We start from the raw sequence: 70,380 nt of genomic DNA, 5'->3' as shown, positions 1-70,380 counted from the left end.
GAAGGAAAACATGGAAGATCCATCTTTGTACTGTCCTCCTAAATTTGTGCATCATTTGTTGCGGCATATGAACTAAAACAAGACAAAGCCTTTCTACAGCATTACTATAGCACATGCTATATGTGCCACGATGCATGGCTTATTTTTTGCATAAGAAACATGTGCCAAAGGTTGAAAATAGAAAGAGAAGTTGAGAGAAAATAAGGATCTCATCATTTTCTTTGTTAAGGCTTGAAGTTTTGAAGGATTGGGAGTGTTTTGGGTCTTGCAAAAACTAAAGGTAAGTTTCTTAAGCTTCCTCCCTCCTTCCTCTTCTTCATTTAAGATTTTTTAAGCTAGGATTGCTTTAGGTAAGTGATTTTTGGACTTATGAAACTATGGGTTTGAGCTCATTAACTTAAATAGAGTTAATGGGAATTGTTTGAGTTATCTAACTCTAGTATTTATGGTTTTATGCATCCCTGAGCTTGGGCTCATCATTATGAATAAATTTTGGTAGTTGGGTGCCATAATTATGATTGTTGAGAAGTGATGATAACAATTAATGGTCTTAAAGGAGTTTAATAAGCTTGGTTAGAGATGTTGGGAGTGAAGACACTTAATAGGTGTGAGTAATTATGAGTAGTTGTAAAGTGGGGGTGGTTAAAGTGTTGAAATAGGAAGTTGGAAACCTTTATAATGATATTAATGGTATACAGTATGATCAATTGTAGAGTAATCATCTCGTGCATCATTTTGAGTTGTGTCAAGCTTCGAAAGCAATTTGGTTTGAAGGTTAAACCTTTGACTTCTTAAAGATTTGAGGTAACTAGGGGGAAATATGTAATCTCCTCATCATACAATCATCATTAACTGTAAAATTGAGGTAATTAAGGGTCTAAACCCAATAAGGATTATTGAGTTTTCATAATTTATAAATGGAAGAAACAATTTCAAAGCCATTTGCAAATGGTGCATGATTATGTGAAGGGAGTTCACCTTAAAGAGAGGAGTAGGTAAATTCACGTGATATGATTGCCTTTCAATAACCAAAGTCTAGCCCTTGTCCCACTATTTGTCAAGAGATTATCTCCTTGTTTGTCAAGACTCAAGCCTAACTTGTCTCCACTCGTTCTTTCAGAATACTAGCATAGGGTTCATGGTACCCTAAGGATTTAAGAATGGGAAAACCATGGTTTAAGAGTGAATGTAGTAACCTTTAACCAGGTTTCTCTTCCCAGTTGATGAGTTTAGGTGGTCCATTGATATGGACAAAGCCTTATTTAATTTCTTAACCTATAATTATAGTCGAAGGTATAAAGAGGATATAAGAAAAGTGTTGATCATGCATAAGATTATTTATGTCATATGGTTGATAAGTTTGTGGTATGACTAGATTGTGCATAATATAGAAAATGTCATATGGTTGTTATTTGTGACAATGAAGGTTATAGGAATATTTGATTACCTATGACAGCTTGTGTTATTTGTGGAATAAATTGTATGTGATTTAATTGTTTGTATGTTTAGTTGCTCACCTTTCATATGTTTTTAATATCAACATATATGCATTTGCATAAAATAGATATACCTTAGTTACTAAGTGGTTACACTCATTCATCTCCTTAACATTTTATAGGCCCTATCTTAGGACAAGATAAGGAAGGGAAAAGAACTAGAGGCATAGGACAACAGTTGTTGACTGTCAGCTGTAGGCCTCTAGTCTTTCATTTTAAATATGTGTAATTAAACTTGATTATTGCCAACTAGGAAATTGCATTTTGGTTATACATATACTTGCATTATTAATTGTTAGGCTGAACAATTGTATTTTGAACTCTAGGTTGTTTGTGGTATGATTGATTTATTTAGTCAGGGCCAAAATGTTGGAATAAGTGTGAAAGTGATGTGAATAATTGTATGAAGCATATGATTGATTATTTTTGAGAATTGAAATGCAAAAGACCTCCCCTATTATTTTTTATGCCAAAGAGTTAAGGGTTGAAAATGAGTTACATGAGTTATTTGATTGATGTGGTATGTGCATAGTTAGTCTTGAGTTCATTATATGTGGTCTAGCTCTTGGGTTGTATTTATGGCACATGGTTTGGAGTTTGGACACAAGGATTAAATTGTCAGCATGAAAATATACTAGTTTGCAAATAGACATCCAACTTTTAATTGAGTGATAATTTTGAAATGAAACTAGTGACATTGTACTTTAAAATAGATTTCTGATGACATTTAGATCTCCTCAATTGAACATTGGATGAGAAATAGGGCATACCAAAAGTTCAGCCTCGTGCCATCAAATGATAGTGGAGTTGCTGTCAAATCTATTCAATATGCCACGATGCATTACATAGAGAGGATAGGCCACAGCATATGGATTACAAGTCACAACACATCCTCTATTTTGCTGTCTTGGTAATTTCCAAATGTTTTTCAAAGGTTTTATGTCACACCCTAAAATTTTTCCTAAAACAATTTAACTCAACCTTTGTAAAAAAGTATCTACCATGGTCAACAGAAGTCAATTGATCTTACATTTTTATTTGAAATCATTTTTGTAATTTAAAATACTACCATAGTAAAAAAGATTAAGGTAGATAAATAAATACCATCATAGAAAATAGAATTTAAACTTTTTAAATTGTTATTTTTAAAATTTGAGATCCCAAGTAATTAAAAATAAAATAAATGTAAAAGGCCCAAAAGATCTCTTTTAGAATTGAGAAAATGATGAACATGATAAAATAAAAAAAATAAACATAGTTATGCATTTTAAAATCTTACAACCACTTATCAATCTTTTCAAACAACACAAAATAATTTTATACAACTAATATACATCTACAATCATAGTTGGATTACAGCCACCCAACACATTTTATATCAATAAATTCAACATAAAAAATATTTAATAATTAATTTAAGCTTGTACAATATAATATCTTAGATAAAATTTTATTTCCCACATGCCATTATGCTAAAATCACATCTTTTCAACCTTATACTTTCAACAAGTGCAAACCATAAACTCACAACCAAAATAGATAACTTAATTAGTTTTCAAAACAAGTCCATTATATAGGCCAATAATCATGCCATTTCAAACCATTCAAAATAAACTAGATATCAAGTTACACTCATCTAAAGTGTACTAAAGGCCGAAATAGTTTGAAGGGCATGATTACAACATTACATTCATATAATTATTAATGTATAAAAAGCCCTAATATTAGTAATATAACATATTAAAAATCATAAATCAAAATACCCAAAAGAAATAGTGGAATATATGCCATTAAGTCTCAGGGATTCCTCCACACGCCACACATGATTCCTCTCTTAAAAATTGTTAACCACATAATGAGACTCAAAAGTCTCAGTAACCAATACCAATTTATGATAGCATATATGAACAGTTAATGTGTGCTTGCTAAATGGGAAACAAAAATCATATAATTCTATCAAAAATACAAGAAATATTGTAATGTATGAACAACAATCATCCTTATCTTTCCTCAATTAACCTCAAGCCATAGCCCTCACTTGTTGTTAAATTATTTAGCCAAAGATAGATTACCCCGAGCCCTTACAAGCTACCTATTGGGTCTCTAATAGAGGTGTACTACATGACACATAAATATAACAAAAACAACAAGTCTTCCAACACCTTCCACAATAATCAAATAAATTTATAACCGTACAATTATACAATATTACAATCTTCATAATTTTTCTCATTTTCAATAATATTACAACATGACATCCCACTTGGCAAAAATATTTTAAACTACATATTCACAATTTCACCATTTTTCCATAAACATAACAAAATGATTTTTTAATAATAATTTATAATTTTCTCAATAATCACACAATTAACATGAAATAATACTAATAACAAATTAAAAGCATAATTACCTCGTGGCTTTTTCAATAAATTATTTCTTACAATTTCTCTTCCACCATAATTTTCACCAACAACACAATATATAAATAATATATTATATATAAATATTAGTTTCAATTATTGAAACTAATAAAATAACTCTAATAATAAAATTAGAGAATATAGAGTTAGTACCATCAAGTAAAATTTTTAACTCTTCTTTTAGTTATCAATAAACACTAATAAGCTAAAATCAACCTCAAAACCCATTTTTATAATCAAAATTTTCCTTTTTATGTCATAAATTCGTACCTAAAAATATCTAAAAATTATAAATTGAGTCTCAAGCCTAATATCATCATTCTATAGCCATAATAATTTATTTTTCATCCCAAATAATTATCTAAACATTAATAAATTAACATATATTTTTAGACTTAACAAAAATCCACCCATAAAAGTATAGAGTTTAACTCATAAATCTCAAATTCAAATCTCATCAACAAATTTATACTCTAAAACATTTATTATACTACTATTAACTTCAACCATCACATTTATTTATTATAAAGTTGTCCCTCTTTTAAACTTTAAATTTTTTACCACCACAAAATTAAAAACAAAAGAAATAGATGTATAAAAAAATTTTAAAATACTTATATAATCTTAAAAAATTTAAAATTACACCCTTAATATTCTATTAAAAATATTTACCTTTAAAGCTCAAATCCCTTCTCGCCGACGGCTCACATTCTCTCCTTCTCTACTCGCGCACCCGAAAAAGGGAACGGCCAGGTGAAGGAAATGAGAAAAGATAAGAGGGGCGGGAGATATTAAGAAAAAAAATGTGGATCCCATAGCCTTTTTTCACTTTCATTATTATAAATGCCTACATATAATAATACCTATCCCTCCATGGCTCCTTTTTTCTTTTTTTTTTCATATATATATCAATACACTTACACGTAGAGAAAATATATTTTCATTTCTTCCACCACCCTCTTTCTTTTTTATTTATTTATTTATCAATCTCTCCCTTTTATATTTTTTTCTAATAATAATAATAATAATTTCTAAAAATCTTAATTTAGAACTATTCCCAAATTAAATATAATAATCTTCTCCAACTAATTTACTTACCTTTAAATATTTTTTAAAATTTTCATTAACTCAAATTAACTGTTAAAATTTAAATTGAGATATTACATTTTAACTTTGAAAAGGTATCACATACTTTCATACATTGTTTAAACTCTAATCTATGTAGAATTACCTAGTGCTACGTCATTTTATTTAAAGAAGACTTGAAATTCCACTTTTTTTTTTGTTTGAGGCTTAAATGATTTGATAATAGTTGGACACTTGGCATTATTTGAGTAGTCCTTCTTTATTTTATAGTTAAATGAATTTAAACAATAGTTAATGAGTTTTAAAATGAGTTTTGGTAATCTATTTGGATTAGCCCCATGATTACTATAAAGGTTTTGGCCAAGTATTAAGGTAATAAGGGCATTATTATAGTAGGGCATAGACAGATGATGTCCACTAGTCGCTTAACACCCAAATCAAACTAAGAAACACCCTTAAGGCTTAGCCTAGGTTGATGCTCTTACAGAGTTAATTAAAAATTAAATTATAAGTAGTTTAAATCTATCAAGAATAATAACAATTTAATTGGGCTTGATTGATTAGAAATTTAATAAGAATTAGATGTAAACTAATTTTTTTGGTAATTTTTGAGAATTGGGCAGAATTGGAAAATGGATTAGTTTATGATTAAAATGCAATGTTATGCTCTTTTTAGGCACATGAATTTCCTCTCTTATCCTTGCTCTATCTAATTAATTTCTCTTAACTCCAATTAGTTTTAAATACATCCTAGTAACCATTAGAAATTAACACTCTAAGGTTTTTTAGAGTAACTAGGACTCTAAATTAACATTTATAATTAACTATGCTTTCAAGATAACTAATTAATTATATTGTTAATTGTTTATTCCTAGCCTTACCTTAACCAAATGAGACCCCAAATGGATTAAGAAAAATGATTAGCTAATCTATAGTATGATTAATGCATAACTGTGGCTCACAACCTCACAAGTGGCGAAAAGAAATTAAATGCAACAATGGTTGAATAAAATTAAATTTAAACAGCCCAAATTTAAAATTGCAGCACCTCAATTGCAAATTAATAACAATAACAACTTCATATAATACTTAACCAAGAATTACAAAACTTAATTTCAACAACTATTATCATTATAATTTTATAAACATCAAAATTTAAAAAATTAAATAAGAAGTAAGAAATAAAAAAAAACTTTTAAAATTTAAAGAATTCAAATAGAGTTATCCATGCATTCTGCGAAGACAAATTAATTGAAGTTAATCTGTATACAAGAGAGAGGCCGACAGAGAGATGGGAAAAATCTATCTTCTTATCCGCATCCTGCTGGACCAATAGAGGGGCTGGGAGTCCAAGCCGTAGCTGACAGCTGTGACTGTTTGTAATCAAACCCTAAACGCTTCTTGTACAACAGCCATTGCATCCTCAATCTTTCTCGACATGGCGTCCACTCTGGGCACTTCTTCAATTGCGACCTTCCCTTCTCGATCCCTCTCCTCTCCTTCTTCCAGAATTTCCCTCCATTCTCTCTCTTTAGCTACAGGTTCATCCCTTCACCAATTTTTCCTCTTTATCAACATTCTTACTTTTAGGAGTCTGTCATTGGAGGTGAAAGTGCATTATTGTTGACAGTGTTGATTGTTTGTTGTACTTCAGCTCAAAGCTATGGGCGCAAGTTCTGCGGAGGAATTGGAATTCGGGGTATAGAGGGGAAGTCTCGCTTCTCAGTGGCCAGCGTAGCCACTGAAGTAAACTCTATAGAGCAGGTAGTCAAAGGATTTCAGATTTTCATTTTTGAATTGAGTTTACTTACCGCACTTATGTATTTGTCGTTATTTGGTAGAGCATTGTTCATTGGTGTAAGGAAATCAGTCCAAAATAATGGGTTTGGATTATAATTGGGTGGGACATCACTGCCTGCAGTTTAGATGTTTACTGTAAATACTTCAATTCTTCTGGTCTATTCATAACGAATTTTATCAAAAGAAAACATTGAAAACTTGATTCGAAGTGTATAGAGATGTTTTTTTGCCTTCACGTATCCATCAGCTATTTGGTTTGCAGATATCTTGTTTGAGGTCATGTGTAGTGTAGAATGATAATAAGGATAAGATTCTGACCTCTGCTTTTCCCCCTTTTTAATGTTCATGTATAAAATGTTAAGTCCGTAAACTTATCATTTACAGGGCCAGAAAACTGATTCTGAAAATAGCCAGAGGCCAGTGTACCCATTTTCAGCTATAGTAGGACAAGATGAGATGAAGTTGTGCCTTCTACTTAACGTGATTGATCCCAAGATTGGAGGGGTAATGATCATGGGGGACAGAGGGACAGGGAAATCAACAACTGTTAGGTCATTAGTTGACTTGCTTCCTCAAATTAAGGTTGTTTACGGGGACCCATATAACTCAGACCCAGAAGATCCAGAATCCATGGGCGTGGAAGTGAGAGAACGCATTACAAAGGGAGAGAAACTTGAGGTTGTGTTGACTAAAATCAACATGGTTGATTTGCCACTGGGAGCTACAGAAGATAGAGTCTGTGGGACAATTGACATTGAAAAAGCCCTCACGGAGGGTGTCAAGGCATTTGAGCCTGGTCTACTAGCCAAAGCCAACAGGGGAATCCTCTATGTGGATGAAGTTAATCTGTTGGATGATCATTTGGTAGATGTTTTACTGGATTCTGCTGCCTCTGGCTGGAACACAGTGGAGAGGGAGGGTATTTCGATCTCCCATCCAGCTCGGTTCATCTTAATCGGCTCAGGCAACCCAGAAGAAGGGGAGCTCAGGCCACAGCTTCTTGATAGATTCGGCATGCATGCTCAAGTAGGGACCGTAAGGGATGCTGAGCTAAGGGTGAAAATTGTGGAGGAGAGAGCAAGGTTTGACAAGAATCCAAAAGAGTTTCGAGATTCTTACAAAGCAGAGCAGGAAAAGCTTCAGGAACAGATTGCTTCAGCCAGAAGTGACCTTTCTTCAGTTCAGATTGATCAGGATCTCAAGGTGAAGATCTCCAGGGTTTGTGCAGAGTTGAATGTGGATGGATTGAGAGGAGACATAGTGACAAATAGAGCTGCAAAGGCTCTGGCTGCTCTTAAGGGAAGGGACAAGGTGAGTGCAGAGGATATTGCCACAGTGATCCCTAACTGCTTGAGACACCGCCTGAGGAAGGACCCCTTGGAGTCTATAGACTCAGGTTCACTTGTAATTGAGAAGTTTTATGAGGTATTTAGCTGATGCTGCTGTGATATTAACATGGTCCATTAGCCGTGAGATTAATGAGCATATTACTATTTCTTTAGCCTCTCCTTCACCCTTTATGTTGGGATTTTCACCGCACTATAGGCATAGCAAGATGAAATCATGTACACTTGGTCTAATGAAACTGATTATTCCATCGTAAATTTGAAAAATAGTATAAAAAGATAACTGAATCCTTTTTTTGAATAAAAAAGAAACTGAATCCTTTTATTTTTTGGTTTCTTATCATGCATTCATGTTTATATTTAAACATACGCATTACTGCAGCACTTGGCTTACAGAGGAAAATAAAGAGGAGAGGAAATAGAGAAAAGTGGAGGAATGCAAGTTTCTTTTCCTATGCTTAGCTGAGCAAGAGAAAATGGTATGAAGGAAAAATTGTTAATTTCAAATAGATAATGGTAATCTTATTATTTGTAAAAAAATATTTATATATAATACAACTTAATATTTTAACATATTTATATAATTTTTATAATAGATTACTAATTGAATAAAAATGTAATTTCAAATTATTTTATGGGAAAATATAACGTTAGGTTCCTGTTTTTTGTTTGATATTTGCTGTAAGTTTATATATATATTTTTTCATATTCTAAAAAAAATTGCAGAAATTTATAGCAAAGTGCAAAAACTTAAAATTATATTTTTCTTTATTTTATTCTAAAGTTAGCAGAAAATTAGAATGAAAATGAAGATAAAAAACAAAAAATGCAAAGCTTCTTTGGTAAATTTCAAAATTAAGTTTTTTTTTTTTAACTTTCCCATATTTGAATAAAAAAATTAAAGGTAAAAATATTTAAATTTTATGTATTATTTTCTTTTCATTTTTCTCATCTTCTCATTTTTCTCTTTTTAGCTAAACGTAAGGAAATGTCTTTTAAGGAAATGTTTTTATTTTTTTTTCACTTTTTCTTCTGTTCACTTTTCATTTTCACTTTTTCTTCCCCTTACTTTTCTCTCATGTCAAGCACATCCATTCACTTTTTTTTTTTTTTGACATTTCATGTAAAGTAATCGGTGTCAAAAACCATTGCTAGCATTGTATGGTGGCTCTGATTATTCCACAGTTCAAGATGCTTGGTGCTTAGAACTATTTAAAAGACTAGTGATTCCATGTTCTAGCCATTACGTTATTGAATCAATATAAAGAAAAAAAAATGAAATGTGAACTATTTCCGTGGTAAGTTTCTATAAACCATGTATACATGAGACGTTATAAAACATACAGAATGAGCATGTTCTTTAAGCAGCTCTAGAATCTAGAGGTCTGAAACTGAACTTTTATTTCTCACTAACAGACTCGTGGCCGGCCTGCAAAGAAAAGCATCATAAAATTACGAACTTAGGAGCGAAAAATTGAATATATCACTGTTTAGAACTACGCTGTAATATTAACATGTCATTTTCAGTAAGTCCTCCCCATATGCCAGGCCTCAACTCCAAAAATGCTGGTGGCCGCTGGTATATAAGTGAAGCTGCCCTGATTAACATCGCCGCAGTTACAGCCCAGATCACATATTTCTTATTATCACCTTCATAATCAAAGAAATGTACTAGATGCTTCTTTCCCATCCATTCTTTTTCCACAGCTCTCCTATTCTCATCCTGCATACCCACACCATGATGTCATAGGGTTTATCGGAGTTCAATCATCATGTCAAGGCGCACAAAATTGTAGGAGAAAATTGGAAGTAGAGTAAAACCTTGAGGAACATCTCCAATGGAACATCAAATAATTCTTCAACTTCATTTGGATTTAGCACGGGAGTAAATGCATCCTTGTTTGACAGTATGCCAATCACAGGAGTTATTGTCATGCCATACTGCACTTGGAAAAACCAATATGTCAGGAAAGATACTAATGCATGGCTTTAAATTAGTTTGTTGCAGAAGATTCGCAGGCCGAATTAGAATTACAGTATGAATGTATTTAGAATACCTTGAGAGTCATAAACCTCCTAGGCTTATGCCCCCATAAGTGAAAGAGCTGAAACAGCCAGATACGCCTGGGAGTTAGGAGGATAAGAGAAGGAAAGGAATCCCACTGAGAAAAAGATGTTCAAATATGAATTCCTTCACCTCCATTTATTTACTTATTTATTTTGGCAAACTAAATTGCTTCTGACTGTTTGGAGAAACTTTATTCTTCAAAATCTCCTATCAAGGTCAGAACTTTAGAAGCAGGTCAGTGGGCAGTGAATTGGCTAAAACAATGAGCACAACAGAACTGAAAGCTTGGCAGCACACCTATCCTCCCTTTTGTCAATTGTGGATTTCTGACACAGTATATGCTATAGTAAAGCATTGATATTGGAGCTAAAGTCGCATGCTGTCTCTTTTTTGGTTCTGTTGATTTTTGTTTTCTGATGTATAAGTTAAAACTAGACAAGTTTCTAATTAGATCTCAGAGTTGTTTAGACAGAGTGCAGGTAGAACTCAGACAAAGCTGCTAATACTGAGAAATTGCTCGAAGAACTAAATTAACATTACGACCCAAACTATACTAGTTGAATTTTATTGGACATTCCTGACAAAGTATGTCTTATTCCATCAAATTTTCATATATTCACTTCATTAACAACGAATCCAGCATTCTGATCAGAAATGATTTTTATGCATGCACTCGTAACAGTAACAACAGAATGCACATATTCCCATGAGATTCATTTTTCTATTAAAATCATCGTCAACATTTCTCTAAAAATAAAAACTGTAGAAAGGTTTATGAATAATCAATAAAACGACTCTAACACAACGAAATACGATTAGAGAAAAGGGGGGGGGGGGAATCATGTTTTGTACCTTCGTGCTAAATGGCTCAAGAGAAGTGATAACAGTAACAAGAGAAGGGTCCAAACCAATCTCCTCCTTAGCCTCCCTCAACGCCGTTTCTACATCGTTAGCATCGCCTTCTTCTCTCTTCCCACCGGGCAGCGCAACCTCACCTGCGAGTTGCAACCACACACACAAAGCCCTTCTCTTGGGTAACACGTAGGAGAGAAAACCCCCCAAAATTTCTGGATTGTCAGAATTGCAGAAGACGGCGGGGAAGACAATACCTGAGTGGGTTGACAAAGAAGAAGCCCTCAAAGTGAGAAATACTCGCAGATTCCCATCGTCCCCTTCAAAAAGGCAGATCAAGACGGAAGCTGTCTTGGTAGGTCTGAATTGATTTGACGAAGAATTGTTGAGGCCGGTAGGTTCGGAGGTTCGAAAATGCTGAAGTAAAGCTTGTATTCTGTGAGAGATTCTCGGATCTGTCTTGTTCGAACCCATTCCACTCTCACCACGCTCAGACCTCAGTCTTCAGAGCTTCTCTCACGTTCTCATTCGCGGATACAAACGTGGGGAAAATGGAGAATTGCGTACGCCATCAGAAAACTCAACCCCCTTGGATGAATTGCCAGTGAAGACAATCTTGCATTGAAAAGTGTTGACAAAAATTATCCAAAGGCCAATTACTTCAACTTGATCTCCAATTTCATCCAGCGACCGACTGTAAGGAAGCTCCAAAGATCAAATATAATTCCTACTCATAAAATTTAAGTATGATGTAGGGTCGTCTTTTAGTTTCTTTTTTTTTTTTTTAATAATTACTTTCACCAAATTTTTATGTGTTTATTTAAAATTTTAAAAATAATCAGAATTAAAATAAAAAGCAAGTATTTGATTATTTGAAAAAGCTAATTAGAGTAATTTCTTAAATAAAATGTGCAATAGAAGTGAGAGGAGAAAGTGCAAACAGGGTTATTTTTACATAAGGTAACAAAATTTTTCGATATCCTCCCTCTTCCTCCTCTATGTTTCTCTTTTCTCTTGCACCATCTCATCAATCACCCTATTTCTCATTTATTATATACTTGTGTGTATTTAAGAAGTTTCCCAAATTTTCTAGAAGCCTTGGAGTTATATGTTTAGAAGTTTTTTTCTTTCTTTTTCTTTCTTTTTTTGGTCTTTGACATGTGACTATTTTTTCTATAGTTTTTTAAATATCAAAATGAGGGAATGACACCGAAAAAGGATGAGAAGTTTTGAGAGAGGTGAAAGAATTAAAGCAAAATAAAATAATAAAAAAAATAAAATGCATTTAAAAATATTTGTTTAAGAGATACTTACAAAGAATAAATAAAATACATATTTTCATAAGTATGGGTGGATGAATCTCATAAAAACTGTTTTTTTTTTTTATGATTTTAACCAAACTTTTTGATTTTTTTAAAAATCTCTATAAAATAAATTTATTTTTTAAAAAAATCTCTAAACTATATAAAAATCACTTACTTCTTAATTTTAAACAAACGGGCTCATGATGTATTAATTTCTACTTATAAATTGCACCCTTCCCTTCTTTTAAAATTATAAAACATTTTTAAAATATTTAAAAATATAAATCATTTTGATTTTTTTTAGAAATAATTAATATTTTTTAAATATATCCATAACAAGTACTTGAAATTTAATAATATGTTCAAGGTTAAAAAAAATAAATTAATAGAATTTTTCTGGTAAAAAAATAAATAAAATTTTCACATTTATTTGTAATTAAATCATTTTATGAAATAAAAGTAGACATGAAAGAATAATTAATTTTTAATAACGTTAATTATTTTCAGAATAGTATTTTTCATTGATTCACATAAACAATGTAATTAATTACAATTAGTTGATGTTCTTAATAAAATTAGTGTCTCTAGTAAAAACAAATATCTTTAATCAAATGCTACAAATTCTAACCTAATCTTACTCTTCTCGTCAGGCTTCCTCTTCACCGCAATTATTATTCAATAATATTTATATCAAGAGCATTATTAAAGGAAAAAAAATAAATTGTTACGTAAGGTTTACAAAATTACTTGTAAATTAAAATAAAAAATAGAGAATAACAATCAACTAATCATCAATATTAATATAATATATATATATATATATATATATATATATAACAAAATGGCATTAGTCTCGGCTTAAAAAAAGTGCTCCCATAGCTTGTCTCAAGTTTTACTATTTATGGAGCCAAAGTTGGCTCTATGAACAATAATAACAACTAATCACTGGGCTGTGTGAAAGTCTTCGGCTCTAGAATTAAATTCCCTCTTCTTTTCTCTTTTAAATTTCAAAACTCCCCCATATTTTTGTCAATTTCTTTTTAAAAACCTATGATAATCTCGAGATTTCAAGTTCTATATATGTCTGCTCATTTCACCCCTCCTTGCTCACTTTATCCATTCTATAACGAGAGGTTTCGTCTGGCAAGTTGTAATCACGTAGACCTTGAGTATTTCAAAAATTGCTCATTCAAAATCATTTTTTAATGCACTTATGCCCCACAATTTGATTCTCAGGACAACTTCAACATCTCTCTTTCTCCCTTGCAATCAAACCTTCTTCGTCCTCCGTCATTGGTGCCTGTGATCCAACCCTCAAAGGCTTGAACCGCATGAGCGAGTTTGCTTTCTATTCTTCAAGCAAACCTCCACCATTCCTAATCTCTCAGGGCTTTCCTTGTACTGTTAATGGCTTTTGGCCCATTTTCTTATTTTGAAAGAAACCCAAATAGGTATGTGTGCTGTGAAAATGAGCCGACCCAACCCTAAAGGGCTAGCCTTTAACGGGCTTAAGTTTAAAAAAGTTAGCCTATTTAAGTTCGAGTTCTCTTTGAGGGGCTCATACCTAAAGCCCAACTCTAAGCATAATAAGATTAGGGTTAGCTCTATAGACTTTAAGCCCTTTTACTCTCTCTCTTTATTTTTTTTAAATTGAAAATAGTTCATTCATTTCATTACAATATAAAATTTTACTCCAATGTCAAATCACATAGACTAAACAACAATAAACAAACAAACTAAACACAATAAACAAGTAGCAATAAGCTCAAATTATAATTAGAAATAAGCAAACAAATTAAACAACATCTAAATGAGCTAAATGTTAGAAACACAATTCAAATCAAAATGCTAACAAGTAATGAAGCCAAGATCAGCTAGATCTATCTATTGTCCACCATCAAGAACTACAATCTCAAGAAAATCTTTAAATCAATACACATAAATACTCAATAACTCAATCATTAGTAGCATCACCATTATTTTCTTCACTATCATCAAGTTCAACAAAATTCAATTATGATCTATTTATAGCTGACTCTTCAAGGGCAAAAATATCAATATTTTCTTCTTTTTCTTCTTCTTCACCTTCATTATTTGCAACAAAAAATAAACAAAATATAGTTATTATTTATTATGTTGTTTGCATGGTTAAAAATAAAATAAATATAAATTACCATTGTACATAAAACCATGTAACTAGTTATAAACGCAAATGATAGCCTAAACATTAGCTAGAAGAATGAAACTTCGGTACTTTATTAGGCTGCGTGAACTAATGCTAAAAGCTAATTCATTAGCTACTGTATTTATCAAAATGCTAAGAATACAGCTGTCATCCTTGAAAGAATTTGATATCGATATTGATTACTCTTCCAATTTAAGACATCTAATTCTTTCCAACTATCAGGCTTAAGTGTTGGTTCCTCCAAATAATTTTGAAGTTCAGACTTGCCCAAGGAAGAATGATCCATAATTGCATAAATATCTAGACACTTAGTTGAAGGAAATTAATATATAATATGTACGAGCACCTCGCAAACTCAATCGGATTCAGTCGAAGAAGAGGGCTTCGTGAACTCGAAGACTTGCAGACTCAGTGAATGAAGACTTCAATGAATGAAACTCAATGATTTAAAGATTCAAATGGCACTGGTGTCACAAACTCGTAGCTAGCAAAGTGAAGGTGAGGAGTGAGTTGTGAGCCTCAGTCGTCAAATTGAGTGTCGATGAGGAGTGATTAACATAGAGTTTGTTATCGTTGAGGATGGATCTGGATTCTGGAGATTGGAGTGGCGAAATAGGGTGAGGCAATTAGTGACTATTAGCTTCAAATCTAATTATCTAAAGGGTGAAGGCGTGAGCATGAAGCTGTGAAGGAGAAGACTGAAAAAATTGACAATTGCATTCACGTGAGGCATGACTAAAAATTGAAGTGAATTATTAGGGTTAGCTTTTTTTTTTTTTCCCTTCCCTTCTTTAGTAGATATGGGCTCCAACTTACAAAATACATATGGGGTTTGAAGTTTTGCTTTTGTCTAGCCAAGCAAGGTCCCACATGGTTTTATGACAATCAAATTTTTGGAAAGATTCATTCATCAAAATTCACAAGAGATGGAAGCTTTGAAATTTCAAACAGGATGATAAATGAACTGGCATGAAGTCCTCTCTTTAAACACGACAAATCTAGCAAATAGCCAAGCTGAAAGTCAAGTTTCAGTAATCTCCTACTCTGTTGATCAGTGAAGTACATTGCAGTACTAATTATATCCATGCAGCAACCTTACAAGAATTTCAAATTTTAAAAAAGGGCAAGCAAGTGAGGGAAGGCAAGCAAGTAGTCCTCATGTGTTCCTAGAACTATTTCTGAGGCAATTCAACAACCCGCCAACTTTTGGGCCTACATTCTGTAAGCAGCAATGGAACCCCACTCCTTTTCCTTTCTTTCAATACATACAATGGAAGTAAGATTATCTAGAGTGCTTAGTGCACTTTAAGAATAAGTTGAAGGATCAAACAGTATAATTATCTCCAACTCAACGCATTACAGAAACCTTGCTTACTTTCTGGGGAATCTTGAACCTGGGATTTTGCTCCACGAAAGCGGGGGGCCTCTGGCACACCACTGATGCAGCCCTAATCAAGACCCCGGCAGTTAGACCCGTTATGATATACTTTTTATGATTGGTTTCGTAGTCAAAGAAGTGTATCAGATACTTCTCTCCCATCCACTCCCTCTCCTCCTGACAACGATTTTCATCCTGATTCAAGCAATGACATCAGACAACCCGTAGGTGAATATGAAGAATGGAGAAGACAGAAATAGAAATTAGAGCGGACCTTGAGAAACATCTCTAAAGGTGCATCAAATACCGATTCCACTTCAGCAGGATTCAGAATAGGTTTGAATGCTCTCTTGTCATGAAGTATGCCAATGACAGGAACCACTCTCAATAGGTGCTGCAAAATGGAATTGGGGAATAAAACCAATGACCTTTTTAAAATTATGAGCGAGAGGGCATCATTGTTGGGTATTGGAAACAACTTCCTAGAGAGCAGAGAAATTAAGAAAACCACATATATCAAACTAAACCCTGCAATCTAGTCCAGAGATAGTGACAGTTAGATCAGTTTAGTAAAAGAGATCATTAAATCTCACAATTCCTGTGAATTGCAATGGCATCTCAGATGGCTATATGTGTACTTCATTCACACGGCTGCATAATAAATAAATTCCTTTGGGCCATAATATATCTAATACAATACTGCAAATAGTATATACCCAACCACCAAGTATCTACATGCCATGCACTTATTAATATTAATAAAATCTCTGAAAATTATATAGATTGAAAGCCTCCAGCTTAAGCCACTAGGTAACGGTAATGCATTTGAATAGATTGCAGAAGGTCTTAGATTTAATCCACAGTGTTCTGTTGTACCCAACAAAAAAAGAAGGAAACTCCTATATTCAGTCATGAGTTGCCCTCTACATTTTCATTATTTACAAACCTTTTGAGTTTTCAAGAGCTTTCCGAATTTAAACTAAAATCCAAACTGAAGCAAAAGATAATTAATTAAACAAAAAAGATGTTGTCCAGATTATGTAACATAGTAACGTGTGTTTTAAACAAATATCATAGAAGGGACTTTGCCGCAAAATTCCTCGCAATTATAGGAGAATCCTCAATCTTACAATTAGCCTGTCCGAACGTAAAAATTGTCAAACCCACACCAATTATTTTAACGCGTAAATTATTAGAGAGAACCATACCTTGGATAAGAATGGTTCAAGAAAAGTAACGACACTGACAAGTTCAGGGTCCAAACCAATTTCCTCCTTCGCTTCTCTTTTTGCAGTATCTTCATCATCCTCATCCCCTTCATCCGCTTTCCCACCAGGCAAGCCCACTTCACCTGTTACGCACAACAAGAATGCTTAATTCATTTCCTTTAATCAAACACAAGCGGGGATAAACTTTCCCATGTTTTAAACCCTCAAATAATATATATATATATATATATATATATATATATATTCCCATTAAATCAACAGCACTTATCCCTAACTCGACATACCCGGGTGAGTAGATAGCTTGGATGATCGCTTAGTTAGAATCACCCTTAGATCCCCAGCATCCCCTTCGAAAATGCAGATCAAAACGGCAGCTCGTTTAGGTCTAAATTTTTCCTGGTTTTGAGCAGTTGGAGTGGTGGACTCTGGAAACCCGACCTGCAAAACGACCTTTGCCTCATTTTCTTCCATTGTTTGCTCATCCATGTCGCCGTGAAATGATGGGGGTTTGTAAAGGCGAAGCTGCTGAGCTAAGGGGAGGAGTCTCTGCGATCCTACATAATTATTACTATTGAGTTTGGAAGACGAGTCCATGAACTTGGAGAGCTCCGGGAAGCAACATTGTCGTCGATAGCCTTATCGTTTTTGTTTTTTTTTGAAATAACAAGAGGCAAGTTAAGCTTGGAAGAAGTCTGACAAAATAAAGCGGGGGTCAAGTACACATCAAGGCACTCGTTAGGAACCCAGGGTAGCAAAGTCGCCTCAAGTCGACCTGCTTGACCCATTTTGGCCATGTAATCTGCGCATCGAATAATCTGTGTGTGAGAATGTTGCAGTGTCACCCCCTCATTCAGGAAGAGGAAGTTTCTAATAAACGCTATGTCATCTCGCAATGGGTGATCGAAGGCCTGATCACAATTGAAAGTATGGACGGCTTGTATGGAGTCTGAATATATTCTGATCCTGTTATAGTTCAGTTGGGGGCAAACTCCAGCACTACTTTGATGGCTAAAATTTCAGCATTTGCACTCTTATAAGGTATTTGATAGCCTTCTCGTTGATAAGTACCGTCAGAATCAATTATGTCCCGTAACTTCACCGGAAAACAGAAATTAATTCGAAAATGGATTGGTAGATTCTTTGACTGGTTGGCTTCGGGGTTCAATTGGCTTTTGTAACATATAATAATAACTTGAAGTTGAAAAGTTCCACGAATGGCATGGAGGCCACGGTGAGAGAAACCTCAATATTAGCCGCTCAAGTTTCTTTCTTTGTCTCTCTCTCTCTCTCTCTCTCTCTCTCTCTCTCTCTCTCTCTCTCTCTCTCTTTTGTTTTTTGTTTTGTGTTTTGTGTTTTGTTTTTTATTTTTTGTTTTTTTGTTTTTTTTTTGTGGTCACAACCACTCAAGTTTCATGGCTTTTGGCTCTTGTTGATTTTCTGCAACGAGAGCTAAACTATACAGGGAAGGTGACATTGGTGATTGGGTCAGTTATCCAAAAGATGCTCAATTATTAAACAATGGAAAAAAATCTAAAATCATTTAAAAGGGAGGGTTTTATCAAAAATTAAATGTCAATGGTTGTAAATTGTAAACATCATAAGTAAAACGGTTCCAAAAAATTATTAATATAGAAATAAAACTAAGAAAGATGGTATTCACGTTCTTGTGATGAAGCTTGATAATTTTTTTACAAGTGCGTGTCGTTCTTTTTTTTTTTTGGGGGGGGGGGGGAATAGTGCGTGTCGGTTGTGAGTTGTAGCACGACTCGCACCCATAAAGAATTTTTTCAAAAATAATTTAGTTAAATTTTTTTCTAGATTTTATCAAAAGACAAAAACTCATCAAGTTCACTGCAAAGTAGGGGTGGTCATCGTGGTCCGATTGTAGAGGTTACAACACAAATACTGTTTCGACTTTCGAGTTAAGAGGGACAAAGCATGCACACGTGGAAATAAACTACTCCCTCCTCTGCTCATTATACTCTCTCGAGTCTCTACTAGTCTACAATATTGGATATTTTTCATAAGTCGATGTTAGTTCAAAATGTAGAATCTTTTGTAGCTTTAATTATTATTTTTTTTTCATTTTTACCTATGTATTAGTTAATGTGTCTCTAGTAATTATATTATACTCATTTTTTTCTACTAGATACATTTTCTATTTTTTACAGAATACTTTTCGTGTACCAAATATATACTATAACTCTTAAGCTTGTTGGCTTGAGAAGAGAAAAACCTACTAGCGAAGGATGGTGGTGTATCATCCTTCTGGGTCCTTCTGCATAATATTTTAGGCATATCCTAAAATCACATGTTGATTTATCTAACATTCAACTCGAGAGGCGCCAAAACCAGAAAATTGGCACTCAGAAAAACAGTCACTCTGGAGTTTTTGAGACAGCCAAAATATACTCCCAACGTTACTTGTCCTTTCTTCCCATTGCATGACATCATCTCTACGGAAAGTCCTCTGCATTTTCCACGCAATGGAAAAGAAAATTCTCCTCCAGATTGCAGGTGCACGGAATGTGGACCTCAAAAAGGAAATGTAGGTCAGGCAGAAAACCAAAAAGGCTATAGGCACAGAGAGAGGGAAAGTGATGAATAACTTGACGAGCCAGGATAAAATTCCTTATCACATGGTTTCATGACAATCAAATTTCCAGAAAGATTTATTCATCAAAACTCACAAGAGATGGAAGCTTAGAAATTTCAGACAGGATGACAAATGAACTGGCATGAGGTCCTCTCTTTAAACACGACAAATCTAACAAATAGCCAAGCTGAAGGTAAAGCTTCAGTAATCCCCTACTCTGTCAATCAGTGAAGTACATTGCAGTACTAATTATATCCATGCAGCAACCTTACAAGAATTTCAAATTTTAAAAAAGGACAAGGTGGCCTAAATAAACAAGTGAGGGAAGGCAAGGTAGTAGTCCTCAAGTGTTTCTAGAACTATTTCTGATGCTGTAAGCAGCAATGGAACCCCACTCCTTTTCCTTTCTTTCAATACATACAATGGAAGTAAGATTATCTAGAGTGCTCAGTGCACTTAAAGAATAAAATTGACCTATTTTGAAGAATCAAACAGTATAATTATCTCCAACTCAACGCATTCCAGAATCCTTGCCTAGATTCCGGGGAATCTTGAACATAGGATTTTGCTCCACAAAAGCCGGGGGCCGTTGGAACACCACTGATGCAGCCCTAATCAAGATCCCAGCAGTTAAACCCCATATGATATACTTTTTATGATCGGTTTCGTAGTCAAAGAAATGTATCAGATACTTCTCTCCCATCCACTCCCTCTCCTCCTGACAACGATTTTCATCCTGATTCAAGCAATGACATCAGACAACCCGTAGGTGAATATGAAGAATGGAGAAGACAGAAATAGAAATTAGAGCGGACCTTGAGAAACATCTCTAAAGGTGCATCAAATACCGATTCCACTTCAGCAGGATTCAGAATAGGTTTGAATGCTCTCTTGTCATGAAGTATGCCAATGACAGGAACCACTCTCAATAGGTGCTGCAAAATGGAATTGGGGAATAAAACCAATGACCTTTTTAAAATTATGAGCGAGAGGGCATCATTGTTGGGTATTGGAAACAACTTCCTAGAGAGCAGAGAAATTAAGAAAACCGTGTGTGTGTGTGTGTGTATCAAATTAAACCCTGCAATCTAGTCCAGGTACAGTGACAATTAGATCAGTTTAGTAAAGGAGATCATTAAATCTCACAATTTCTATGAATTGCAATGGCATCTCAGATGGCTATATGTGTATTTAATTAACAGGGCTGGATCCTAAACAAATTCCTTTGGACCATAATATATCTAATACAACACTGCAAATAGAATATACCCAACCACCAAGTATCTACATGCCATGCGTGTATTAATATCAATAAAATCACTGAAAATTATACAGATTGAAAGCCTCCAGCTTAAGCCACTAGGTAACGGTAATGGATTTGAATAGATTGCAGAAGGTCTTAGCTTTAATCCACAGTGTTCTGTTGTACCCAACAAAAAAAGATAGAAACTCCTAGATTCAGTCATGAGTTGGCCTCAACATTTTCATTATTTACAAACCTTTTGAGTTTCCAAGAGCTTTCCGTATTTAAACTAAAATTCAAACTGAAGCAAAAGCTAATTAATTAAACAAACAAGATGGTGTCCAGATTATGTAACATAGTAACATCTGTATTTTAAACAATTATCATAGGAGTGAGTAACATCTGTGTTTTAAACAATTATCATAGGAGTGACTTCGCTGCAAAATTCCTCGCATTTATAGGAGAATCATCAATCTTACAATTAGCCTGTCCGAACGTAAAAATTATCAAACCTATACCGATTATTTCAACAGGTAAATTATTACAGAGAACCATACCTTGGATAAGAATGGTTCAAGAAAAGTAACGACATTGACAAGTTCAGGGTCCAACCCAATTTCCTCCTTCGCTTCTCTTTTCGCAGTATCCTCATCATCCTTATCCCTTTCATCTGTTTTCCCACCAGGCAAGGCCACTTCACCTGTTACGCACAGCACAAATGCTTAATTCATTCCCTCTGATCAAACACAATCGGGGATGAACTTTCCTACGTTTTAAACCCACAAATAAAAAAAATATATTCCCATTAAATCAACAGCATTCATCCCAAACTTGACATACCCGAGTGAGTAGATAGCTTGGATGATCGCTTAGTTAGAATCACCCTTAGATCCCCAGCATCCCCTTCGAAAAGGCAGATCAAAACGGCAGCTCGTTTAGGTCTAAATTTTTCCGGGTTTTGAGCAATTTGAGTGGTGGACTCTGGAAACCCGACTTGTGAGACGACCTTTCCCCCATTTTCTTCCATTGTTTGCTCATCGATGTCGTCCTGAAACGATGGGGGTTTGTAAAGGCGAAGCTGCTGAGCTAAGGCAAGGAGTCTCTGCGTTCCTACATAATTGTTACTGTTGAGTTTGGAAGACGAGTCCATGAATTTGGAAAGAGGTGCTCTGGGTAGCAATACAACTGTCGATAGCCTTTTCAGAATCGAAAACCATGACTGGTTGATAAGTACCATCAGAATCAATTATGTCTCGTAACTTTACCGGAAAAAAAGAAATTAATTCGAAAATGGGTTGGTAGATTCTTTGACTGGTTGGGCTTCGGGGTCCAATTGGCTTTTGTAACACATAATAATAACTTGAAGTTAAAAAAGTTCCATAGATGGCATGGAGGCTACAGTGAGAGTAACCTCGATATTAGCCACTCAAGTTTCATTGCTTTAGGCCCTTGCTGATTTTCGGCGACGAGAGCTAAACTATACAGCGAAGGTAACATTGGTGACTGGTCAGTTATCCAATCCATATAACGTCGCAAAAGATTCTCAATTATTAAGCAATGAAAAATATCCAAATCATTTACAAGGAAGATATTTTATCAAAAATTAAACGCCAATGGATGTAAATTGTAAACATGCATCATCAACACAACGGTTCCAAAAAAAGAAAAAATTAATATAAAAATGAAACTAAGAAAGATGGTAATCACGTTCCTGTGATGAAGCTTTAGAGATATTTTTCACGAGTCCGTGTCGGTTGTGAGTTGTCACACCCATGAAGAAATTTTTTTAAAAATAATACTTAATCTTTTTTTTTTAGATTTTTTGAAAAGACAAACTCATCAAGTTCATTGCAAAGTTGGGGTGGTCATCGCGGTCCCATTTTAGAGGTTACAGCACAAATACTGTTTGGACTTTCGAGTTAAGAGGGACAAAGCATGCACACGTGGAAATAAACTACTTCCTCCTCTACTCATTATACTCTCCCTACTTTTCATTATTGGACATTTTCTGTAAGTTGATGTTAGTTCAAAATGTATAATCTTTTGTAGCTTTAATTTTTTCCCCCATTTTTACCTTTGCACTAGCAAGTGCGTCGCTAGTAATTATATTATACATGAAAAATTGTTGATATTAATTGTAGACAATAACAAAACTGAATAGATAAGTCAATTTTTCATAAAATTTTAAAAAATTGAATTTTCTTAATATGCACTACTCCATTTTCAAATATATGTGTGTGTGTGTGTATAAAGATATCTTGCATTTCTTTGTTTTTTTATAAGTAAAATAATAAATTTCAAGAAGCGTCAATTGCATTTTTTTTTTACAAATTGTCCCTGACAAATGAATAATAACATTAAATTAATGAAAAAAAGTAAACATTAACTTGAGGTATCTTAATTTAAATATTTCAATTTCATATATAATTATTATTATTAACTAATTTTATTAAAGTATTGATTGAATTTTTTCTATATTTAAAAAAGTCCTACACAGATTAGAAACGTTTTACATTAAAAATATGTCTAAGGTGTTGGCTGATTGGACCTCTAATAATTGGCGTAATCTAGTAAAAATCACACCTTAGCTCCGGCTATCCTAGAGGAGAAAAAGGGAGGGGGAGCTGACACTAATATAATATTTAATAGATAAAAAAAGTGTTTCTTTTTTAGAAAGAAAATGGTAAATGTACCAATCCTTCCCCCCCCCCCCTACTAGATACATTTTTTTTTCCATAATATATTTTCGTCTACAAAACATGCACCGAAATTCTTAACTTGTTGGCTTGAGAAGAGAGAAAAACCTACAGGCGAAGGATGGTGGATAAACCAGAATATAGTTATACACAATGTTGTTGAGAAACTCGTACATGGAAACGAAATTGTAACAATCTGCAAAAGCAATCCCACCAAGCTTACAAAAGCTCTCTTACACCAAGAAAAGGAATAGGTAGAGAGAAAAGACTGTTATATCTACATTTTGAATTTTCTTTGAACATACATGATCAGAAGAAGAAGAAAAAGAAGAAGGATCAACCAATCAATCACACTCATGCCAGTCTGGCGACCTATTCTCCACTGCCAAAATGTCTTCAGATTCATCGAAGTCCAGTATTCTCTTAATTGGAAATAACCACTATAAATAAGATTGCTCTTCTACCTTGGCTTTTTACATTGGGACAAACAGAAAATCAATTTGACTCAGCTCAAGTCATAAACAGTAACAAACAGGTTTGATTCTCCTCAGGATTTATTGCTTTCCTCATGAACCACATTATTCTCTGGGGCAGGATAAGATAATCTCCTAGCTTTTGAAGTCACTTTTGAAGTCCTTTTTGCATTAGCCACAGGAGGTTTAACTGAAACTGGTGTTTTTGGTGTTGACGGGTTCTTGTCCTTTTGAACCATTTTGAGCTGCCTAGTTTGAGCTTTCTTGGGGTTAATTGGCTTCTCAAGGACACGGCTTTCCCATGGACGAGCAGCAATCCAGCGTTCCTTCCAGCTCCAACCCCAATTAGCTTTGTTAGGTTCATAACTACCAAGCCCTTGGTTAGAGTTAGCCCTCCACTACAATTACAAAGATATGAATGTGAATGTGCTTTTCCGAAGGATCTGGTGACATAAAAGTGAAAGAGACTCAGTTCTAACCTCAAGATTAACCTACCTGATGAGAAAAGGCATAAGCCATGGCTCTTTCACGCTTAACAGCTGCTTCTTCTCTCTGATGTATCTTAGCCAAAGTCTCCTCCATGGTTTCAGAACCACCACTCCATTCCACCTGTCATTTGTTTCAACAATTACCTTTGGAGAAAGGGAAACAAAATTGGGCACAAACAAGCTAAAGTACCCAGTGGAATATTTCATAACCACAAATGATTAATCAACTAGATTTTGCAAAGGTAGCCATGTTTTACTTATGCATATTTTGCTGGTAATCTAACTTCTTGTCATAGTAAAGAGAAATTTGATCCCAGAATTTTGACTTTTGAGGATGTGATAAAAAGGAGCCAGCACTTTACCAGGTTTTGGGTCATGAAGAAAATTTAAATTGGACTTAGAGGATCCAAATTAAACAACATGAAGAAATGATTTGTATTGAATCTTCTATGAGACCTTTAAAATAGAAACCATAATCTTCACAAGCCATCAACCCACAAGGAAGGAGCAAGAAAGGCTACCTCTAAATCATGGAGCTTTGCCTCAAGTTTAAGTTGAGATTCAAGTTTCTTCCGCCTGATCCTATCTTCAGTGACCATAAAGATTCGGCGAGTTCTAATCTCAGCTTGAATCTTGCTCCATTTATGAATGCAGCTTACAGCTCTACTGGCTTGGTCTTTAACAGAATGACCTTGTATCTTGACCTTAAGTTTTGCACAACCTTTCAAGCGCCGTAGAGATTTTCTAGCCTGACAAATTAAAAATCAGCATTAGAAAAAATAACAATAGTTACAAACTTGGTTATATATTTGATGCAGCATCTCTCAGCTATATGCATAAATGGTATGAATATCAGGGACTACACTAAACACCTACTGAACGAAGTTGTATTTCAAAGCAGCCACTTTTTCCAATCCCATCAGTAGAGATCAAACCATCAGGGGAAAAGCTGAGTCTTGATTAAAAGGTTGAATTGATGTTATTAAAAAAATTTACCAAAGCAAGGTAACCATTAAGAAATCATACTGAACATCCACCAACTGTTTATAAATGGAACGAAGATGTCAAGAAAGAGTCCAGAAATGAGCTTTGAATATAAGAATATTAAGAACAAGTTCTTATTCCTGCAAGCATATGATGGAAATGATTAGTTTTGGGTGTCACAATTTGCAACAAGCTGACGCATTTGAATGTCATGCCTTCAACCTTCAGCCTTCAGCTAGAGCCTTGAGGAATAAACTATTAATGGTCATATCAATGTTCTTTTACTATGCACCATACATTTACACTTAAATAATGTGCACAAAAAGAAGAAACAGGCAGATGAGATGAGTCAGCAAGTCACAAGAAATTCATCTCCTTCCCATTCTCTACCTCCCTGCTTAACAGATGCCAATAGCCAAAAGCAGATGTTGATAAACTCAAACTAGGCCTACCTAGAATAAACTTCTGGAGTCAGGATTCTCATCAGAGTTTAAAAGACCCTTTGCACTCTTATTCAATAATGAAGGATCAATAGTCATGTTTGTCTGCATTTTGATGAAAGGCTGCATTGGTTTTATATTGTTAGTGGTATTTTTAATTACTGCATAGCATCTCTAGTTCTTCACTGCAATAATAATGAAAACAAATCCACATTATTGAAGATCATGATAGCTGATAAAGATTTCTACACTCTGCTATCATTGTTTGTATAAGCTTGCTTTATGATATGCAAACGTAGAAAATAGACTTAATATATAATTCCATAGAAAACATCCTCCAAAATGCAAATTAAAGGCTGGTAAAACGCAATAGTATAACGATATTGACAGCAGAATAGTAAAAAACCAGATAGGGAAGCACATTTGCAAAGAAGTTAGAATTGTTCTTCAATCAATAAAACTAGATTGGAGAATTAAAAAACTTTATTTTGCTAAAATATCAAATTTGCGCACCAAATAAGCCCGGAATGCGGTCTGGATCATTGTTGCTGCAATAGTTTCAACTGGCACCCCAGGTGACACAAGATTTGAACCCTCAGTGCCATTTGTTAAATTACTTGAATCATTTCCCGTATAATTCTTCAACTTCAATGCAGATTGTTTCTTGGAGGCTGAAGATCCCTGTCTCAGATTGAGATGGAAACTTCCACGTTACTGCAGCCCTCAAAAAAGAGTGAACTCCGAGTACATTGAAATGAAAGGCATTGCTGCTACTTAAATAGTTATCCAGGTACATTTAAGCCTTTGTTAACATAAACTATCAACCATGCGTGTCATGCTAAACTCAGACAAAAGTTATCATCCATGATGTCCTGCTTGAAATATAACACAATTTAAAGGTGTAAAATAGTATAATGCTAATTATAAAAAACTATCAGACCAGTATAACTCTTCAATCTTTATCAACAAAGAACCATATTTTGATAAAAATGTTAGAGATCAAATAGAGAAGGAAAAAAGCTGCGGAGCCAACTTGCTGACATGGCGAGTCATATAGATAGAAAATTTAAAGTCCATATCATGAAGCATTAGCACTAATAATAGGGCAAACTGAATGATTAATCATCAATCCTTTTTTTTCGAAAGATTAATAATCAAACTTTGTATATACATTAAAAGACAAAATTGGTTTTTTTAAAAAATAAACTACCAATCTGAACTGACATAAATAAATTCCCCCAAGGATTAATTGGAAATAAATTAAATGACAGAAAATGCAGTATACCTTTACTTTCTTTGAATTGCCTTCTTTTGATTTTCTTAAGCTAATTATTGTCTTAAACCAATCACCTGAACCCATTCCTGATGCAAAGTAACTTCTTTCAAATGAGCATAATCCTGGAAGAAGTTGTGATGAATCTAATGTAGATTAGCATATCATTCAACAAATAAGGATTTAGTGCATAAGCCATAATCAAAAGAAAATAAGTGTTCTGCACAACACTAACAAACGGAGAAAATGTAATAGTAAAAAAGCAACATTGAAAATCCTATCTTTGGTGTTTGTGTTTTCTATATCAGAAAATGAAATTGAAGTGATATTGTTAAACAATAATCTCTCCAAGATTACATTCCACAAAAGATTGTAAACTGAATATCTTTTTGTATCTTGAGCAGTTTGTAACCAAGTCCACCATATTTTATATGCATAATGCCTGCAGCTAGCGTAGAAACATTTCTTGCGCATTTGAAACATGTCTACCTGCATAAGCAACATCATCACAACCATACACGCAATAATGATAATAATAACAGGGTGTCTCGGACCTCGAAACAAGATGAAAGCTACGGAATTGTTGTCCCTTAAAATTGCCAATTGATTCTGTTAACAACCACCTTAATTTCAGAGAAACAAACATCTATCCCAGTGGATCACGGTTTGTAAAAGTCCAAGAGAAAAAAGATACAGTAAATTTCACTATTTGAACTCAATTATAGCTATTACTCTATGTTACGCTGTCAGAGCTAATGCCAACACGGTGACAACCAACTGATTTCCTCGCTGAATAAGTAATCCTAATAATAGTTATCCTACTAACTGAAAATTGAAAAAGTAAATTAAAATCACTAGAGGAAATTGTACCCCCCATCTAACTTGTACAGTGATCAACTTAACAGAATGGTGGAAACAGGGATCAACTGGTCGACTGCATGAAAGCAATACATAATTGCTTATCAAACAGACACCTTAAAACCCACCTCACATGATAACCAAAGAAGCAAAAGGGGTTTCCCAAATCACAATAGTCAACCCAGCAATGAAACGAAAACTGTGCAAACAAAGAGGGGGGAAAATGCATCTGAGACTGAGAGAGAATGGTATACCAGAGAAGAATCTGTGAAGCGTCTAAGGTCTAACCACACCTTTTCGCACTTCGGCTACCAGAAACTCGGGTGGAAAAAGAGGCACAATAATATCAGCAGAAGTAAAGAAGAAGGAAAGCAAAAGACTGAGAGAAATAGTCAGAAAAGGAATAAAAGGTGGGTATGAAATATGGATTGCCATGGCCCAATACCGCCTTTAATTTTCTTAAACGATGTGGAAGATGAGAAATAAAATATAACATAATATTCTAGCTCATCAATCCCCCGTTGTCAAAGCCTTAACCGACGCATACGTCCCAACTCAGAAGATATCGTGTGCAGCGTAGTACAGCGTGATGCATGATCAGCATCATTGGCTGGTTGGATAACAGGGTTCGTTACAGCGACAGCAGAACAAATCCGAGGTGGTACAAGGTCGCTTGCCTGACATGTTTATTTAAGTTCAAGTCATATTCAAATTTTTAATTAAATTTATTTATTTATAAGTTAAATTTATTTTTTTAAAATTTAATTTATAAACTCATCAAGTTAGTCTATTTACACACGCATATAATATAATAAATTATAAATACATCAATTTTATTATCTAATTTTTAATCAATTATTTTTTTATTGTTAGTCATATTTTCAATTATATTTAAATTATATATTAATTTTAATGTTATTATTTTATTATTATAATTTATTGTAATTAATAAATCCATTCAATTATTATATATTATATAATATAATAATATTAAAGTATGTTAAGATGTTTAAAATTAAAATGTAAACTTACTTTTAGATAGGCTTAATATACTTTAAAGTCAAGCTAGATTTTAGATAAGTTTAAACTTAAATTATAAAAAAAATTTTATACAGTTTTTAAATCATGTTCAAATTTTTGATTTACCGCATAAACTTAAATTTATTTAGTTAAAATTTAACTCAATCTAACTTATTTTTACTTTTTATGGTAATGGGTTGCTCTGGTTTCCAAGTATTTGTAAAAAAAAAAAAAAAAGAATTCGGCCTCAATTATTGGTCATGTAATTGGATGAAGTGTAAGGGGGGAAATACATCCTCGAGGGAAATGACGGGTCAGCCAGGTTATCGTAGGTGGTGAGATCAAGTACAGGTAGAATCTTTTGGTTATAATAAGGTTGAAACGTGGCAGGTTGTGGACCGTGGCTTGAAACTTGTAGATGAGATTGAAAGGCAAAATTTAATGACAGAAATTGTGCGACCTTCGGCTCATAAGACCAACGCTGCAACCAACTGAGCTACGGGACCAGACTTATTTAATTATCGTATTATTAAGAATGGTCCCTAATTAAACATTTCCTTTTAGGAAGAGACAGTGACTTTTTGCGGGGGTGAACTAAGCTACCCCGACAAAAAACAATGGGTTCTGTTGGTTATAATAAGGGGAAATTTCATTTGTCCCCTTCATAAAATTACCATTCACCCCCTTAAAAATATTTCTCTTGCAGCATTCAAGTTTTTTAAAAATTTCAGTTTTCAATCCAAGAAGCTAATGCTATTTGTATTGCTAATTTTATAGTAGCTAGAGATATTTGAGCAACTAATAAAAACGTTGGTTCATATCATATAAATATCAGAATATATTAAATGTTATACAATATTTTTTCTACTTATCAAATAAAATATTAATGTTTATTTTTTAAAAGATATCAAGGTCACATTCTTTAATTTTAAATTTCTACTCATTTGCACTCAAAGTAACAATTTTTTTTTCCATATATAGTATAAGAAGTGGATCCCTAATAACAAAAATTATCTTCCCCAAAATATTTTCTAATAAAATATAAAAAATATCTCTAATTATTTATATTGAAAATATTTATTCTAAAAGAGTATGATTTTTTATCAAAAAAGAGAAGCAAAGTGTGATATTAATTGCTATTAGGCTACTCCATCATCCTCTGTTTGGCAAAAAAACAAAAGGGCTATCATTAGGCATGCTAGAGATATAGGGTCTCAAAAAGATAAAAAAAATTGACTTCTAATCAAATGCAGGGAACCCTAGCTCCCTTATCATAGTTCACCCAGATGCAAGAATGTAAAGAAAAGCAGAAATACATTAATTAAAAAAGAGGTAGCGAGCTATATCGGCCGTATAACAAAAAAGTAAAGACTAAAACTACATGATAAAAGAAAAAATAAAGCAATAGACGCAGAATTTAGGAATTTGATTGGGAGTTTCTTAATGATGATTTATTTGATTAGAAAGGGCTCTTCTATTTGTAGATGATTTTGGCTTGGTGCTCAAGCCCCATGATTATCACTTTCCTTAAATTTAGGAAGCACTTCCTCCATTATGGTCACTTTCCCTACTTTCATAATTCAAGCATCATGGGTGGAGTGCAGAGATAATTTCCTAGACTCAGTCTTAACTTAGTGGTTAAGGCTTCATGAATATTTATTTTTAATTATTTTAAGGGTGATTAAGTTGAGTTGAGTATGGGCATTCAAATTCACAATTTGGGTGCAAATAATGCCTTTCACATACAAATTGGCTGGAGACTTCATAGGCCAATTTTGTATGGATATTTCCATTGGCCCTACTTTCAAGCATTGCGTGAGTAGTATGTCTTGGAGGACCAGCTCATTCCCATTATAATTGATGGTTGATCTAGTACTTCCTTAGAGGACACTCTTTTAGTTAAGAATTAAGGGCCATATGGTCTAGCTTAGGTCAAGTTTCTTAAGGTTTAGGACCTTAAAGGCTGGTTCTGTAGAATCTAGTTGCTGTGGGCTTGATCTTGTGACTTTTGCCCTTATAGAGAGGGCCTTTGCAAAGCTTACCTTTTTGACTTTCGCCCTTGTTTCCTTGTGGTGCTATCCCATATGGCTTCGGCCCTGTGGTACAGCCCAGTGCAAATTTAGCCCCTATGGAGAGAGCCTTTAGGAAGAGAGCTCTTGTGAAGAGGGCCCTTGTAAAGCTTGCCTTTCTAACTTTGGCCTTTATGGTGCTAGCCCATGTAAAGTTAGCTCTTATGGGGTTAGTCCTTATGGGATTGGTGGCTTAGGATTCAGTCTTTATGGACATGGCCCTCATGGGATTTGCGGGTCTCTTAAAATATGACTCCTTTATATCAAAGCTATTTGAGTTTGATAGACTAGAGGCCATAAGAAATGACAGTTCAAGTACTAGGGCCATAGCAAACGACATCCTAGGACTTAATGAATATGAAAAGCTAGGCCCCATGGTTTTAAAACTTAACAGTCTAGGTACCAAGGCTATGAAATTGTTAGCCCAGGACCTTACACATCTCTTTTTTAGGGCCTTTGGATGTTGCACCTTGAATTTTTTGCAAACTTTTTAAGTTTCTTCTCACATCCTAAGTAAACTTGTCTACTTCTTCTCAGCCTAAAAATTGGCCTAAAGAGACACCTTGGAGATGGAATCCTCTTAATGAGCCTGTATAAACTCACCCTTAAGCTTCTCAATAGTGACTTGACTCAGAAGCTCGACTCTGGTCTTGAGATCTCTTCGCATTTCTTTGAGAGAGCCTTGTTGAGAGCATTAGTTGTGGTGCCACTTCTGAAGAGCTTTATAAAAGGTGTTTTGGTTTTGCTGTCATTCTTCCTCACAATGTCTTGTCCTTTGTCCTCCCTAGTAACTGAACAAGCCTACCATTAAGTTAGACATGCCATTTCTCATTTGAGCGATGTTATAATAGTCTTCGTTGTTGATCTTCTAGTCAAAGGACACATTGGGAGATTACCCCTCGAGTCTATCTATTTTTTAAACATACGAGCTAATTGGAGCTTGCTCCTTCAACAATCTAGATAGTATAGCAAAGATTAGGGGTGAGCAAAGCCTGGAAAATCTTACTCCACTAACACAATTAACCAATAAAATTTATGGTAATCAAAGGATTAACTCAAAAAGTAATTACCAAGTTTTAGTTCAAATTCAAGGGATCCCAAGTTTTCATAATCACAAGGATTTTAAATTACTCAAAATCTTTTATATCAGAGTAAAGATAAATTATAGAAGCATGGGATACCTTAGAGGAGTGAAAGAAATCGAAACAATAGAAAAACAACTCATGTCCTGTGAAACAGGGCAATGTGCCACGACTCGTGCACGCTACGCCGTGGTGTGTTACTCTCTGTGTCATGCATCGCAGCTCAGGCACCATGCGTCACAGCGTGTTACACATAAATATTAGCAATTTTGCTATCATTTGACAGCAGAATTGAGGAATTTTCGACCATCCCAATTCTCTGTCTGACGTCTCAATGACGTGATCTAAGTGTCTGAGAAAAACTATTTACATGAACTAGCTAATAGCATGAGTTTCACTTTCAAAATAAGTCATATCAAAATGTTAGATACCCAAATATATTTTAACCACTTTTTGAAATTTTCACACAAAAAAGGTGTCCAAAACCTACAACAAGTGCTAAAAGCATTTCCAAACATGAATCCATAAGCATTATTGGTTGAGTATGGTATGTTGCATGAATCTATAAGAGTTCATTGAGTATGGTCGGATGGTTTGTGTAAGCTATTAGCACGTATGGTTGAGTTGGGACACCCCATTTGGAAGATTTTGTGAAAATGTGGTAGAAATGAGTTTTGGTATCTAACTTCTTATAAAAAATGAGTTTGAATATGAAACATGTGCCATTAGCTAGATCTAGGAGAAAGCTCCATCTAGACACTGAAACCACCTCAATTGGATGTCAGATGGAGAATTGGGACCCGTCAGAAGTTCGCCCCTCATGCTGTTAAATGACAACATTGATCTATCAAATTTCGTGCAATGTGCCACGACGCATGGCACAAAGAAGACACGCCGTGGCACACGAGCCGTAAGCCATGGTGCATGTGTCATTTTTGCACTGAACTTATTTTTAAGTTTTAAGACTCATTATTTAGGTCTTAATTGATTTTCAAGTTTCCGTTTTGTTTTTAAAACTCTGACTTAGAGTCTTTAAATTATGTTTGGGATTTGAATTGACAAATTAGAATTCCTATGAAATAATTTTGAGAAATTATGCTTTTAAAACGTCAGATTACTATGATTTGGAGTTAATTGTGATTAACCTCAAGGAGGTTACAAGAGGCATTTACCATTGCATTGCACCCAAACCAAATAAAACATGTTCAAAACATCATTCCTACACTTGCGCTAGTATTTTTGCCATATCCATAAATATATATCATCATACACAAATACTCATGCCCCAAAACACAACCCATATATTGCAATAACAAAATAGTGCAAGTGAGATGGTATGCAACCTAGAATTGGCATTGAAATTCTATTATACAAAATAAACCTAAGCTAGAGGCATATAACAGGAATGTGCTAACTCGTAGCCTCTTAAGCCTTCTCCCTTTCTGCACTAAAGCTAGAGCTTAAAAAATGTTAAATGAAAGGGGTAAGTCTAATGGTAAAACCTACCTTATGCAGTCATGTAAATCAAACACATGCATATGAAACCAAGTACTTAAAACATGCTTAAACACATATCCTAACTTATTAATCTAGTTAGCACCTTTTTATCTCACACATGTTGGGTATATAATTACAAGACACTTAGACATGTGACCATGACCCAATTTATCACACAACTTGCCATAATTTAAACATGTGACACGTCACATGTTTACATAGGCTTTGTCTGTGTGACTGGACTATCCAAGCTCACCAATCATAAAGTGTGACTTGGCTGAAAATCGCATAACTCACTCTCGGACCACGATTTTCCCTAATCTTAAATATCTAGGGTGTCTTATACCTTAGGCTATTTTCCACATTAAATTAGTGGAGATAGTTAGGTTATAGTCCCTTAACAAACTATGGGATAACCCATTGACAAACTATAGGACAAGGCTATATCCTTGTGCATCGGAGGGCAGCCTAAATACCATATGAATTTTTTTCTACTCCCAATCCCTAGGCGAATTCTTGCCCATTAATCATGCCATAAACAATACTAACTCAATTTCACATTATCATTTACTCAATATTAGGGTCAACACATTGGGCTCAAGATCGAGCGCTACCCAAGTGAGCATCAATTTCTTATTTCTACTTATATCATATAAACACACCCTTCTAATCACAATTACTCATCTTTATCCAATCCACTACTCATTTAAAACACATTATAGCATGTAATTCATCTCAAATATCACTCTCACAACTTAAAACTCTAACTCATCTCAAATATCACTCTCATAACTTAAAACTCATTTTGAAATTTCTTTAGTATGTTTAACACATATTAAAGTGGTTTAATAAATATAAGATTTCATTGCATGATGCACATATTCACAAGTCAAAATTTGTATATTAAACACATAAATAACATCACATTACAATTAACAAATAACTACTTAAAGCAGGGTTCCTTAGTTATCTCAAACTTTTGAAAGGTCAAAGGTTTATCCCTCAATATTATAGCTTCCAAACTTGAATTCCTAAGCCAAATAGGTGATCAAGAGCTTAATCTACAATCAATCAAGTTGATCTCCATTAATATTGCCAAACCTAAACATTTAACTCTCATATCCACTTTTAAATTGCCCAATACCCACTCTACATGAGTTTGAGCCTATCCATTAGGTTTAATAATTATCTTTAGCTCTCAATGATATTAATGAGCTATTAAACTCTCATTAATAGCATCACACTCTTCCAACCACCCATATTAAATGCAAAATTCATATATTTAAGGTGCCCAACAATCCAAGACACTAAAATTTATTATACCTAAGTTTAACTACTCCAATCTACTCCCATTAACTCTATTTGAGCCAAAAGATTTGGACCCATAACCTATGAGGACTGAAAATCCACTTCCACTATCAAACCCTAATCATAAACTCATAAATATGAAAGAGATAGGGGGATTAATGAGTGTGGTACTTACCTTATGTATTTGTAGCCTCCAAAATACTCCTAATGTCATCTAAGAACAAACCCTAGCAAAGCTTGGTGTGTCTCTTCCATTTTCTCCTTTCTTTCTCTTTATTTCTGTCTCAATTTCGTGATTGATATCTGTAGAAAATGACTATGTGCCGCAATGCATGGCACAGAGAGGTCCTCAATTTGCATCAAAAGTGTCTGTGCACCACAGCAGAGGCATTCCACGCTGCGGTGTGTGACACAGCAACATCAACTCTTCATTTTCTTCTCCTTTAGATACCCAAGTGGCCTGACTTGATATCGAACCCACCATTAGGATTGAAATATAATCGAATATAATTATTAGACCTCCCTAGCCACAAATTACTATAATTTACTCAATTATCCTAATTAAGTTTCTTTAATTAGGGGATTAGAAACCAAGATGTTACAAAACTAAATCAAAATGAACCAAATTAAGTTTGATATATTCGGTTTGATTTTTTTAGTTAAAATGTTCAATTCATTTTTTTCTTTAAAAAATTTTGATTTGAAGAGGAAGAAACCATACAAAACGAACAAACTGAAAAAAATAATATTTATTTTTAAAGAGTAATAATTATTTTTTGTATCTTATAAAGGTTATTTTCAGCTTTTTTATTATTGCTGTTATTTTTTGTTTTAAATTTATATTCAAACGAGTTGAGGAACTTAAGCCCATAAGCCTAAAATGTTTAATGCTACTTAACTAAATAGCCAAATTAACTAGAAGTCCAAATGAAGCCCTTGGCCCAAAATATCTAGTTAAACCTAAGCCTTAAGGTCTCTCATCTTTTATCTCACGCCTTAGCCTCCGTAAAAGCAACTTCCAGACTCAAGTAGTCAAGCCTCTCCCTCACGTCGCCATTCTCTCCTTCAGCCATCAAGTAGTCAGGCACTCCCTCATACTTTCTCATTTTTTTCCCAATTGTCATTACTCTCTTCCTCTCCTATGATGTATATGTTCTTCTCTTTCTTTTAAAGCTTTTTGTCGCTGTATTAATTCTCTTACTTGATATAATAGCAATAATTTTGCAAGTTTGATGCTTATCGCTGCTTCTTTTCCTCTCCTCTCCTCTCATCTTCCATTTTCTTATTTTGCTTACATTTTTCAATTCCATTTTCACTTCATTTTACTAGCATCCCGTTTACTCTATTTGTGTTTTGCAACAATCAATTCAGGAAACTGAACCAAACCATCTTATTTTGGTTCGGTCATGATTTGGTTTATAAATATAGTTTGGTTCGATTCAATCTCTAAAATATGTATTGTTCATTTGATCAGTTTTGGCAAATTTGACACCGAATGACCGCATAAACCGATGCTCACCCTTAGCAGAAATGTTCCTTAGTTCGTCCTTCAGAGTTTGCAATAGAGCTCTATGCCTCTCGTTAGCTTGGCATTCCAACTTATCCTATGGTTTGATTCACTCTTGTTGCTTTTTCAGATGTTATTTCTCAAGTTCTACTGCTTGCAAGGTCGTTGCTTGCTTATCAGTATGGTCCTGTGTCATGGTCAAAGATAAAGATACAACATCATTAGACACCATAACAAAATGTTTACTTAAGCGAGAGGATTTGAGACTCTTGTCCCAAGCTAGAGGGTAAGGCATTCCGATGTTGCCTACCGCCCCATGGTCACTAGAGTGCGAAAGGCTCATAATTCACATTCTGCATGCGAAGCCACATTCTTTGAGTCGTAAGACTCAAGTCCATTCTTTCCAACAACATATTAATCCTTACATGTCCTAGGCATTTTGTTCACACATGTCCCATTGGGCGTGCCAAAAGATTGTTTGGCAAAAAATAGTGTCATAAAGCATGGAACTACATGATAAAAGGAAAATAAAGCAGCAGATATGGAATCTAGAAATTTTATTGATAGTTTGTTATTGATGATGATGATTTCTTTAATGAAAGAGAACGTTTTTCTATTTATAGATAATTCTAACTTGGTGTCCAAATCCTATGATTGCCATTTTCTTTGAATTTAGGAGGTACTTCCTCCATCATGGGTATTTTCCCTACTTCCATAATTCAAGCATCATGGGTGGAGTGTCAAATAATAGCTTAAACCTGATCTTAATTTAGCGGTTAAGGCTTCATGAATATTCATTTTTAATTATTTTAAAGTCGATTAAGTTGAGTTGAATCCGGGCCTCCAAATTCACAATTTGAATGCAAACATCCTCATTTATAAGGTACTTTCAGATAAAATCACATATATCAATGACAATAAAGCTTATTAAATACATTTTACAAATATTTTTTTCAAAAATAATATAAACTTTTAAAAATGCTCTTCATTTAATACTCTATTTGTGAAAGAATATTAAAGAGAGAATATAACAAAAAAGATAATATTAAAAAAGAATCATTACAGAAACCTTATGTTTATCAAATTGTTTTATATTTTAGGACATCAAATCTTTTCTAAAAGTATTTTATAATTTTGGACGGAAGTATTACTACTTATTTTATCATTTAAAATATAAATTTTTCTTATATTAAGATGATTTTATTTTTTATTAACTTAATAAATAATTAAAACATATTTTTAAGATATTACTCCCTCCATTCTAAATTATAAGACACTTTTAGACAAAATTTCACATACCAATAAAGCTCATTAAGTACCCTTTATCACCTTACTTTTTCAAAATAAAATTATAAACTTTCAAAAATATCTTTTATTTAATACCTTATTGGTGAAAGAATAATGAAGAGAGATAATATATGAAAAAAGTAATATTAAAAAAATATCACTAATAAAACTTTATTTTTTTCCAAATGTCTTATATTTTAGAAGGCTAAATCTTCACTAAAAGTATTTTATAATTTAAAATGTATGGAGTAATGTTTATCTTATACAAATTTTGTCCCAAATGAAAAAATTTTCTAGGTTTGTTACTGACTTTGTGCCGGTCCCTAATTGCCGAGTGTTAGCCATTAGTGGACACTGAATCACCATTGTTAGAATTTAGAATGGGTTTTCTTTAGAATGTTTTAATTCTTTTAAAAAAAAAGAGTTATGCAATTGATATTAAAAAAAAAAAGGAGAGTAAGAATTTCAAGAGAGTTTGAGTAGATGTTGACTTTAGTGAGCTTGCCATTTAAAATGGTCATGAGTTCAACAATAGTGTAAAGGTGATAACAAAAAATATTTTAAAAAATATTATTCAATTTTCTTGGTTATACCAAATAAAGTTGTCACAAGCAACAATATTATATTAGTGTTAACTAAACTGTCAATGTCAATACTAATTGCTTCAAGAGGTCACCATCTAGTTTTTTATCCTTCATTCTACATGGATACACAGTGGAGTCTTGATTGCAAATTCAAGTCATTAATGATATGTTGGATGCATGTGAAAGCAATGCTGCTATCTTCTTTATAGTAAATGTTTTCATAATTTTCTTTTCAAATATTTTTTGATTTTTCACGATATCCTTATAGCTGGTAATCAGAAAACTAATCTTTTAAAAAATTTAAATACCATTTAAGAAACTGTATTCTTTTAAACGATGTTCTTTATATACACATCTTTAAGAATTAAATTTTAGAATGATGCTTAAGGGGTTTAAATTACTGCCATCTTTGTCAGGCTGACTTGGTTTCTTTTCAAATATTTCAAGCGTGTCAAAAAGTCTTTGCTAAGGGAGGATAAAAGAATATGCCTAGTTGAAAACTTTACTATTTTACTTCGAACTTTCCGAGATTGAATGTAAATATTTAAATTCAAAATTTTCAAATGAAAATCTAGAGGACCTGTTGGAAAAATCAGCTTATGGGGTTTTTCGGGGCACTACATCTGCTCATCTTGACTTTTTTCCCAGACGGTAAGTACAAATGATAGAAGTGAAAATTGAATGCAAATGAGAAAACGATTAGCGGATATTTGCGTGTTTCGAAGTTTTAAAAATCTTTTTGAAGATTATTTGATTATTTATCTTGTCCATGAACTTAATATTCTTATATACATTTTAGGTTGAAACTTGGAAAAATATAAAAGCCAAAAATATATTTCATTTTCTCTTTTTCACCGTAAAAATAATAATAATTCTCGACCTAATGACATGACCCAAACGTCGGCTTCCTTTCCCATATGTCGTGAGATATGTCGGGCCTTAATTATATACAAATTACATATATATGAACGTGTAGTGTGTTGAGATCTTTGAAACCCAAATAATAAAAATATAATCCTAATTAATTTTATGAACTAGAACAAATGTATATCGAGATAAGTTATAGGGAAAATAATGATAAAAGATTATTGAAAAAAATTTATATCAATCAATAATATGTTATTGTCAACAGTGGCAGACAGAGGACCTAATTAAGCTTAGTGGGGGCAATATTTATTTTTTTAATTATTATTATTATTTAAAAAGTATATTTAAATGTTATATCAAGCAGCTTAAATTTTTATTAAAAATTATATTTTCCATTTAAAAGTTATAATATAAAATCTTTCTACACTATAAATCATTTTTATCAACTTTTAACTAACTATAAACAACCAAGTAAATGATCATGAACTCATACTTACAATTTAAACAAATACATTTAATTAAATAATTCATAAAAAGGAAAAGGAAAAAAAAAAAAGATGCCACTCAAGTCTTAGCTATTCCATTTTCTTCATTTACTTTAGTTTTAAGTTTGGATGATCTCTATTCTCATTTACTGTCTTGTCTTTCTATGTGTTTTATTTTGTTTTTTTAAAAAAATCCACTCTTTCTTTCTCACGTAATCCCTCTCTCCTACACTCTTCTTCTTCAAACACTGTAATATGAAAATAATGGTCTCACATTACTTGCATGGAAACTTAATGTGGAACCCATTATTGAAGTATAAAGCTTTTGAAAGAGTCTAAAATTGTAAGGACTCAAAAATTTTAATTAGATTAAAATCAATAATAATATAATTTAAGTATATTTTTAAATAGTTTTAGGATGAATTTAACATAATGTGTAAGTGGTTCAGTGGAAATTCTTCTAAGTGTGTACATCTAGTTTGAATCCTGGTGGTGAAAGGACAAGAATTTTGTTTTTGCCATAGCCTTCTTAAATTACTCTTTTACCCTTAAGAAAAGAGAGGAGGGGTCACAAATAAAAAGGCAGAGTCGGTTAGCAGAGGAGGAGAGAGTGAGATTGATCGAGAGGCTTCTTTCCCCCATAGTTCCTTTCCGTCTCATATGCCGTTGCTAGTAGCTATGAGTGCACCCGAATCTCGTTCCTCTGTTTGTGTTTGGTGGGTGCGTCTTTTCCTTCCCCTCCACCTTCTCTACCATGGTTGCCAACCCTTGGTAGTGTGAGTGTGAACCAAAGAGACATCGAGTCTCTAGTATTTTGTTCTTCTCAATCCATTTCTTTTGTGCATCGTCGCAGTGCACGAGTGGAGCTAGGCCAACCGTTGAGTCAGTCGCCGATGTCCATGATCACCGTGAATCTACCACTGTCGAGGCTGAACTCGCAAATTCATCTGCTCCTCTATTTATCCATTGGTCTTCTCTTCATGTAACGGTGATGCCTGAATCTTTCTTCCTCCTCCTCTGTTAATACGCTGCCATAGGACCATCTCTCATCTATGCTGTTTGTGTGGATTTTCCAAGATCTTCTCCTTCCTCCTTCGTTTTGCGTCCTGCTTTCTCCATTTTCAAGTGACTAGAACCTCCTTTTATTTTTCTCTGTCGTGATCACACGTGAGTTAGGGAGGTTCAACTTCTCTTCATTTCTTCACTGCATTGGTCGTAAGTCAAGATGCATCTTTCTTCTTCTATTTTGTGCGTGCATTTGTGTGATGTGGCTGAAAATGAATTTTTATTTTCTCCCCTTAAATTGTAGCTGTTATGCATGTTAGAAGGAGTAAATAAGGATAATCAAATTAAAGCTTGAGTTTAAGAACATGATTTTTGGTAGATAAATTTATTCATGCTAGAGGAATTAGCTTAATTTTTTCCTTAAAGTTTAATTGAATATTTTTTGTTAAAGATTTGAATTTGGGATGCTAATTGATTTAAATATTAATGTTTTAATTTGTGGGAGATGAGATTGAAAGGGAAGAAGCTTGGTGTTAGTTTGAGAATTAATGGACAAAGGGTGTTTGACAAAATGTCTATTAGAAGAAGTTTTATTTAATTTTTTTTATATTTTTGAAATTTTATTGAACCTTGGGAGTATCATGTTTATTTTGGTTGTTATTCCTCTATGAACTTAAATTGAAGATTGAAATTAAATTTAATTATAAAATCAGCATGAAATTATTTGAATTATTGAGTGTGTATGGTTATTGACAAATTATTTGATAAGAGATTTTCAATGTTACAAAGCTTTGTTGTAGAGTTTGGAAATGAGGTATATTGGGTGCTTTGTCAAAGATAAAGAGGAGATGATATTTTAATGGAGTAATTAGCTATGGCTATTCAAGAATTTTTATGTGTTAAGTATCGATTCTAAAGTTTCAAACTTGTTATAGTTTATTACTAATGATAATAATGTTGTAGGGAAACTACTAAATTGGTTGAAAGCCTATTAAAGCCTTACTATATTTTATAGGATATTTGGAAGAGAAAAAAGTTGCTTGAGGTGTAAGAGGTGAATTTTGAATTCTGAGAGTACTTCAGATAAGTAGATAGTGTTCTAACTGATTTATCCATTAAATTCTTTTTTCAAGATATTTTTGTTACACAAATCATTCAATAACAATTATATAACATATTTAACACTTTATTAATTAAATTATTTTTGCCTTGTAAAATGGTAAAGAGATGCTGAAGGATATTTGAATTATAATGTGTCTGTGTTTTTCCTTATAAAGAATACTTTCAAGATTGGTGAAATTATTTTTATTAGCTTTGGCAATATTGGTTTCTCAATAAATGCAAGCATGGATATCAATTATAAAATTTTACTCTAGCAAGTTTTAATGTTCAAAATTCTTTATGCAAGTTTGATTTTAAGAATGACAATTGTATTTTAATAGTGATAACTTTCTCGCAAATTTAAAAATGGATTTGAAGGGGATTTTATATATAACACTGGTTGCTAACGGCAATTCCGTTAGTCCTTAGAGCACCATAGTTGATGACTAGCTAATTTGATTTTCATGAGCTCCATTCTCATGTTCATTATTTATGGGTCTCGTACTTACGTTTGCTTTCATGGCTTCAAGCCACGTTTGGTTAATATTACCCTCGTACACTATGTGTCTACGTTTGTTTCGTGGCTTCAGTTACGTTTGGTTGCTTATCCTCCTGGATTGTGTCTCTACGTTTGTCTTTGTGGCATAAGTCGTGTTTAGTTATTTACCCTCGTAAACTATATGTTCGCGTTTGTGAATTGTTCTGATAAATTTCCAAAAATTTGAATTTTTATTTAACTAATGATTTCACACTCAAATGGTTTTTCAATTAGCAAATGTTATTATTTTCATTTATACATTTAATTAATTATTTTGATTTGTCAATATTAAATGTTAAAGCTACTTTATTATTATAGATTTAAATGTTATTGTTATGAATTTCTTTAAAATTTCCATTCCACGTTTACAAATTTGTTACATTAAATTGTTTTCTCATTTAATTTATGTAATGGTTATATTTTTTTCATTTTGATTCTACAAAATATTATAGTTGGGACGTTATTCACTGAAAAATATTTTTGATTTTAGATAGTTTGTACTTCTATCAGAGCATACAAGGGATTTGTCACTAGATTGAAGTTAAGACATCATGTTGGTTAATCTTTATTTTTATGTAAAATTCTAATTTATATATTGTACTTATACAAATAATGCTATAACTGCTACATATAGATTACAATAAGGGTCTTCATTTTGTTAAATATCTTGTCTGCTAGATGGAAGGAATTGAGTTCCTAATTGTTATGATATCTGTTTGAATATTTGTATTATAAAATTTTGAGAAACTCCATTTACAAGGGAAATGTTATCAGAATTTTCACAAAATATTAAAGGCTTCATTTAAGTAACAAGTATTAAAAAAAAATCTCTTGAATTAAGTTTAAGGGATATATGTTTGAATGTGTATCTCATGCCTATCACTCTCATATTTTCAAGGTGTGACAAAAATGCTTCGTATATCGGCTCCAATTTTCAAATATACTTTCTCTCTCATTGTGTTTCTTTAAATTTTTCGTTACAGTGGGTTCAAACTTGCAGAGAATGGGGAGTCTTGTATAAATTTCTCACTCACTAACATAATATTTTCCGAGATTAATGAGGAGGCATTTGTCCACCCTCACATTAACGTGTGTCCGCTACTGATTGTCAAAATACGATTCAAAAAAAGTTCAAATAAATTAATGTTAATTTAAAATAAATTATTGTTAAAATTTAAATATATATTTGTTGATAAAAAATTAATCTAAATTAATAAATATTTATTTAAATTTTAATAACAAATAATTTTTTATTGATATAATTTTTTTTAATAATTGTCAGTTGATTTTTTTTGTAAATTATATACAGACGTGAAGCACGTGAAAACTGTATTCTTCTTTCAACCCCCAGAAATCATAGCCCCGTTAAAAGTCAAGCATCCTGACGAATTGCAAACAGTACAATAAAGCGTTTGAAATTTCTTAAATCTCATTTTGTCTTTTTCAACCACCAAACCAAGTAACCGACCCTCATTTCCATTTCCATTGAATTCTATAGCAATATGCTAATATAAAAAACAAGACAAGAAAGATTAAACATCTTCTTCATCGGTCATTGCCTCAAAACCAGAAAAAAACAACGCAGCGAAACAAATGGGTTTTACAGATCCAGAAGATGACTCACTCGGTATCGGCCTGAAGGTGATGCTCGCCGCAGCTTTCACGTTATTCGCCATCATCTTCTTCATAATCGTCTTCCACTTCTACGCCAGACGCCTCCGCCTAAGTCGTCAGCTGAGTCTGCTCGACAGACGCCTCGACGATCAACCGGTTTATCAATTCAGTACTCATCAAGTTTTGCCGGTTAATGTGGAATCGAGTTCACCAAACCATGACCGTCAGGGTCTTGATCCTTCCGTCATAGCGTCGATTCCTAAACTCTGGTACAAGCATACGGACCAGTTCAACGACGGCGAAGCCGTAGAGTGCTCGGTTTGCTTAGCCACCATTGGGGAAGATGCAACCGTTAGGGTTTTGCCTAACTGCAAGCATGTATTTCATGTTGATTGTGTTGACACTTGGTTCGGTACCAACACCACTTGCCCGATCTGCCGCACCGTGGCTGAACCCACCGTGCCCGTTGGTGGCGCAGTTCAACCCACGGCACCGCCGGAATTAGAGAGTAGCGGGACGATCTAAAAGTAAATATAGTTATGCAGTATTTTTAGAAAAATAGAGTGACATGAAGGCTTATTTCTTTTCTTCATAATTATCATTTTTTTTATTTCTCTATGACTAAATTGATATTAGATACAGTTAATTTGCCACGGAAAAATCAAATTCATTATTTTTGGTAGGCAAACTAAAGATCAAATTCATTAGTCTGTCACTGGATTTGGATGGGTGAGGATTCACTTAACAAAGTGAATTACATGTGCAATCCCCTCCAAAAAATTGAGATCTCATATCTCTGACGGTCTTTCGGTTAAATTAAATGATTTTTATCATGTTACCAAAGTGTTTATTGAGTGAATAGATTTAAACCATTTAATGGATAATCTAAATTTGTCTATCACCATAGAGGATATATAAATTAGCCTCTTTTACAACATAATAATGATGACGACAATGATGATTTATGTAAAGAAAAAAGTATAAATTTAGTCACAAGCTGTTTTTTAAAGACTGATGAGCATTTTATATTATAAAATGGTGAGAAAAAAATCAACTATAGAAAACATAACATTTATCACCTCCATCCATCTAATGATGACAATGATGATTTATGTATAAAAAAAAGGTACAAATTTAATCATAAACTATTTTTTAAAGACTAATGAGTATTTTATATTATGATATGGTGAAAAAAAATCATCAACGAAAACATAATATTTACCACCTCCATCCAGTTGGTGGCAACGTTCGTTTTTTCAACCCAAATTCATGAGGCTTACAAATTTTCAATCTCTAGAATGGCACCCCCTCCTCAATCATCTTCATAGATGGCTTCTATGCGTCTTCCTCCTTCCTAGCTTCCCTCCTCAGCATCCACTCTTCTTTCTGCTTTCAGACTTATAGCCACAGGGGTGAGTCTCAATTTAGCAACTGTACAAGTTGCATGCAAAAGTGAGCTCCTTGTCCTCTTCAAGTAATAAAACCTAACACTACTTCCTTTGTTTCTTGAATTAATTCTCAGAACTCAACTTCAAGGGCTTTTTTTGCCTATATAAATAGTAACATAAATTACCTAAATGTTGCACTGTGAAAAGTATTTGCCTAAATACTATACCAAAAATTGTTTAGACTGGGAACAAGTTTATATTTATGAACAACTTGTTCAAATCAAGAACAATTTTGTTGTTAGAATTTTTTTTTAATGAAAAGTGAAATTATTCACTCAATGAACAAATACAACTTTTTCTGGTAAACAAGACATACTATTTTCTATTCTACTTTCTTTCAACTTGCTCCATCAAGAATTAAGTTGTCTTATCCACAAATTTCTTGAGATAGACAGAGCAAGCGATATTGTGGCTATTTGTCCACCTAATTACATATTGAAAATGAAAATGTAAAAGAGAATAAGAGCCTCAAAATTTTAGTCAATCTCATTACATGCCAGAGTATTTGAATTCTTCACGTCTTTATTTATTGATCCCATACTATTTAGATCATTCAAAAGTACAAGTGTCATATTTAGTTGAAAATAGTGTAAAATTATCAAGTAAACACATGAAAAATCTAAATTGAGTAGGAGCGAGGTAAGTTGAAAAGGAATGATGATGAGAGTGGCATGTAATGAGATTCAAATTGAGTATGATTGGAAGAGGTGAAAAGGGTTGATGTTAATGATAAGGTTGGCATGTAATGAGATTAACTAAAATTTTGAGACTCTTGTTCCCTTAAATTTTCATTTTCAATTGGTGGTTGGATAGACAAGTAGCCACCACATTGCTTGCTCGGTCTATCTAGAGAAATTTATGGATGAGACAACTTAACTCTTAGTGGAGCAAGTTGGAAGAAAGTAGAATAGGGAATATTATGTTTTGTCAGTCAAAAAAAGCTAAATGCATTTACTAAGTGAACGATTTCATTTTTCATTTTAAAAAAATTCTGACTGCAAAATTGTTTTTATCCTGAATAAATTTTCCATAAATATAAACTCTTTCTTGATTTGAATGATTTCTGTTATAATATTTGAGTAACTACTTTCCACGGTGCAGCATTTAGGTAATTTTTAAACCTAGGGCTATGGGTTCGAACTCATTAGTTTAAATGGAACTAATGCAATTTTTTTAAGTATTTCACACATAATTTAAAATTTTTTACAAGGTTGTGAGCTTGGGTCATTCATTTTAGACAAACCCTAAATCTCCAAAGTGTTATTTTGGATTGTTGGGTGTTATATTAGTGATTATTTAAGTTAGTAGAGGCTAAATGGAGTTAATAAGAGTTAATAAACCTAATGGTTATGCTTAAGTGCAAAAGATTATAATTATGGGTAATTAAAGTGTTGATTCATGAAAGTTGAAAGAGTGTTTATGATGATATTAATGATTATTGATATGATAAATTGTAGATTAATAATTTTATGTACCATTCAAGCTTTGGCGTAGCTTGTGAAGAACTTTTATTAAAGGGTAAACATTTGACTTCTCAAAGGCTTGAGGTAACTAAAGAAAATTTAATTTGTGCATTTGTTTGTTAATTAGTTATAGCCATTTATAATTGAATAGAAGATATGAGTATGTTTTTGAATATATGAAAGAATGCAAATTGTGGAATAGAGTTAATATTTAAAGATTTTATTGTGGAAAAAATATTTGATAGTGTAAAATTATTTCTTATACTTTGTTTAAGCATGATTTGAAGAAAATATGTATTTGTATAGGCTATATTAACTTTCGTTATTAAGTAGTTGTACTTATCCTTCTCTCTTCAACATTAAAAGTGTTAGCTCATTAGGATAGGATCACGAGAAACAGTTAAAAGCTTAGAATTTCTATCCTCGATTTGTAGGCCTCATTTATTTTAGAGTTGATGTGTATACTTTATTTTGATAATACTAACTAGGAGATTCTATGTTTTTGCTTACTTGCATTATGTGATTCTTGATCTAAGTTATGTATTTTGGGTTCTAGGTTGTATGTGAATTAAATGTAAAATATAAATAGAGCCAAAATAATTGTGCAAGTAAGGAGAGAGTATATTTGTAAATGATGGTGATTTATATGTGGAATTATATGATTGAGACTCCCCCTGTCATTTTTTAGATTAAGAGGTTGAGGATTGAAAATGTGTTATACATATTATTGGAGTGTTGTGATGTATTGCACGAGTCATATTGAGTATGGTCTAAAGATGATTATGAGCTTATGTCACTTGGTTGTGATTTTGGACACCCCAATTATCTTTTGAAAGTAAAAATGAGTGAGTTTTTATTTTAGTGTCTAACTTTTGATTAAGAAATGACTTAAATATGAGACTAGTACCGTTAGTTAGAATTTGGAGAAAGCTTTTTGTAAACATCTAAATCATTTCAATTGGATATCGGACAAAGAAATAAGAAGCTTTGGAACTCTGGCCAAAAAATTTGCTATTTTACATTACAGAGTAAAATTTTAAGCCGCAGCGTATTTTGTGAGAATCATTATTTTTGCTCTTTTGATTCCAATTTAATGTTATCTTATCTTGTATAATGTCTATGATTTCGTATACAGTTTTTGTTTTGATTTTAGTTTATGAAATAATTTTATAGCATTTTAAGTTTTAAAAACTTAATATCCCATTTATAAAAATTTTATTAACTTGATAATTTATTTGGATTAATCCTATGATTATTTTAATTTTGGAGTTAATTATAAATTAGTAAGGAAAACCTTACACCATGAGTATATTTACTTGTTGTACAATAAAACAGTGTGTTATAGCCAAAAACTCAGGTTTGTGTAATTTTAGGGAATATGAAGTACGGATTAAAGAGGCCAGAAATTAAAAGGGGCCTTTAGAGCTAAAGAACAATGTGGGAAGACACCTGTGCTAGACATAGGAGCACTAAAGAAGATTAGATCTATAGAGATGAAGATGGTTCCAGGAATTAAGAGATTCTAAAGAAGTAAAGTTGAACCCGTAAATAGCCAAATTCTTTGAATTGATTTTGTTGTTATTGCTAGGTATTGCTGGAATTGGGAGAGAGTGGTAAGGAGATAGAGGAGAGAGCACCAAACTCATGCGCCATGCACGATCGACGGAGAGAAAGGGTCAAAGAGAGATGTAAACCAGTGTTTTGAAAATCGAACTGAACTAGACGGTCGGATCGATCTAGTTTTCGATCTAGTTCATATGAGAAAACCATTTTAAGGGTTGAGCCGTTTTAAACCGGTGGTCGAATCGGGAATTAGAATCAAGCTGAGAACCGGATCTGGTTTTCAAAAACTGGATTGCTCAAAAAAACTTTTTTTATTTTTTATCAAATTTTTTAAAAAATGACTAATTTTTTTTAATCATTTGATATTATGTTGTATCATGTGGCTTGTTAAGTCATGATAAACTTAAAATATTTGATTTTTTTAAGTTAAATAGCAATTTCATATGTATTTCTTATATTTAGATTATTATATATATATATATATAATTTTTTAAATTTAATTATTATATCACCGGTTTGACCATTAGTCCGATCTGGTTGAACCATACGAACCGTGAACCGCTGGCCTTTTCGGTTCAATATCTGATTCGGTTCTAAAAACACTGATGTAAACAAATAGGCCCCGCAGTTCATAATAAAATAATGATATTGGTTTAAAATTAATGGTATGTGTTAGGCACTCTATTTTTTGTAATTGATAATTTTTTATATTACCTTATAATATGGGATACTCAGTAGTTCTCCACAAATATTCTGTGATTAAATTTATATCTTTATTCTTTATATAATGTTCTATATCCCTTGCAACATTATACTTGCATAGTTGCATATAATATTTTAAATGACACATCAATCATTTCGCTGCACAGTAAAATTAAGTAGCAAAATAATGATTTCCTCTATTGTTTGTTAATCAATATATATATATAGAATGACAATTAAATTTTAAAATATTAAATTAATATCAGTTAAGTTTTTAATAAATTTTTTTAAAAAATAAATTAAAAATATTGATATAAATTATTATAAATTCAAGAATTTTAATTATAGATAAGTATTTAAATATAAAATATAATTTTTAGATTGCAACAAAAACTTTTGTTTATAATTATTTAAATTGATATTTATAATTTATTTTGTAAAAAAATTATCAAAAATTTAACTGGTATTAATTTATTATTTTAAAACCTAACTATCATTCTCCTGTGTATATTTGCGCTCGCATCATCACAAGGCGATGATTTATTCAGTAGACAAATCATTTATAGATATCATATGTCTTCTTAGACATACTTTACGCTTATCTTAAAGGGACTCCTCCTCAACTTCTTGAAAACTGCTTAAAACAACTTTAAGCTGTTTAATTATTAAAGGAAGTTTCAAAATATTTGATTATTAAGTGAAGTTTTAAAAAATGGAGTGTTTGGGTGATTTTTCTTTCCCGAAATGGAATTTCAAAAGCCATTATTGATTATTAAGAAGTATTCAAATATAAATCTTACCAGTTCTCTCCAAAATAATTTTTTGCACGCAAATACCATACGCAAGTACAACTTGTTGGGCTTTTTCGGCCCTCTGTGTGTGTGTGTGTGTGTGTGTGTGTGTGAAAGGGTTGTTTACTCAAAGAATTCACAACAAATTCATGTATTTGCAAGGATCACTATACATAAAATATTAATGATTATAAATTATAAATAGGCATTCAATGTTACATGTATTGTATGTTAAAATTTGTATTTAGTTTTCGTATTCAATACATTTCCGAACACTTCAAATCGTATATCACATACATGCTTGATTTGAGAAAATGAATCCTCACGGCTTTTACCCTAAATTATTTCAATTTTTTTTTGTTACAGTTTAATTGTTCGGGAGAATTTTTAAAAAGAATATGAGTAAAAATTACTTCGTTTTTTGGATAACAATTTTCTTACTCATAAATGTCTTAAATTTAAAAATTTTTAAACTTGACGTGAAGATAAAAATATTGAACACAACTTTATATCAAAATAATAATGCTAAAGTGAAGAAAGCAGATCTCGTTTCATGATGTTCGGCCAGCACGACATTATATTTTTTCAGCAATCACTTCATTTCAAAAATGAGGAAGAGAAATAATTTTTCTTAACTTGCACGCAACTAAACTAACTAACTAATTCATCAAATTATACTTAGAGAAAATACAGTTATTCATCCTCATAGTTTTATCATATATTACTTTTAATTTCTATAATTTTTTTAAATTTTTTCATTCTTTATAGGGACTGAAAATATTAAAAAAATTTATCTAATCTTATTAAAATTATAGAAATTGAAAACACCGAAAAAGAATTATAAAACTAAAAGCAGAATCTGATAAAAGTAATAGAAGCAACAATTATATTTTTCTTGTATTTATATTTGTATTATTTAAGTTTCAAAAATTCTCAACACGTGCACATATATAGCGCTAACCCCTAGACCTTAGAACATTGTGTGAATTTTGAAGACCCAACAACATGCCACCACATGAGATTTGGGTTTTTTTAGCCGAATGCTAGCTCAAGAAAAGTCAAAAAGAGGGATGGGAGCCTATATCGGCTTCATATGTTGATCCGCGACCGCAGTCCACGTCCTTCTTGGAATATATTTGAATACATTTCTTTGTTTTTTTTTTTTTTTAAATCGTTCTAGTGTATATCAATACTTAATCCAACCATCCCAAAAAGGATAAGGGATGGTGACGGTAATAATGTTTCATCTGGAGCAGTATGTTACATCCACATTGAAATGATGGTTTCAAGAGTGGCAATCATATAAATAGATGCATCACACACATTATTTAGTTTTGTTTGAAAAAAAGAATAATGGCATCATAATAACATGATATCATAGCCAAATTCAAAAGTGCCCAATTGGTAGGTATTTTGGTGGGCCACCTATGACATGAACATCATGGATTAATCAAGGGAGCTATTACATCTAACATTAAAACTTCAAAAATATCTTAGCCATAAAAACAAATAAGCTACACATCCGATTAAGCTAGCTTTTTAGAGAAAAAATAATAACCTTATGATAAAGTAAATTGTGCAACATACACATTTATATGACTAAGACCCTCCTATAATCCATTCAAGGACATACCAACTTTCAAATCAATTTGTATCACTCACATCACAAATGGCCCTTCGACTGGTGAATTTGAATTGATTTTGATACTATTTTATCATGAGACTGTAACTCTCCTCAAAAAGCTTAATTCAATAGGGTGTACAATATGTCCGTTTATATAGCCAAAACACTCAAAATCCTTCCCGCAGGGGTCATAACATGTAAGAGACCAAGTGAGCATTAATGGCAGATTCTTTGTGATTAAGCCGGTACCAGCGACCCCAGGAGGCAATAAAGTAGAACAGCTACACTAGGGAGAGAATCTTGTAGATGATCATTGATGCGGCATGAAAACAATTCATGAGCATGCTGGTCTATTTTGAGCTGCTTGCTATTTATCTACGTAAAATTAACGACCCCTTTTTTTTTTCCCAACCTGAAATATAAAACTAATGATCCACCCACCATCATCATAGAGCCAATACTGACTAGTCAACAACTCAACCTGCACTTTGTCATTCACTTCATCGACACGTGCAATATTTAATATAAAGACAGGCATTGTCTTTGAAAATTTAAAAGGATTTAATACATAATCAAGTGGGTGAGAATGCTAACCGCACTTTCTTCAAAGTTAAAATCACATCTGAACACTTGTGAAGAATGTTATTTATAAGATATCAAATAATTGTTGTTAAAATAAGAATATGAACTTATTTTTATCTCAAACAATGACATGTTATTAATCTTTGTTTGCAAATAACATTTTTTACAGGTCTTTTAATGTGATTCTCCCTTCTTCAAATGAAATTTTCAAAATATATTTAAAAGAAATAGCCACCAGAACCTAGAAAGTTTGGGCCTGAATTTCCATCAGATATTCCATATCAACTGCCGATCTGCTGCTAAAACTGAGAATTAATATGATTACAATTCACAAGAGTATCTATCTCTTCACCTACGTATCTATGTATCTATCAAGCACATCATGCTTGCTTTGCTTTGATTCCAGTCAGTGAAGAGGATTTGGACGCTGCAGTTGGTAGAATTGCGGAGCAGCCTCCAACAGCCACGAGGGATCAATGGATGTAACATTACGCATGTATTGTTTATCAGTTGACACCAGAGAACTGTATATTACCCACTTTGGATTTACTCTGCATACAATTTTCACCCATATAGTAGGCATATCTGGATTTAAACATATATGACAGACATCCAGGAAAAAAAAAAAAAAAAGAGTATGTTGACACATGCTGGGCAACATCAATATCAATATAAAACAAAAAAAATTATAATAAGTCACTATTCATAAGATGTGAACAATACATCTTATTCCGCATTACTATGAGTCAATGCACAGAGAAACGTGTTTAAATATTAGTTTCAAGTTCTCACGAGCTTTAAATAAAATGGCAGATTGCTACGTTGACGTAAATAAGAAAAATTTCTAGCCATAATAGAGCCATTGTTGGGACCTTTGTGAAAACAAGTTCCATTTTTTATCTTTCGCCATCAGCCATGCAGCTATATTAGTCATTAAAACATATAAATTCATAAATTTAGTCATTTTAGGCTTTAGCCATATCAGGGTCCTCTTTTTCACATTGGACCAGAAAGAGTAGGGTTAATGACGTAATGCATATAAGTTTGCAAGAGCAATACTTCTACTTCTCACTGTAACATCGCATCAATTATGAAATAACTTAAGGTAAATCGCAAAATTGGCTGCGCAAGTTACCTGAATAACACTGAGGACGGATGGATATAAACTTCCTGAGAACCCCTGACTGTCTTGTACATCCCATTATGGCTGAATGCCTTTTAACAAGATACAGGAATAAGAAATTTATAATGTTGCCAAAAGAATAATGTAAAAAATGACTTTTACAATAGCGTGTCAAGGGGTCACTCACTTCTAGATGGCATGCATTAGCAAAAAACCCAGAAGTGACTGCTTTTCTAACTACCTGGAAAATGTAAAACAGATTTAAAAAAAAAAAAGGAAAAAGCTCATGAAAAAACAAAAACAAGCCCACACAGGAACTCAATGCAGCATCTAACCAACATATACAATTAAACATTCGATAAAATGAGAAAAATAAGTTGTAGAAACTGATGAAAGAAAGAAATTAAAAGGATGTATGAACGAGTTGTCCTATCCCGTATTCACCATTCAAGAAGGAACAGTTATAGAAAAGGTTCACTGTCTTTCCTGGTTTCAAGGAGGGGAAAATGTATGGAGTCTTAACTTTTAGCATTGAAATGAAAGAATAGCAGCTTATATAATAAGAAAGTTACATTGCTGAAAGCGAGTAACTAACAAAAAGAAAATCAAACAATTTAAAAACGCTACTGGTGGACTCATTTGCAAGTAGCAGAAAATCGAAAAGTTTCATGGTAAGAATAGGTTTGCGACAAAAGAGAAATGAATTATATATATTGATATTCTAGAAAGCAGTTCCATGGTTTAACAAGCTTGCCAACTAAATTGACAAAACCGTCATAGAGACCTACCTGCATATCTCCCTCACAAGATTTTAAGGCTATGCCTATCCTCTGTGCAATTCTTTTAAGTTGTTCCCTGACTTCAAGAACCTTTCTCTGCGCAACAAGTTCACAAATAAATTGAAAAGGGGAAAAAACGGTACGTTCACCAGAAGAAAGAATCTAAAAGTACTGAACCTACACACCATGGCATGGTAGTTCACATGGTTCTTGTGACACCACTGTGAAGATTTACCAGACTGAAGAAATCCCTTATATACATTAAGGAATGTCACATGGTCGCCCTGTATCAAACATAGAAGTAAGATCATATATATTGAGCAAAGAAGTAGAAGAGCCAAAAGAAAGCTCTGGGAGCTACAGTTGTGCTATACAGTCAAAAATCATTAAAACTGGAACATAAAAAGCATGAAGAATACATAACGGGATCTAGGTGTAATACAGGGGGAAACAGTTAATAGCACAGTAAGATTTTTACTTTTGAAATTTTTTTTGGGTAAAACCTGAACATTCATAAAGCCTACGATCAAATTCAGATCTTAAAAAAAAAAAAAAATCATGTTAGCAGGAACTAAATCTATGCAAAGGTCAACAAGTTCAACTGAATTACCTCCGCAGCAGCAAATCTCAGTTTTGCTTCATCCAATTCCCTTTGTATCCCTCTCCCGGAGATCCAGATAGACTGCAAGAATAATTGAGACTGAAATCAACTGCTGATCGTTGCTTATTCCCAGCCACCACAAAAATTATTTGTAGAATTTGCTGATTTTTTTAGATGAGGAACAGAAAAATTGACCACTATCATCTTAACAAAACACAAGAGGTAAACACTTTACTTGGATGGAGAGAACAGCAGCGATTGTAATTATCTCTTCTGAACATCCAAATTGGTTAGCAGCTATCATCATTTTTGAGATCATAGGATCCTTAAAAATAGGAAAAATGATGTAAGTAGTGTTTGTGGAAAGCTAACTGTGAATATGTGAGGAATTACACTCGTTTGAAAAAGGGGCAAACATAATAAATAAATCATAACAACATAAGAGTCAATACTCTCACAACAATATGCAAATTGCAAAGGAATAATTTAACAGGAGCAGAAGAGCATCTCATGAATTCAAAACTTGCGGCTAGGCATAGCAAAGCAAATATGAAGAAACCCAGGGAATCAACCAAATGACAGCAGATGTCATACATAGGCATTTATAAAACAAACATGTGGACGGAGCTGTACAAGTTTCACCTTTCAATGTTTGTCATGTCCATGGTTGGATAGAGTCAGAAGGGTCCTCAATGAAGAGGAAATAGTTCTACAGCTGATGTCCATAAACTACAATCCAAATTTATCTTCCTTGGACATAGTTCCTAGTGTATAAACTATAATGTCATTATGTCATGGATTTATTACCAACTGTTAAACTTTCAGTGTTCGTTTCTTTTTCTGCTATAATAATGGGACGTTGAACCCCTTCCTGGCTCTCTGAATCAGGTCTTTCTCATTTAACAATATTAAATCATATCATAATAATAGTAATAACAACTACTACTTTGATAAATGACTCTTAACATGATTTTAATAAAATCTAAACCATACAAGTGGAATTTCTGCAACTTGAAATCCAGTTGGTGAAGTAAGTTTAGCATCGTCATCCAAGACACCAAGTGAGAAAAGAACTTCTAGTGCTCGGATCATAGCTTCAGGTGATGGAGATGCTGGCCAGTCAAAGCCCAAGATATTATCTATACCCAATGCTTTTAACTGCAAAAATACACATATGAGCAATGGACTCTCGAGATATAATTATTATTCCAAATCTGGAAAAACATTGTAGGAGGATTTAAATTTTGGCATCACATCACAAAAGCTAGAGCTAGAGACAAGATACAGCATGGTTCAAAATACAACTGCCATAGTTGATGGCACTAGCATGGAAATCTGTTCATGAAGTTCTTCCATCATTCTTCTCCAATAACATCTTTTTTCCACAATGAAATATATATTGCATCTTAGATTAAAGGACCAATCATAGTTCTAGCTCAAGTGCTCATCATAAAGCATCAAACTAGAATTATAGTTCATACTGGCCATTCTGTTTTTTCTCCTCACACGCGCACAAAAACAATACTTTGAACTCATTCCCTCAAGCTATGTCAATGAATTGGCTAACCATGACAAAGCCTCTGTACGCAGCCATGGAGTTTCCAGCCCACTTATTTAAGATTATTAACAAAATTTCAGCCCATGGAAAATAGGAATCAGATTTATTGAAAGAAGATAATTAATAAAAAAAGAAACATTTTTCTTCAGTCTTATAAAAATATTAATTAAGAGAAGAGCACTTACTTTTTAACAGTTTTTTAATAAATTGAAATGAGTTCATCATGAATTAGATCATTAATGCAATAGGTCAGCGGTCATGACTACTATAGATCAAAATATCAAAATCTTTGTCTCAGATCGAATTGCATTCCTGAGAAGAAAAATACCAAATAATTGCCAGAGGAAAGAAATAAACTGACTGTGAAAATATGTTGCAGCAAATCAACACAAAAATATGGCTAACCTGGATTACACATGAAACAAGGTTTGATCTCTGAATCTCCGGAATTCCCTCATCAGGCATGTCATTAATATAATACTCTTCCGTATACAACCTGGTTGCACCGAGGGTTATCTATGTCAATAAGAGGCCAGACAGCAATTAAGTGCTAGGGGTAAGGAAGGAGAAACCACAAATCAAGTATCACCATTGCAAGTTTAAACACTGTTACTGTGATATTCTCAGTTTCCAACTGATTTACAAAATTTAGGGTTTCAAAAGATTTTTAAGCACCAGAGTCAAAAGTTAGCTACATTTATAGCCGTTCTCAGAAAACATGGTAGCAAAGGGTTGCACAAAAACCACAGGAATCATATCTAACAGGCGCTAAAATCTAAACCACAGAACGTCAAATTGTTCTTATCCCAAAAATTGATTGAGAAGCATGATTTTATTTTTATGAAAAAGGTACGGACACACGCATAGCATATTTAAATCATTTACTTCAATTATCAGATGTTCATGTTTTTAGCATATAGTAAGACAATTTCATATATCATAAAGGAATATATTGAAATTGACGGATTAATCAAGTTTGATCTAGTCTTAGATGTTTTGATGAGCATATTCAAGATGAAATCCTAAATGCATGCTTTTCGCGGATGATATAGTTTTTATTATAGAGACAAGAGAAGAGATTAATTGTAAACTTAAGTTATGGAAGAAGACATTAGAGTCAAAAGGTTTCCATCTGAGTAAGAGTAAAACAAAATATTTACATTATAATTTTGATAAGAGGTCAGTGAGTAATAACTTGAAACTGAAATTGGGTGATCAAACCATATCTCAAATGAAAATGTTTAGATATTTAGAAGCGATTATTCAACAAAATGAAAAAAATGATGGAAATATTGCACATAGGATACAAGCAGGTTGGTTTAATTGGAAAAAGGCTAAAGAAGTTATCTGCGATCGTAAGGTACCTAATAAGCTTAAAAGAAAGTTTTATTGAACTACTATAAGACCAGCAATTTTTATATGGTAGTGAATGTTGGGTTTTAACGGGACAGCACGAGCATAAAATTAAAGTAGCAGAGACCAGAATGTTGAGATGGATGTGTGGATATACATGTAAAGACAAAATTCAAAATGAGCGAATACGGGAAAAAGTGGACATGGCACCTATTGAAGGAAAAATGATAGAAAATCGTTTGAAGTGGTTCGAACATGTACAAATGAAGACCATGAGAGGCATCTATGAGGAAAGTGGAACAAATGACTTTACGTTCTCTCAAGAAGGGTAGGGGAAGACTGAAGAGAACACTTTTCGAAGTTGTTGAACTAGACCTTTCAATTAATAATATTTCTAAAAGCTTAATAAATGATAGAGCACAATGATGTCATATAATCCATATAGCCGACCCCACTTAATGGAATAAGGCTTGTTGTTGTTGTCGTTGTCATTGACAAATTATCAAGTTATCATTTTTCTTTATTAGGAAGTCAAACGTTACAAACAGAATTGTGGAAATTTTCAATTTAAACTTTGGAGGTCTTTCAACTATAAGAGCATTGATGTCTAATCCCTAAAGCAACAGATACAGCAACAACAAACCTACTTGCAGGAACAGGTGATTAGGTGAATTAACTAACATCAATATTAATCTGAAACATCTTCCCAAATAACTAACAAGAAAAATTAAATCACAAAACATAACTACAAGCAGTAATAAACCTGTAACACTTTCCCGGTCGTACTCGTCCAGCCCTTCCAGCTCTTTGTCTAGCAGAAGCCTTAGATATGGGTGCTACAACGAGATTCTCTATATCAGAAATCTGTGACAGAATTGGAGAGAAAATAGCACATAAGAATGGCATCAAGACTATTAGGGGAGGGGAAGATAAAACAGTGAGGTAAGGAACCTCTAGACATAGAGTTATGAGCACACTAGTTAAACTGAATTATGAGAATGAAAATTTTGACACGAAATCAACAGAGAAACATGGTTCTAACAGGATATTAAGATGAAATTGCCCCAAAATACTGAAATTACATACTTCCTTTGTTTCGATGATTCAATAATGATGGTGTATAAAAAATATAGAGAAATTAGCGAATATTCTGAAATCTACTGGAAACATGTGCAAAAGAGGAAACCAAGTATAACCCTGCATAATGGAATTTTTTCAGGTTAAGGTCAGAGCAAAATGAAAATGAAAATTGAGACAGTGGGTGCTACGTCCAGTAAATCAGTGTCTGTATCAATTAAAATTTGAAAATAAACAAAGCTTTACAGAGTCTGAAATCTACCGGATTATAGAACCGCTGTTTTGAGAATCCACTATCAACAACATATACAATGCCCTGCAAAATTAGAAGAGCAAGGATAAAGAACAGTACTATTTTGCCCTTACTTAATTGGATTCCTTGAAGAAATAATGGCTCTAGAACAACAACAATATTTCACCTCTAAAGTAATTGATGTTTCGGCTATATTTGTTGAAATAACTACTTTCCTCTTCCCTCTTGGAGTGAGAGAAAACACCAATTCCTAAAAGGAAGTCAATCATTCATCACAGCTTTCAGAACTTAAAAATAAAATAAGATTCATGAATGTGGAAGTCATGTATTATTGACCTGCTCAGCACGAGGAAGTCCCGAATATAGAGGCAAAATGATTAATCCTAGCAAAAAGAGATAATGCACCATTCAGTTGCATAATGTTTGCCATTGCAAGAAACATCGGATGAGTGAAGAGAGACTCTTTAATACAAGTTAATATAATCTTCAATGCAGATAGAATTGAGGCATTACCACATTATAACAACGTATTATAAATAAATCTATGGACAAAACACCCAGAGTGGGATCAAATCCCCTATCTCTAATTCTTTTCCATAAAGCAAGGTTCTACTATTAAATAAAACAATATATAGAGGGTGATTGACCTAAAATGATTTGCTGCTCAGACCAAAAACCTTGGTATGCGGAGGAATGTGACTTGTGTGTTTGTATGTGCATATTTATGCTGAAATGAAGAACAATATGTTTGCACAATAAGATGCAAGAGAAGTCTCGGCATATCCGAGGTAGACAGTCCCTCAAGACAACTATCAGCAGGAAACTAGAAAGCTAAGAGTAAAAAAAATTCCTATCACAACTTATGTGAGGCACGCCATAGGAAATGAATAATGCTAAGTTGCTAACTCTTTTCTGTACAAATATCTTCTATTTATTTGTGTTTACTTTCAGCTAAGTGGATATAGTAATGCACTCACTGACCTTTTCTTTATTCATCAATTGAATTGGGGTACATGGGAACACTTCACAAAATTCGTGAATGGTTACGGTAATACATATAATGTATACCTGAAGAGTTCTTTCCACAAGTTCGAGTTTCTTCATTAAGCAACTGAACAGCGGCATCAATATCATCTTGCCCAGTAAGGAAAACAAGAATATCACCTGAAGGTTCCTGAGAATAAATAACACAATACAATATCAGACCCAAGCACAACATCAATTGTTCAGTTCCTCTTCATATAATTAGATTGTTAAACTCTATTTTGAGCTAATATCTGTTATGTAATTGTAATATTGAGAGGTTAGTTACTGTTAGTTAATTAGAGTTAGTTATAGGAAGATAGCCATTGGGATCTCATTAAGAAGCCTATAAATACTCATGATATCATTGTAAATCCTATGCTAAGTCATCAATACCATTCGCTATTAATGAATCCTCTAGTCTCCCTGTCTCTCTCTCTCTCTCTAAACCCTCTTAATTTCTCTCTGTCTCTCCTACCTTCTTTGTTCTCTCAATTCCCTCTATTTCTTCCCTATTCTCTATCATTCAAAATTATTCTCATACAATAGTGGTATCATAGCAGGCATTCCTTGGCCTTCTTTTCTTTACTTTCCTTCTTTCCCACGGTTTATGGTGAAGACTCAATGCCAGATAAAAAAACTCATAACACAATGGAAGGAAGGCTGGACAGAATTGAACAACAGATCGCAGCAATTGATAATCTCACTGATTGGGTTATTGGGTTGTCTAATCAGATTCAAATACCGATGAGGGAGCAAGAAGAAGGCGATGACTTGTAGTGGACCATTAAAGAATGCTTTGGGTCTTTGTATGAAGCACCCATGGCTAACTTAATGAGGTTATGGCAAAAAGGGACTTTAGCAAACTACAACAGCGCCTTTGATTCCATTTCTTGCAAGCTGCAACTTACACAAGACTATTTGGTGGATGCATATATTAGAGGCTTGCAAGAAGACTATGTTGGCCCAGTACATCTCTTTAAACCAAGAACAATGCAAGAAGCAAGGAGCCATGGATGCAGGAGATTACATTGCAAAGGCAAGCTGAGAAGAGGGAACCTGTCAAGAATAATGCGAACATGGGTGCTAGAGCTAGTACTCAACCACTACACCTCAAATGTGATGTGGGTCAATTGGCTCATGAAGAAGGTTTTTCTTTCCCGTCATTAAACCATGAATGCATCAATGTGCAAGAATCACAAGAAGATAACAAGAATGTTGAAGAAGATAGATTTTGTTTGTTCACCTCCCCAACAAGCCCATTTGAGTTCAACGATAAGCAAGAACTCTCTGCCACTCAAAGTGATAGTGGGTCTTGTTTAGTCTCCTCCCAAGAAGCATGTGACAGAGTGCAACAACCCTTGGTGCAAGATGGTGACATCAAGAAGGATCATTGGTGTGAGTTCGATTCCAAAGAAGTGGGTTCAAGGTTCTGCAAATGGGGTTGTTCAGAGTCTTTCACAGTTGGAGTTTACAAACATGTTTGCAATGGCTTGCATTCGAAGATCTAGTTCAAATGGAGGGGTGGGATACTTGACCGAAGCCAAAGAAGGTTAGGTAGGTTGTCATCTTCACTGCTGTCTTCTTTGTTTTTTCCGTTGCAGTCTGTTTTTTTTTTTTTTTAATCTTCAAAGCCATCTTTGCTGTCTACTTCTTTTCATGAAATGCTGTGTCACTGTTTTTCTACGTGAATTTTCTACTTTCACTGCTCAAAAGATCACATGGGAATGTGCCTTAAGTGCTGACAAGTCAAAGGCACGTAATTGTAATATTGAGAAGTTAGTGTTAGTTAATTAGAGTTAGTTATAGGAAGATAGCCGTTGGGATCTCATTAAGGAGCCTATAAATACATATGATCTCATTGTAAATCCTACGCTAAGTCATCAATCTGGCTATTCAATGAATCCTCGTCACTCTATTTCTCTTTCTCTCTAAACTCTCTTAATTCCTCTGTGTCTCTCCTACCTCGTTCATTCTTCTCTCAATTCCCTCTATTTCTTCCCTAATTTCTATCATTCAAAATTATTCTCATACAACAATGGTATCAAACATAGGTAAGGTCTCTCATGACTGGGTATATGGACAGGTGTTAGCTTGGAAGGAGTATTGCACATGTGGGTGCATTGGTCAAAAACAAATATCCTCCATTTCAAATGGTTATTGCTTTTGTGGTCTGCCAGCTATCATCCACCATCAATATATGGGCTCACGAGTCAAATAACAGGGCCAATATCATTTGCATGAGCCCAATAATACAGGAAAATATATGCTGGGCTTTATTCATTCAATTTCTCCCAACCCATTTAATTCTTTTGCTGCGGTATAGAGGGGAATTGATCAAAATGCTGTTGGGGTCAAGTCTGAATGAATTTCCGCCATTTATTCTGGCATCAACAGTGAGCAATGACACTCCACAATGGCAGTGAACAGTAGCTTTCAGGAGTTTAATGCTTTCTTTTCAATATTTCAGCAAAAGTTCCCTCAAGTTGCAGTACATGACCTTTGAGGGCAAAGGTCTTTTGGGAGGGGAGTTATTGTTATGTAATTGTAATACTGAAAGGTTAGTTACTGTTAGTTAATTATAGTTAGTTATAGCAAGATAGCCGTTGGTATCTCATTAAGGAGCCTATAAATACTTATGATCTCATTGTAAATCCTATTCTAAGTCATCAATACAATTGGCTATTCAATGAATCCTCATCTCTCTATTTCTCTCTCTAAACCCTCCTAATTCCTCTCTATATCTCCTACCTTCTTTGTTCTTCTCTCAGTTCCCTCTATTTCTTCCCCAATCTCTATCATTCAGAATTATTCTCATACAACGTATCTCAGTAGGTTCTGAGCCATTTCTGGAAGTCACTAACTAAATTAAACTGAGAATAAAAAGTCACTACCTTAAATTACCAGGGATTGACAAAGTAGGCAGACATAAATTTTAAGTTAACGCAAAGGAATCTGCCAAATAAAAGGGTAAAAAATGGCAATGCAATTCAAGTTTAGTCAATTCTTATAACAACAATAGAGAACTGAACTCCAAATTTATTTCCTTATCCACATGCTTTTGAATATATTAGAAGCTATGGCAGAATGACTCGTGTTCTAGAATCCAATTATAACTGATCAAGTAGTTATAAATTACCAAGGTAAACATTTGCTTTAAAGGATATGGTCTTCTATATAAAATATATACACGCGCACATCCATGAGGCAGACTGGAAAGATCATAATTTTGATCATTCACACACAAGATTTCAATTTGGATTCTTGAAATAAACAAAAGATGGAACTTATAGCTCCAAGATATGCAATTAGCAAGGAACTTGCAAAGTATTTCAGTTAGCCATTTTCTCTACTTCTCTTCCTTGCCGGTCACCAAACTCTTTTATTTTTCACAATCATTGCCGGTTGACGAGCTCTACTCCAGTCAGGAGTCAAGTCTAGCAAAATCTACGCTGATTGGAGACAATGATATTAATTTATCCCATTTTAGCTTTCAGACATGAATGATAAAGCTTTAAAGAAAGGTTCTTGAACTATAAAAATTAAAAGAAGTAAAATTACCTGCTCATGAATCAAAAGTACTGTTGAAACAATGGCCTGAACATAATCTGGGACAGGCTCCTCAGTGTAATTTATTTCTACATTGAAGCCTCTACCCTGGAAAGTACAAAATAAATGACAATCAAATCCTCATTGCACAAAACTTTGCAAACATGCATGAATCATATACCCAAAATAATACCTCGACAGACAAGATTGCAGGTTCCATCTGTAGCCCACACTCCTCGCTTTTAAGTTCTCTACGCTTTTTGCTGGTAGAGTGCATATATGACAGATTTTTTTACAAGCCAAAAAAAAACTCAGGAGTAACAATACAATGATTCAAATGTGCTTACTCAAGGCAGCAAAACAGCAACAAGTTGTTCAAGTTCAAATAGTGATTACAATGTTAAAAACTGAAACACTCACTGAAAATAAATAACCAGTTACTCTAAGTGAGTTCAGTGGCTAATTAATTGAATGAAGATATGCTGTTGAGCATGATTTATTTTCCCTTCTTCTTTTGGAAGGCCAGGCAGGAAAAACGTTGAAAGATAATAATCATGTAGCCACTGGTTAGACATTGGACAACAGACAAAAGCAACTAAAAATTAAAAACTAAAAAGGCATGAAAAATAATTAAACATTAAGGGATAAAGAAGGCTAATGGATAAAAATGCTCTTTCACTTTCAATGGTTTAAAAAGAGCCTCTGATGATAAAATCTTGCGCTGCTCATTCTATATCTGTAAATAAAACCAATCTTGGTGGATCCCAAAAATTTCGTACACATAAACAAGGTTATTTTACAGATGAAAATATTTCATTCATTTCAAATGAATATCAGTTCTATACATAAGCATCCTGAAGATAGTTGAGGTCAGGACCAGAGATAGAAAGCCATAACTATTCAAGAAAAGAAACAATCCATTTAATGCTCAAATTAAAACCTTGTCTGGAAAAAATCAGCCATTGACTTTGCTTCAATTGTAGCAGATGAGATAATCAATCGCAAGTCTAGTCGACGTCGTTGAATCTATAAAAAAATTAGAAAACAGAAGATATACTGAGAGGTCTAAGAATTTCCCAAGATATACCTCTTAGTCCCTAAATTTTTTGCTGATAAGACTTAACCATCAATGTCATACCTTTTTCAATAATCCAAGTAAAACATCAGTTGAAATTGACCTTTCATGAGCTTCGTCTACCATTATAACACTGCAATAAGAAATAAAGGAAGAAAAATGTTCAGGACCAGACATTTGAATTCTATCTTTTATCATTCTTAAAATAAATTAACTGGATAAAAGCAAGTGCAAGGTCCCTTGTTGGGTAAGCAAAAATTTGTCAAATTCCATGAAAGGACCCTTCCAAATCACTAATTTGTTCATCCATGGATGGACAAGATAATCACATTCTTAACCATTCTTATGCATACAGGTAACCAAGAAATAAGCACAAAAAGCAGTACAAACAACACCATGACCACAACAACGCATTATATCAAAAGAGTCCTCCATGTCATCAACAACCACCACCGCTATCACCACCACAGTAAAGTAGAAATAAGAAACTGAAACAAAAGGCACAAAGAATGGGAAAATGCATTATATCAAAAGAATCCTCCCCACCCAACTGTCCCAGCATAAGATCTGATCTCAAATATCTGAACTTAATCAATTGTGGCAGGATCTGATCTTCCATTTTAACCTCCAAATCACTTCTATCTTGCCTTATATATCAAACTTGCAGTACATATATTCTGTCCTACTCAAACGGAAACCCTTCAATTCCAAGGTCCTTCTCCATAACTCAAGTTTAGAGTTAATTTCTTCTCTTGACTCCACAATACGAACTATATCATCAACAAAAAATATATGCTTGATGATTTTCTCTTGTATATGCTCAATTAGAACATCTAAAACCAAATCAAGCAAGTCAAGGCTCAAAGATGAACTCTCATGCAGACCAATCCTTAGAGGAAAGTCCTCTATCTCAACTCCACACAATACAATACCTAAAAATGAAATTAAAAAAAAAAAAAACAATGAGCCAAACTAAAAATTGTGTTGACAAACTCTTTCATTGGCTTTTCCAGCCAAATACACCATGATGTAGCAAACACAGCAAATTTCAAAAGTCCTCGTACCCACCCTTCTCAAAAGGAAAAAGGGACCCAAAACCAAACAGTAACAAAATTTAACGTATAAGAGAAAACCCAATGCTCCTAATACATATGTATACATATAACTCATTCCAAATCTTCTAAAAGACTTTCCGATGAAAGGGGAAAAAATATACACAGTACTCTGTGCTTTGAATGCACCCAACATACAATGAAAATTTCTATCATATCATCACTCTTAAACTACTAATCAACTGTGTCAATACCATTAATATGTATATCATTTGAAGTCCACATATAAACCAAAATCTGGAGTCAAAACAAGTACCTGTATTTGGTCAGAAGTGGATCATCCATCATCTCCCTTAGCAGCACACCATCTGTTAAAAACTTCACTGTTGTTACATCCTGTGCTGCCAAAAAAGGAAAGTTCTCAGGAATTATGATGTGGATTAAAAGATCAACTTATATACAACTAACAACTTATTTCATGTAGATCCATTCAAATAATAAAATGAATATTTTGTTATAAAAAAAATAAAATGATTATTGCAATTTAAAGCATCATCTAGGATCTAGAGATATCTTTAATAAAAGTATATAAAGCTCCTGAATATAGTTAAGGGCTTTGAAAGGTCAAAGGATAGTTGTGGCCTTACTGGTTTTGTAAGATCTTCAAATCTAATTGTGTAGCCAACTTCCTCACCAAGTTTGACTCCCATCTCTTCTGCAACTCTAGATGCAACAGCCTGTAAAGCACCACCCCCACAATCCTTATAAGATAGATATGATAAACATCTCATAGAATTTTATCCTTCATGGATGCTTCACATAAAATCTCAACCAAGGTAAATTGAGCTAATTCAAAGAATCAATTTAAATCAAATCTTCGTATACCACAGTAACTGCCATGCTTAAATGTAAAACAGTGACTTAACCTCAAGACTACATATTTCCAATATCAACTTCTTTGAAATAATAAAAGTTATGAAACATTGGCGAGAACTTAAAATTTCTAGGCCACTTGAAATATAACATTGAATCATTAAAATAAAAGCAAAGATTTTAAACGTAAGACCAACAATGTCATATGATAGTGAATATTGGATGATGAAGGAAAAAAAGCAATAAAATGGGGTAGCAAAGATGAGGACATTGGTATTGATGCATGACCATGCTAGAAAAGATTTATAATGAATGTATATGAGGAAAAAGTTGACATGGTATCCATCAAGGAGAAAATGAAAGGGACTTCCATGATGAAGGTTGTGGATATGGTCTTTAACCCCATAAAGAGTAGTAGAAGGTCAAGAAGGACAGTCAAGGAAGTTATTGATCAGAATCTATAGTGAATAATATATCGAGTTGCTTGTTGACAGAGTACAATGGAATGCATGTAACTGACCCATTTAATGGGGTAAACTTCTTGTTGAATATAAAAGCAAAGTAGAGCCTCCTTTTCTTTTTTCTTGTTTTTATTCAAATGGAACCTTAAAGGAAGTAGTAAATGAAGTATATTGTGTAAAAAGCAGTATGTGGAATCCCCACAACCAAAAGGAATTCCGTTAAGGCCCAGATATCTCTTACTATAAACAGCTTAACGAAGCTCAAACAATTATTGTGGAGGGTTAGAATTAAATTTCAGTAGGAAGAAACAATGCTTTATCACCAAAAAAGAACACCTATATCATGATACATGCAGTTTGGACCGTTGAGAGGCATTCATTAAAAACGTCAAATGGTAAAAGGTATACTCATTACCCAAGTCAGTTTAAAGAATGTGCTTCTAAAGGTTCAACTTAGGATCAGGTTTCACACATACCAGCAGAACATTCATTTCGTTTGAAATCATAGGAGAATAATGTTTCTGAGAAGGGCCAAAGATATCAATATATATATCATGGAGAGGAATCAAAGAGGATGATGCGGACTTTTCTTAATTGAAAAAGACAATAACATAGAAAACGTCAACAAGGTTAGGAAAACAGCATTTTGTGATTTGAAAACTACATTACCACAAATTCTTCAATGAGAAACATGTCAAATAAAATACATTTGCACAATTTTGTCTGTTGCAAAGCTTGCATACAACAGCAGAATCACTGATAACATTGTAGTTAAACACTAAAAATTTTGAAAAGTCTCATATGATAGAGAAATGGTTATTTGTAGTGAAACCAAAGCAAATGGTATTAATTCTTTTGTGGTTAAAGTATTTATAATTTAGTATAAATAAAGGTTGAAACTTGAAATTTCCAAAAACTGAGTCTTTAATAATATATTTGGGTTGGTTCCTCCCTTGTCTTCTCAACTTTTGAAATTTTATCATCTAAAAAAACTTAAAAATCAAGAATAATCAAAATGTTTGCAGGAACAAGTGGAACCTGGACAGCTAGCCGTCTTGGTTGAGTGCAAGCTATTACTCGACCACCATCAGCCCAGCCTGCCTCTTTGAGGAACTGTAATATAGGAAGGGGAGACAAAAAGATAAGTATACAAGATCATGAAATCAATCCGTGAAATATTCAATTAAGAAGGCCTATGCAAGAAAAACCAACAAACAACAATACACTGTAGAATAAATTGTTTAGAAGTTCTTGTGCTTTCAGTAAAGCAAACCGTCCAACTCTAAATTCAAAATATGAGAAACGTTACAACAACAGCTCAAGACCCATCTCAAATGTTTGCTTTTCACAGAGAATGGAGGCTGTTGAAAGGAATCCTGCCCTGCAAGGTGAAAATTTATTCAACAATCCTAAAGAGCAGAGTAATTTACCCCTAATATGTTGGCTCATTTGTCTACCAAAAGGAGAAAATCTACAGTACATATTCCCTTTTTAGAATGAAAGATTCAACTTTATTTTGCTAATACTTTCCACGTCTATTTAATTTGGTTTCCAAAATGATATATTTAATATTATGTCACAAATTTGTTGAGTTCGAGTGCTTATTATCGTTTCTGGAAGAATTCTTCTAACAGTACTGTTCGATAGTCAGTCCGGAAAGATGAGTCAGATAAAGATTGAGCTTTTAGAATAGTACAAATTACATAACTCGTGCTAAGAATGTCTTAATGAAACCATAGTCAGCTTTAAGATCACAAAGGATTATAAGTGTTAAATTCCCATTCTTTTATTTCCATTTCTTAGTTCTTTTAGATTCAGCAAAATGGGTGTAAAACCCGCCAAATGATGCAAAATGAAACACGACACTCCCAATATTCCAGATGATTCACACAAAATAGTGACAACTAGAAGACTGATTTCATAACTGCTTCTTGGCAAAGGTGAAGTAACATTAACAGCGCAAGCAATCAAAGCAGAGGTATATTCATCCATTATGTCCATGTTATAATAAACATGTAATTTTAGCAAGCAGCAAATGATTCAGCCCAAAATATAACAATGGTAAGCACTAGATGCAAACCTGAGGAATTTGAGTGGTCTTGCCACTACCCGTCTCGCCGACTATGATGGTGGTGGCGTGAGTCTCCACCAGATAGAGTATGGCAGTCCGGTACTTGTAAACAGGCAATCGCTGCCTTTGCTTCTCCATACTCCCATACCCATATCTGCAAATTCAATGGAGCACTAAGGGCTGTGCCCAAACAGAAAGATATTTACCTCTGGAAAAAGTGAAGTATGTGGATACCCGGAAGAGAAAGAAGGAGAAGCTGAAAAGAAAAGAACACCGCCTTCTTCATCGTCAACAAGGCGAGGCTTCTCGGTCCCTGGTTTCCAAAAACCCGACATTACTCTGGCTAAGGATCAGAAAGTTCGCTCCGCCGTTGAACCGCTGGAGGGGGAAAGCTGCCTCGTGCACCGAACAGACTGACGGTGCGTTTGGAAAACCAGCGTTTGACATTCAAAAAGTGGGTTTTTACTTGGGGTAAGTTGAATGGTGTTTGAGAATTATTTGAAGTTTAAAATTAACTTTTTAAAAGTGCTTTTAGACTTGGCTGAAACGAAAAAAATTAAAAACTAATATTTGGAGTTTTTAAAAAGTCAGTTGAGGAGAGATAAAATACATGTTATTTAAAATGACCATAATATCTCTGATTTCATATTTGTCTTTTCCTCCCGAACTGGTCTTCTTCGTGCTTCAAATCTCACCTGCTCTTCATCTCAGTTTTGTCATCTCTGCACTCTGCTCTCGTTCGCCTCCTTCACATCGTCTGCCGTCAGTCCACCTCTGTCATATTCCAGTGAGTCTCGTCATTCTCTCCTCCGTCTTCCCCTACCATCTCTAGTCACAGATCTGACTTCTTCGTTCTCTCTTCTCTGTGCTGTGCTCTGGTTTGCCTCGTCCACCGTCAGATCTTCGGTGACTATCGTCCTTCTCTCCTCCGTCTCTCCCCCGCCATCTCTAGTCACAGATCTGACTTTTCTTCCTTCACTGAGCTCGTGGTCTCGTTCTGTCATCCTTCTTCACCATTCCAGTCACCATTTTTCGTTTGTAGCTCATGGATCGAGCTTCTTTTGGGTCTTGGACGGCATTATGAAGCTGACAGAAGTAAAAACACCTAAAGCTTGAACTGAACTCAGACAGTTAGAGCTTGTTTTGTGTCTTGGATGCTCGGAGGTCCTCTGATTTT

General features: G+C 33.6%; 7 protein-coding genes across 15 annotated transcripts; 2 read left to right on the top strand and 5 right to left on the bottom strand.

Moving 5' to 3' along the window:
• The first annotated feature begins 6,339 nt into the window (after positions 1-6,339).
• LOC129306022 (magnesium-chelatase subunit ChlI, chloroplastic) lies at positions 6,340-9,369 on the top strand. 3 transcript variants are annotated; one of them, XR_008592102.1, is made up of 5 exons: positions 6,340-6,546; positions 6,660-6,769; positions 7,190-8,230; positions 8,534-8,630; positions 9,281-9,369. XR_008592102.1 is itself a non-coding variant. In XM_054946317.1 (4 exons), exons 1-4 carry the CDS (start codon positions 6,444-6,446, stop codon positions 8,555-8,557), a joined length of 1,278 nt encoding a protein of 425 aa, XP_054802292.1. In that variant the 5' UTR covers positions 6,340-6,443; the 3' UTR covers positions 8,558-9,369. The 3 variants fall into 3 exon arrangements, 2 of the variants coding, with proteins under 2 accessions (XP_054802292.1, XP_054802293.1); XM_054946317.1 differs by having other exon boundaries at positions 8,534-9,369; XM_054946318.1 differs by lacking the exons at positions 8,534-8,630; positions 9,281-9,369 and having other exon boundaries at positions 6,341-6,546; positions 7,190-8,306.
• A 72-nt stretch (positions 9,370-9,441) lies between these two features.
• Positions 9,442-11,794, bottom strand: LOC129306023 (nudix hydrolase 15, mitochondrial-like). Of its 4 annotated transcripts, XM_054946322.1 has the most exons (5): positions 11,329-11,791; positions 11,072-11,214; positions 10,209-10,256; positions 9,973-10,092; positions 9,442-9,874 (listed from the first exon to the last, which is right to left on the bottom strand). In XM_054946322.1, the coding sequence occupies exons 1-5, from the start codon at positions 11,543-11,545 to the stop codon at positions 9,635-9,637; spliced, it is 768 nt and encodes a 255-aa protein (XP_054802297.1). In that variant the 5' UTR covers positions 11,546-11,791; the 3' UTR covers positions 9,442-9,634. The 4 variants fall into 4 exon arrangements, with proteins under 4 accessions (XP_054802297.1, XP_054802294.1, XP_054802298.1 ...); XM_054946319.1 differs by having other exon boundaries at positions 11,072-11,794; XM_054946323.1 differs by lacking the exon at positions 10,209-10,256 and having other exon boundaries at positions 11,329-11,787.
• Positions 11,795-15,611: 3,817 nt separating this feature from the next.
• Positions 15,612-18,484, bottom strand: LOC129306252 (nudix hydrolase 15, mitochondrial-like). Its single transcript, XM_054946728.1, has 4 exons — positions 17,452-18,484; positions 17,147-17,289; positions 16,213-16,332; positions 15,612-16,133 (listed from the first exon to the last, which is right to left on the bottom strand). Exons 1-4 carry the CDS (start codon positions 17,759-17,761, stop codon positions 15,909-15,911), a joined length of 798 nt encoding a protein of 265 aa, XP_054802703.1. The 5' UTR covers positions 17,762-18,484; the 3' UTR covers positions 15,612-15,908.
• Positions 18,485-19,889: 1,405 nt separating this feature from the next.
• Positions 19,890-22,489, bottom strand: LOC129306251 (nudix hydrolase 15, mitochondrial-like). Its single transcript, XM_054946726.1, has 4 exons — positions 21,847-22,489; positions 21,564-21,706; positions 20,579-20,698; positions 19,890-20,499 (listed from the first exon to the last, which is right to left on the bottom strand). Exons 1-4 carry the CDS (start codon positions 22,241-22,243, stop codon positions 20,275-20,277), a joined length of 885 nt encoding a protein of 294 aa, XP_054802701.1. The 5' UTR covers positions 22,244-22,489; the 3' UTR covers positions 19,890-20,274.
• A 1,322-nt stretch (positions 22,490-23,811) lies between these two features.
• LOC129306549 (protein IQ-DOMAIN 9-like) lies at positions 23,812-28,747 on the bottom strand. Of its 4 annotated transcripts, none has more exons than XM_054947206.1 (6): positions 28,473-28,747; positions 27,373-27,485; positions 26,601-26,768; positions 25,185-25,412; positions 24,671-24,784; positions 23,812-24,573 (listed from the first exon to the last, which is right to left on the bottom strand). In XM_054947206.1, the coding sequence occupies exons 2-6, from the start codon at positions 27,445-27,447 to the stop codon at positions 24,250-24,252; spliced, it is 909 nt and encodes a 302-aa protein (XP_054803181.1). In that variant the 5' UTR covers positions 27,448-27,485; positions 28,473-28,747; the 3' UTR covers positions 23,812-24,249. The 4 variants fall into 4 exon arrangements, with proteins under 4 accessions (XP_054803181.1, XP_054803182.1, XP_054803183.1 ...); XM_054947207.1 differs by lacking the exon at positions 28,473-28,747 and adding an exon at positions 28,347-28,373; XM_054947208.1 differs by lacking the exon at positions 28,473-28,747 and having other exon boundaries at positions 26,601-26,959.
• A 15,284-nt stretch (positions 28,748-44,031) lies between these two features.
• Positions 44,032-44,981, top strand: LOC129304479 (E3 ubiquitin-protein ligase ATL41-like). The gene has a single exon (XM_054944154.1). It carries the CDS (start codon positions 44,162-44,164, stop codon positions 44,705-44,707), a length of 546 nt encoding a protein of 181 aa, XP_054800129.1. The 5' UTR covers positions 44,032-44,161; the 3' UTR covers positions 44,708-44,981.
• Positions 44,982-52,545: 7,564 nt separating this feature from the next.
• LOC129306174 (probable pre-mRNA-splicing factor ATP-dependent RNA helicase DEAH9) lies at positions 52,546-69,643 on the bottom strand. Its single transcript, XM_054946602.1, has 23 exons — positions 69,438-69,643; positions 69,213-69,357; positions 68,171-68,245; positions 66,446-66,535; positions 66,115-66,194; positions 64,810-64,879; positions 64,612-64,697; positions 63,865-63,934; positions 63,684-63,779; positions 60,168-60,273; positions 59,436-59,482; positions 59,266-59,349; positions 59,109-59,162; positions 58,533-58,633; positions 56,822-56,912; positions 55,852-56,016; positions 55,094-55,183; positions 54,868-54,939; positions 54,443-54,541; positions 54,267-54,353; positions 53,666-53,719; positions 53,491-53,570; positions 52,546-52,906 (listed from the first exon to the last, which is right to left on the bottom strand). The coding sequence occupies exons 1-23, from the start codon at positions 69,536-69,538 to the stop codon at positions 52,762-52,764; spliced, it is 2,088 nt and encodes a 695-aa protein (XP_054802577.1). The 5' UTR covers positions 69,539-69,643; the 3' UTR covers positions 52,546-52,761.
• Between the last annotated feature and the right edge of the window lie 737 nt (positions 69,644-70,380).

This window comes from Prosopis cineraria, unplaced genomic scaffold (assembly GCF_029017545.1).
Source record: "Prosopis cineraria cultivar Desert tree isolate PC_DT_omini unplaced genomic scaffold, ASM2901754v1 PC3, whole genome shotgun sequence".
NCBI lineage: Eukaryota > Viridiplantae > Streptophyta > Magnoliopsida > Fabales > Fabaceae > Prosopis > Prosopis cineraria.
Note: the sequence above shows the minus strand (reverse complement) of the source record. Positions and strands in the feature narration are given on the sequence as shown.

Excerpts from the sequence above, each read along its gene's own strand:
- LOC129306174 (XM_054946602.1), bottom strand. The coding sequence starts at position 69,538 with ATGTCGGGTTTTTGGAAACCAGGGACCGAGAAGCCTCGCCTTGTTGAC. Across the intron at positions 59,163-59,265 it reads AAACATCAATTACTTTAGAG|GGCATTGTATATGTTGTTGA; the intron begins GTGAAATATTGT and ends CTAATTTTGCAG. Across the intron at positions 53,720-54,266 it reads CTTGTGAGGGAGATATGCAG|GTAGTTAGAAAAGCAGTCAC; the intron begins GTAGGTCTCTAT and ends TACATTTTCCAG.
- LOC129306549 (XM_054947206.1), bottom strand. The coding sequence starts at position 27,447 with ATGGGTTCAGGTGATTGGTTTAAGACAATAATTAGCTTAAGAAAATCA. Across the intron at positions 26,769-27,372 it reads GCAATTCAAAGAAAGTAAAG|GGATCTTCAGCCTCCAAGAA; the intron begins GTATACTGCATT and ends AATCTGAGACAG. Across the intron at positions 25,413-26,600 it reads CCGCATTCCGGGCTTATTTG|GCTAGAAAATCTCTACGGCG; the intron begins GTGCGCAAATTT and ends TTAATTTGTCAG.
- LOC129306252 (XM_054946728.1), bottom strand. The coding sequence starts at position 17,761 with ATGGACTCGTCTTCCAAACTCAATAGTAATAATTATGTAGGATCGCAG. Across the intron at positions 17,290-17,451 it reads CAAGCTATCTACTCACCCGG|GTGAAGTGGGCTTGCCTGGT; the intron begins GTATGTCGAGTT and ends TGTGCGTAACAG. Across the intron at positions 16,134-16,212 it reads CTTTAGAGATGTTTCTCAAG|GATGAAAATCGTTGTCAGGA; the intron begins GTCCGCTCTAAT and ends TGCTTGAATCAG.
- LOC129304479 (XM_054944154.1), top strand. The coding sequence starts at position 44,162 with ATGGGTTTTACAGATCCAGAAGATGACTCACTCGGTATCGGCCTGAAG.
- LOC129306022 (XM_054946317.1), top strand. The coding sequence starts at position 6,444 with ATGGCGTCCACTCTGGGCACTTCTTCAATTGCGACCTTCCCTTCTCGA. Across the intron at positions 6,547-6,659 it reads TTCTCTCTCTTTAGCTACAG|CTCAAAGCTATGGGCGCAAG; the intron begins GTTCATCCCTTC and ends GTTGTACTTCAG. Across the intron at positions 8,231-8,533 it reads TAATTGAGAAGTTTTATGAG|CACTTGGCTTACAGAGGAAA; the intron begins GTATTTAGCTGA and ends GCATTACTGCAG.
- LOC129306251 (XM_054946726.1), bottom strand. The coding sequence starts at position 22,243 with ATGGTACTTATCAACCAGTCATGGTTTTCGATTCTGAAAAGGCTATCG. Across the intron at positions 21,707-21,846 it reads CAAGCTATCTACTCACTCGG|GTGAAGTGGCCTTGCCTGGT; the intron begins GTATGTCAAGTT and ends TGTGCGTAACAG. Across the intron at positions 20,500-20,578 it reads CTTTAGAGATGTTTCTCAAG|GATGAAAATCGTTGTCAGGA; the intron begins GTCCGCTCTAAT and ends TGCTTGAATCAG.
- LOC129306023 (XM_054946319.1), bottom strand. The coding sequence starts at position 11,545 with ATGGGTTCGAACAAGACAGATCCGAGAATCTCTCACAGAATACAAGCT. Across the intron at positions 10,093-10,208 it reads GGAGGTTTATGACTCTCAAG|TATGGCATGACAATAACTCC; the intron begins GTATTCTAAATA and ends TTCCAAGTGCAG. Across the intron at positions 9,875-9,972 it reads CATTGGAGATGTTCCTCAAG|GATGAGAATAGGAGAGCTGT; the intron begins GTTTTACTCTAC and ends GTGGGTATGCAG.